The 72089-nt window shown below is 36.6% G+C and overlaps 2 protein-coding genes across 2 annotated transcripts; both read left to right on the forward strand.

The window, feature by feature from the left end:
• Positions 1-9500: 9500 nt before the first annotated feature.
• LOC106050924 (C-type lectin domain family 6 member A-like) lies at positions 9501-22250 on the forward strand. The gene is made up of 4 exons (XM_013205985.2): positions 9501-9740; positions 13837-14087; positions 15560-15730; positions 21953-22250. The coding sequence occupies exons 1-4, from the start codon at positions 9649-9651 to the stop codon at positions 22189-22191; spliced, it is 753 nt and encodes a 250-aa protein (XP_013061439.2). The 5' UTR covers positions 9501-9648; the 3' UTR covers positions 22192-22250.
• Positions 22251-47370: 25120 nt separating this feature from the next.
• LOC106050921 (uncharacterized) lies at positions 47371-72070 on the forward strand. Its single transcript, XM_013205982.2, has 17 exons — positions 47371-47418; positions 47548-47844; positions 58703-58846; positions 59245-59941; positions 60404-60547; positions 61865-62953; positions 63304-63368; positions 63478-63523; positions 64137-64280; positions 64365-64462; positions 65421-65516; positions 65633-65787; positions 65885-66036; positions 66336-66463; positions 66614-66700; positions 66880-66950; positions 67410-72070. The coding sequence occupies exons 1-16, from the start codon at positions 47371-47373 to the stop codon at positions 66925-66927; spliced, it is 3438 nt and encodes a 1145-aa protein (XP_013061436.2). The 3' UTR covers positions 66928-66950; positions 67410-72070.
• The last annotated feature ends 19 nt before the right edge of the window (positions 72071-72089 follow it).

The raw sequence follows: 72089 nt of genomic DNA on the forward strand, positions 1-72089 counted from the left end.
ACACTTTTTTGTACAGCTGGGACTGAATGTCGTACACTTTTTTGTAGAGCAGGGACTGAATGTCGTACACTTTTTTGTACAGCTGGGACTGAATGTCGTACACTTTTGTGTAGAGCAGGGACTGAATGTCGTACACTTTTTTGTACAGCTGGGACTGAATGTCGTACACTTTTTTGTAGAGCAGGGACTGAATGTCGTACACTTTTTTGTAGAGCAGGGACTGAATGTCGTACACTTTTTTGTAGAGCAGGGACTGAGTGTCGTACACTTTTTTGTACAGCTGGGACTGAATGTCGTACACTTTTTTGTACAGCTGGGACTGAATGTCGTACACTTTTTTGTAGAGCAGGGACTGAGTGTCGTACACTTTTTTGTACAGCTGGGACTGAATGTCGTACACTTTTTTGTACAGCTGGGACTGAGTGTCGTACACTTTTTTGTAGAGCAGGGACTGAATGTCGTACACTTTTTTGTAGAGCAGGGACTGAGTGTCGTACACTTTTTTGTAGAGCAGGGACTGAATGTCGTACACTTTTTTGTAGAGCAGGGACTGAGTGTCGTACACTTTTTTGTACAGCTGGGACTGAGTGTCGTACACTTTTTTGTACAGCTGGGACTGAATGTCGTACACTTTTTTGTAGAGCAGGGACTGAGTGTCGTACACTTTTTTGTACAGCTGGGACTGAATGTCGTACACTTTTTTGTACAGCTGGGACTGAGTGTCGTACACTTTTTTGTAGAGCAGGGACTGAGTGTCGTACACTTTTTTGTACAGCTGGGACTGAGTGTCGTACACTTTTTTGTACAGCTGGGACTGAATGTCGTACACTTTTTTGTAGAGCAGGGACTGAGTGTCGTACACTTTTTTGTACAGCTGGGACTGAATGTCGTACACTTTTTTGTACAGCTGGGACTGAGTGTCGTACACTTTTTTGTAGAGCAGGGACTGAATGTCGTACACTTTTTTGTAGAGCAGGGACTGAGTGTCGTACACTTTTTTGTAGAGCAGGGACTGAATGTCGTACACTTTTTTGTACAGCTGGGACTGAGTGTCGTACACTTTTTTGTAGAGCAGGGACTGAATGTCGTACACTTTTTTGTACAGCTGGGACTGAGTGTCGTACACTTTTTTGTAGAGCAGGGACTGAATGTCGTACACTTTTTTGTAGAGCAGGGACTGAATGTCGTACACTTTTTTGTACAGCTGGGACTGAGTGTCGTACACTTTTTTGTAGAGCAGGGACTGAATGTCGTACACTTTTTTGTAGAGCAGGGACTGAGTGTCGTACACTTTTTTGTAGAGCAGGGACTGAGTGTCGTACACTTTTTTGTACAGCTGGGACTGAGTGTCGTACACTTTTTTGTACAGCTGGGACTGAATGTCGTACACTTTTTTGTAGAGCAGGGACTGAATGTCGTACACTTTTTTGTACAGCTGGGACTGAGTGTCGTACACTTTTTTGTACAGCTGGGACTGAATGTCGTACACTTTTTTGTAGAGCAGGGACTGAATGTCGTACACTTTTTTGTAGAGCAGGGACTGAGTGTCGTACACTTTTTTGTAGAGTAGGGACTGAGTGTCGTACACTTTTTTGTAGAGTAGGGACTGAGTGTCGTACACTTTTTTGTAGAGCAGGGACTGAGTGTCGTACACTTTTTTGTAGAGTAGGGACTGAGTGTCGTACACTTTTTTGTAGAGCAGGGACTGAATGTCGTACACTTTTTTGTAGAGCAGGGACTGAGTGTCGTACACTTTTTTGTAGAGTAGGGACTGAGTGTCGTACACTTTTTTGTAGAGTAGGGACTGAATGTCCTACACTTTTTTGTAGAGCAGGGACTGAGTGTCGTACACTTTTTTGTAGAGTAGGGACTGAGTGTCGTACACTTTTTTGTAGAGCAGGGACTGAATGTCCTACACTTTTTTGTAGAGCAGGCACTGAGTGTCGTACACTTTTGTGTAGAGCAGGGACTGAGTGTCGTACACTTTTTTGTAGAGCAGGGACTGAGTGTCGTACACTTTTTTGTAGAGCAGGGACTGAATGTCGTACACTTTTTTGTAGAGCAGGGACTGAGTGTCGTACACTTTTTTGTAGAGTAGGGACTGAGTGTCGTACACTTTTTTGTAGAGCAGGGACTGAGTGTCGTACACTTTTTTGTAGAGCAGGGACTGAGTGTCGTACACTTTTTTGTAGAGCAGGGACTGAGTGTCGTACACTTTTTTGTAGAGCAGGGACTGAGTGTCGTACACTTTTTTGTAGAGCTGGGACTGAATGTCGTACACTTTTGTGTAGAGCAGGGACTGAATGTCGTACACTTTTTTGTAGAGCAGGGACTGAATGTCGTACACTTTTTTGTACAGCTGGGACTGAATGTCGTACACTTTTTTGTAGAGCAGGGACTGAGTGTCGTACACTTTTTTGTAGAGCAGGGACTGAGTGTCGTACACTTTTTTGTAGAGCAGGGACTGAATGTCGTACACTTTTTTGTAGAGTAGGGACTGAGTGTCGTACACTTTTTTGTAGAGCAGGGACTGAATGTCGTACACTTTTTTGTAGAGTAGGGACTGAATGTCGTACACTTTTTTGTAGAGCAGGGACTGAATGTCGTACACTTTTTTGTAGAGTAGGGACTGAATGTCGTACACTTTTTTGTAGAGCAGGGACTGAATGTCGTACACTTTTTTGTAGAGTAGGGACTGAGTGTCGTACACTTTTTTGTAGAGCAGGGACTGAATGTCGTACACTTTTTTGTAGAGCAGGGACTGAATGTCGTACACTTTTTTGTACAGCTGGGACTGAATGTCGTACACTTTTTTGTAGAGCAGGGACTGAGTGTCGTACACTTTTTTGTACAGCTGGGACTGAATGTCGTACACTTTTTTGTAGAGCAGGGACTGAGTGTCGTACACTTTTTTGTACAGCTGGGACTGAATGTCGTACACTTTTTTGTAGAGCAGGGACTGAGTGTCGTACACTTTTTTGTACAGCTGGGACTGAATGTCGTACACTTTTTTGTAGAGCAGGGACTGAGTGTCGTACACTTTTTTGTACAGCTGGGACTGAATGTCGTACACTTTTTTGTAGAGCAGGGACTGAATGTCGTACACTTTTTTGTAGAGCAGGGACTGAATGTCGTACACTTTTTTGTAGAGCAGGGACTGAGTGTCGTACACTTTTTTGTAGAGCAGGGACTGAATGTCGTACACTTTTTTGTAGAGCAGGGACTGAATGTCGTACACTTTTTTGTAGAGCAGGGACTGAATGTCGTACACTAAATTTGTAGAGCAGGGACTGAATGTCGTACACTAAATTTGTAGAGCAGGGACTGAATGTCGTACACTTTTTTGTAGAGCAGGGACTGAATGTCGTACACTAAATTTGTAGAGCAGGGACTGAATGTCGTACACTTTTTTGTAGAGCAGGGACTGAGTGTCGTACACTTTTTTGTAGAGCAGGGACTGAATGTCGTACACTTTTTTGTAGAGCAGGGACTGAATGTCGTACACTAAATTTGTAGAGCTTAAAGCCTTTTCAAGTGTAAATCCATTCATGGCCATATAGTTAAAACATTGCAGGTCATCGTGGGTCCCATTAGTCATTTTGATTATTTCTCGAATTTCCTCATTAGTCATGCGATCTTTGTAGATGATGCCTTGGATCCTTCTATACTCTATAGCATCTCGATTCCATGTTTAAGATCTTCCTCTCTAGATCTGCAGTGTACGTCCAAGATTCGCATCCAAAATGTTTGAATACTAGAGCTAATGAAATCTATTTCACGGGACATGTATCGAAGATAGTTCTACAAAAAGCCGTCGCGTTGCTAGCGTTGTAAAATAAAATAAGAAATAGAGAGGTAAAAATACGAGCAACAAAACAAAGACGTGATAATAATCGACGTTGTCACAAAGTGGAAGCATCCAAATGTCAATAGGTGTCAATAGAAGTTTGTCGCTTTGGTGAGAACAAAGGAACAGACCCCAAAAATGTCAATGTGGAAGTACTTGTTGGTTGTTGAGAAATGTACAGACCTCCCCATCCCTTCTGTATTAACCGAATTTTAAAACCTAAAGTAGAATTCTTGTCTTAACCACCTCATCACGTGATAACTACAACAACAAAAAATGGTAGATAGAAAATAGTTAACACAGAGTGTTGTAAGACATTCACTATACAGTACTTGTCTGACACTATGCAAAACTTATCAGACAGTACACAAAATTTTCCTGACACTAAAAGAAACTTGTTTGATCAAAATCTAAGAGCTTGGAAATTGTTGTTTAATTGTAATAAACTCGTTGTGTCGTGCTGTAGGTTTTTTTTCACCTGTCTGTGTGGTAGATAATAAATATTTGTCAACGTCCTGCTTAGAATAAGACTTTGGAACTACTTGGAAGAATCGTCTGCTGGCCTATATCTAATCATCTGGCATTTCACATGGCCTTCTAAACCACGTGACTACGTTAACAATGTTCTTATTAAAATACTGATTAATCTTTTCTTTTTCAACTTGTACAATTTAGATGTTTGCTCATAGATTTAGGTTGTAGTTGAGCACAATCCAATAGATGAAGAGGTCTATTTCTTCTCTTTCCTATGGTGAATATTTGTTGGTCAAAATTCAACTAGAAATACGGATGGAATAAACATAGATCTATGTCTCGGACTTTGTCAGACGACAGCTGGCTTTAGACTAGTGGACTGGACATACTGTCAAGCCTAGGTGTAAAATGTCTGCACCACAACCTATTTCACTAAGATCTATCTATGAGAGAAGACAAAGCATTGGCATCTTCTAATTAGATCTAAATTAAGTTTAGTCTACATTTTTAGCACTGAATAGCACTGACTGGTCCTATCTAGCCCTGACTAGTTCTTAGCACTGCCTTGGGCCTTGACCTTACAAGAACTGACTAGTTCTTCGCACTAGCGCTAAGAAATTATTACACTTTGACACCAATGGACATCTTAAACCTTTTCTAAGACACACTAGAGCACTAGAGTACTGCAAGTATAAGTGCATTACTTCTGGGCATCAAACAATCTAGTTCTGTTGTTGATGAGTATACCGCCATTCTATTCTTCTTATCATCCAGACAACGGCAGAGATTAAAGAACAGTCCACGTGACTGCATCATTGGATAATAGGTATCTATCAATGATTGAATGTATATAAAAAATATTTATTGACATCATCGATTCCTTTCTCTCATTAGTTCCTAATGATTCTTCTTTCTTTTTGAAGAATGAATAGGAAAAAAAAATTAAAAACAAACAAAAAAAACACCTAAAAATTGAACAGACTCTGTGAGCCGAGGACGAAGACAGTTGTATAGATTAGTGACGTCTTGGACTGGTTGAAGCACAAAGAGCTGGAATGTGAGAACACCGTCATACAAGTGGAACAACTCAGTAGCAGGGCAGAGGATGGGCACGTGTGTGTGTGTGTGTTTATATAGTGAGTGTATATGTGAACTATTCATAGTGAAATGATAGATATATATTTGTGTGAGTGTGAATGCCTGTGCATGAATTATCGTGTAGTGAAAATTAGATCAGTCGAGAGTGTGTGTGTTTTTCATGCGGGTGAAAAAAAAAAGAAGATGGCTAAAGGTTAGGCACACTAAGATGTAGGCTAGATCTACACCGGGCAGGCTTTACTTATATTGCATAGGTTTCTTGTTAATGTAATACACAAGATGTACTATGGCTCATTAATTGTTATAATAAGAAAACCTTCGTGTATTAGAGTATGACGACAGGGTTGATAAACACGCATGGAATATATAATGAAATACTAAGAAGCATCAATTGACCTTTACTAAAGAGACACTTGCTGGTGGAAACTTTGCTTTTTAATGAATTACTCCATTCGCTATTTCCAAAATGTCGTTCGTTTAGACCAGTGGTTCCCAAACTTTTTTTATCTCGTAGACCCCTTGCCATGTTTTCCATTCTTCGGTAGACCCCCTGCATTTTTTGGAAAATTCTTCAACTTTATTTGTGTTTTTCTCACTGATTTCTAGGCCATTCATTGATGAAATTCAAATTAAAATGAAGCAAAATAAGATTTAATATGCATTATCTGAATTGACTGAAACGCCTATTGCAGTATTCCCTAAAGTTCGTTTATTATTTTCAACAATTATTCATTTATTAAGGGGGGGGGGGAAGAGGTACTTAGATTTACGAAAATTATTGAAGGGGTACGCCTATTTGGTATATGTTGGAAGTTTGGGAAACACTGGCTAGCAAGTTTGTGTAACATTTCAACATTAGGGTTCAATTTAGTTAGATTTAATCTATCATAACTTCTCAATTAGATGATGTTGGTTTTAAATTTGAAAATTAGGAAATTTCATCCAATCTATTGTATGCTTCATTACTTAATCCTCACAAGAAACTTTGAGATTATGCCTTCGTTTTGATCAAATTTAGGTTATCACCTTGTAGCGTAAGTTACCCTCATTAAATTTATGAAATAAGTCTGTTAAAATTGGATTTTTAGCACCCAAGAACTCAGAAATAAATATTGTCAAACATAAGCCTTTCGACAACTATCATTCTTCATTGTGAAGGAGCTATTGATCAAAGTTTCAGGCAATGAGCAGTTCTTTATGGATTTCTTAATTCATAGCAAAAAGAAAGCATGATAATAATAACACTATATTATCAGGCAAGGTTAACTAGTCCAGCTTTTTTTTTTTAGAAGTATGTCTTTGGAAAGTAATTACATAAGAACCTTTAACCTTTCAGTTTCTTAACTCCTCTTACCATTACACCTTTGAACTGTATTGTTGTTCAGAGAAATTTTTACTATGATAACGGATGTTTGTGGATTTTAATAGTGCAGTTTTCTGGAGTTTGATATAGGCCTAAGAAAAAATATTGTAAGACACTCACAAACCTCTTTTCTTTTAGGATCTTTAATCAAACATTTAGTGTTGAAAGTAGGCTATTTCAAATCTCAATCTATTTTATCATGTTGTCATTGTCTCAAATAATGTTCCAGGTTAGATAGTTTCATTGTAACTTAGCTTAAAACTTTGTTACAGAAAAGGCACATATGAAATGATTTGTTCGACAAGGACGAATACAACAAATGACTAGTAACCAACACTGTACTTTCTACAGTTCTTTTTAACAAGGCTATGTACAATGTTACTTTCATGTATTTAAAATAAGATGTTAAAATTTTAAAATAAAAAAAAAACTCATTAGACTAAGAGAGTTACAATTGAAAGGATTAACTAAGGTAAAATCATTAATCGGAAATGAAATTTTAAGTCATTACATGCTTAAATGAGATCCACTATAGTAGACCCCCATTTACAGGCCATAGACCCCCAATTTATTTTTTCACTTAAGTAGACCCCTTGGAAGTCCTCGTAGACCCCTGGGGGTCTATATAGACCACTTTGGGAATCACTGGTTTAGACTTTCGATAACGTGTAAGAGTGAGCAAAAAACGATTTGATGCTGTTAAAAACTGTCTACAGCGCGTAATCATGAACTTTACTTTTATAAAACACGAAGAGACTAATGAAGAAGTGAAATAAATTATCTGTGTTATATAAACATGAATATTATAGCTAGGTATAAGAACTCCGGATTTTATAACTATTCCTCTCAATAATGGAGAAGTTATTTCCCTTCTTCGATATCAAACAAAATAGTTAATTACCAATAGTTAATTGACTAATTGGTTAATTTTTTTTTTAATTTTTCTTTGTTTTGTCAGGTACAAAAAAATAATTGTTTAAAGTTTCAACGTGATCCGACAATGGGTGTGGGAGAAATGTGTGTGTTTCAATTTTTTACCACACAGAAAGAGTGAGCTGAAATAAGCTTTGTAAAAATCAGTTGGTTAACGTAGAATTGAAGGGCTATTTCAAAGCCACCCAGTTTCGATGTGTTATCTAGAAGGATTGTATATGGTGTTTGAACAAAAAAAGGCTTACATCATATAAATAACCCTCCTTGATGGATGGGAGGTGGTGGCCCAGTTCAAAAGCGCTTAGCTTCTGAGCCGCGGGGTCTCGGTATCGAATTCTGGTGAAGATTGTAGTTAGAACCTCTTGAGCTGTAGTACGTCCCTGAGTGTACTCATCTCAAATGTTTACTTAACACAAGTTGCAGAAAACAAGTCAGTTGGTCGAAAGAGTTTGAAAGGGAACCATTTCTTTTTCACTTAGCTAGAAAAAAGGACCTACCCTGGTAACAAGCTTTGTGAGCTACGCCCCTGAATGCAAGTGTTCACAGGTTCAACTTGAATCCATATAACCTTGAATTTTTTTTTTTTAAACAGTGAACTGATTAATATCAAATGTCGTCTGCTCAACAATACATCATTTGCTGTTTCGATTAGCCCACGTCTGCTGTAAAGAGAAAAAAGAAAAGATCGAAACTAAATTGATTTGAAATTTGACGTTAGATCTATGGTACTTTTAATACTGCCTTCTGGTATACGTCTTTCTTTTTTTTTTTTTAGAATGATGTGAATAATTAGGTACTTTAGGTAGAAAAAAAAAGGCGGTATTACATGTTATCTAGTAAGGATATGTAAAGTTTAGCTGAGTGAAAGAACATTGATTGCTAGTACCCAGGGCGGAAAGAACAACAACTCTTATCGGTTTATTCTGTTTCATCTTGAAGAGTTATCTGTGTGAGCGCCCTAGCAAATGAAATCAATACCGTCTGTTGAGGGCCAAAGTTTGAATGCTTTAAAAACAACTTTTATGTATAAATCATACATTGAACTCCTATATTTAAAAAATCTAGACTCCATTGTAGTTCTGATAGATTCGCACTAGTTTCTGCACTCTCTAATATTACATTTGAGTTCCCATGTTCATAAAATAAGCTTACACCATAGACTTATATATTGTATATATAAGTCTATGGCTTACACGTTCTAAAACAAATGAGGCATAACTTACCAATGTGTTAATAATGGTGTCTACTAGACACTCTACGTAGAACACGTTTGTTAATGAACTGATCTTTAAAACAAAAATGTTATCTACTGACAGTCAGTAATCTGGTAATTATTGACAGTTACTTAGACTGCTTGCTGACAGTCTATAATCTGAAAAGTAATTTATTGACAGTTACTTAGATTGTGTGTTGATAGTCTAAAATCTGAAGTGTAATTTATTGACAGTTACTTAGACTGTGTTTCTATAGTCTAAAATCTGAAGTGTAATTTATTGACAGTTACTTAGACTGTGTTTCTATAGTCTAAAATCTGAAGTATAATTTATTGACATTTACTTAGACTGTGTTTCTATAGTCTATAATTTGAAATGTAATTTATTGACAGTTACTTAGACTGTGTTTCTATAGTCTATAATTTGAAATGTAATTTATTGACAGTTACTTAGACTGTGTTTCTATAGTCTATAATTTGAAATGTAATTTATTGACAGTTACTTAGACTGTGAGTCTGAAGTGTAATTTACTGACGTAGTTTGATGTAAAAACAAAAAAAATTCTTTAAAATATTCTGCGTCTTAATATTTGTTAGAACTTCTTGAAGAACTCAAATTTGCCTTCCAAGTTTGTTTACCTAGAGATGTTGACAAAAGTTTGAGTCCCTCAAAATATTTAGACTAAAAAAGACAGCAAAAAAATTGAAGAAATTAATTCAATGTATAGAATGGCTCAAGTTTTATTGAAAGAATATTTTCGCATTGCTTTGATCATACTTCTCATTGTGTGGACAGTTACGTCATTGTCAAGGTAAGAGAACGTTTTACTTAAAAACTGTTATATATTTATATCTAGTATTTATTTATTCATGGGCGTAGCCGGAAGGGGGGTACCGAAGTTAAGTAACTGATCTTTTGCTTTAATTGTGTTTATTTTAGGTGAAATTTTAATACTAAACCATCACTTGCCCTGGCACAGCCAAGGGGTTTTGAGTTTAAAACCCCCTACCAGGGGGTTTTGGGGTGTTTTGAGTTTGAAACCCCCTACCAAGGGGTTTCGAGTTTGAAACCCCCTACCAGGGGGTTTTGATGGGTTTTGAGTTTGAAACCCCCTACCAAGGGGTTTTGCATTTAAATCCTCCTCTCTATAAAACAAAAACAAATGCAAACGACAATCCCAAAATTTCAAGAGCACATCTAAGGAAGATTTTGATTTTTAACCCCTCTCCAAAATTTACGATAAACCCCTCTTCAATATAAAAAAAGCAAATTACACATTCAAAGTTGTATGAGCGTTGCCAAAGGGGGTTTTGAGTTTAAACCCCTCTTCAGCTGGGTTTGAAGCTAAAATTACATATTCAATATTTAAAAAAAGCAAATTACGCACTCAAAATGCTATGAGCAAAGCCAAAGGATTTTTTTGTTTAAACCCCCTGCCAGTGGGGTTTTGAAGCTAAAAAATAAATCTTCAAAATAAAAATAAAAAAATTTCGTAATCAAAATGCTATGAGCGTAGCCAAGCCGATTTGGTGTTTTGAGTTTAAATTTCCCTTCAGAGGGGTTTGATGCTAAAAAATACCTCTTCAATAAAAAAAAAAAAGCAAATTTCGCACTAAAATTCTTTAAGCGTAGCCAAGCCAATGGGGGGTTTTGAGTTTCAACCCCTCTCATCCAGGTGGCTTTTTTTATAAATTTAAAACCCCTCAAGATAGTTTTGAGGTTTAATATATATATATATTTATATATATATATATATTTTAGTTTTCCATCGGACTACATTCTAGTATTTGTAACAGAAATTTAAGAGGCACCTTTCAATTATACGAAAACCTGGACACCTCAACGCATAAAATGTAAATGTAGATAAAAGTGTTTTTGTTTACCGAGGTCCTATGTTCCATGAGGAACGCAAAGAAAAGATAGTGATGAAATAAAGTTTAAAAGTACTATGCAGGTCTGTAGATGTGTGGTCCTTTAAAATAATTGTGACTTAGTACTTGGGTTGGCTTATAAATATGATAATAATCGGTTGGTTAAAACTGAATTAGAACAGGGACGGCGCGAGTAATGTTGGTGCCTTAGACGCCACATAAATGTCAATTCTGTAGCTCAGAATTCAAGACTTTGCCTGGCTTCTGTTCCGTGATTCCGTCCAGAATCCCTATGGAAGGAGCGTACAGCACTTCCCCAGACACCCTATCTGGTTTAGAAGGGGGTGCAAACTTTCTTTTCATTCAATTGGTGATAGAAAGAAATACCTGTAATTAAAAGTATTATAGAAAGAAATACCTGTAATTAAAAGTGTTATAGAAAGAAATACCTATAATTAAAAGTGTTATAGAAAGTAATACCTGTAATTAAAAGTGTCATAGAAAGAAATACCTATAATTAAAAGTATTATAGAAAGTAATACCTGTAATTAAAAGTGTTATAGAAAGTAATACCTGTAATTAAAAGTATTATAGAAAGTAATGCCTGTAATGCCTAAAGTACTTAAAGTAAACAATAAACAAAGTGGAGACATAGTATTGGATTCTCAGACAATAGACCAAGTAGAAAATTTTATATACCTTGGGAGTGTAGTCAGTATATCAGGTGGAACAGATGAAGACATTAAACGCCGTATAAATCTAGCACGTCAGACATTTACACAGCTAAAACCAACCTGGAAATCTCCTTACATCTCAAACAAGACTAAACTAAGAATCTTTAATTCTAATGTCAAGGCTGTCCTACTGTATGGTTCTGAAACATGGGGAACAACTGAAGCCACAACAAAAAAAATACAGACCTTCATCAACAGATGCCTGAGAAATATCCTAAAAATACACTGGTATGACAAAGTAGAAAACACCAAACTGTGGGAGATGAGTGGACAGAAAAATATAGAAGTGCAGATCTTAGAGAGGAAGTGGAGATGGATTGGTCACACCCTTAGAAAAGATACCAGCAACAGAGCTAGGCAGGCCATAGAGTGGAACCCCCAGGGAACAAGACGCAGAGGAAGACCAAAAAGAACATGGCGACGCAGTGTACTTGAAGAAGCAGAGAAGACCGGGAAGAGCTGGGACACCATCAAAAAGCTAGCAAGAGACCGTGGAGAGTGGCGTGTTTATGTCGAGGCCCTATGTTCCATGAGGAACTCAAAGGAATGATGATGATGAATGCCTGTAATTAAAAGTATTATAGAAAGAAATACCTGTAATCAAAAGAGTTGCTTCAAGACAGAAGATGAAGAAAAGAAAAGCGTCTTCCGTTCTATTCATTTTTGTAACAGAGAAAAGTTAGGGGGGGGGGGGTGTAACTCCACCTTTTTGTTTCCAAATCTTATGATCCTATTCGACCCCCTACTACTCTTGCCTCCTTCGCTGGTCTCTACTTCAACTGTTCATACGCGGCTCCTAATATTTTTTTAGATCAAGGTGGTGTTAAAATTCAAGGTATTGTCTCCATTTATTCATTTGCTCCCACAGACCTCATATTTTTTTGCTTTTCAGACTGACCAACTTTCTCAAATTAGAATGACCGTTCTTGTCAACAGGGGATGACGGAAATCTTTTTCATTAATTTAGTTGTGCTTCGCTACAAAACACCACGTACTCCATTCAAATTCCTGTGTATTTAGATCAATAAAATCATTGTATATTGTCTCACATATCATATTGCTAGCTCCAAATATAACAGAGAACAGGTGCGAAGTTTTTTGACATTATGTTTAAAATTTCAACCCTACAAAAGTTGCACACGTTTGCTGTCAAGCTATTAGAAAGACGAGAATGAAATTGTCACTGACACGTCCGAGTCTAATACAAACAATAAACCATTATCACCTGTCATCGCATCCTCCATTTAAACACTGGCGTCAAGCTAGCGCGGACTACAAGATCGATTGTGTTAGCTCTCAGAAAGATATCATAACATTGTACATCACTGACATATATACTTGTATACAATAAAGCACTGACGTAAGAAATCGAATCAATCTCTAATTTAGTATTGCAATTACATTATTAGCCTAACATTAGACCACATGAGCTGTTGAAGTGTTATGGAGTGTGTGTGTGTGTGTGTGATTTTTTGATGTAACAATAAAAAAAGATATTAGATGGTTTCGGTTGTTTAGGCTGACTGGATTCTGATGAAATCGCGAAGTGGTCTGTCGTAATTGAAGTCGATAAATACTGGTGGAAAACTGAAGAGAGGGGAGACTAGCCAGAAATGTGAGACAGAAAGCACGTGTATTTAATAGTGAGTTAAATTTGGTTTCAATACTCCTGAAATGTATAGTTCTATATATATATATATTAATTTCAAGTTGAATCTGTACATTTACAAATTAAAGTAATACATTTCAAGTTCTACATTCAGAATATAACACACGCCTACGTCGGACTAGTTGAACTAGTTGATTGGAGCTACAAGCCAACAGCATGGGCATGAAGAATAAGTATTCTTAAATGATCTCAACATTTTCAAACGGTATTCCTTAACATTCCTCAATGCAAACATTTCAATAATAATAACAACATGGAATGTATTGTTTACTCCCCCCCCCCTCACCCATGACCCCCGCCAGTTTAGAATTGGGTTACTGAAGAGCTAGACAGTAGGATTGTTATAGTTCTTAACCCTTGAAAATATATGACATACAAAAAAAAATAGTAATGCAAACATACAAAAGTCAAAATATCTGAGATACAAACATTACAATATGAAGATCAATACACCTTAAGACTTAAAAAAACAATCCAGAAGGACAAGACATCTGAGACATACAAACATACAAATGTCAAGACATGTAACACACATGAACATTGAAATACAAAAGTCAAGACATCTAAAACATACCAACATTGCAATACAAAGCTATAAACTCAAAATAACGTACAGACATTTATTTGTTTCAGAACCTGCTCGTACCGCCAGATAGCTGTCCACTCTGTGTCCACTACGGGTATCTTAATGTTAAGCCCAAGCCAATCCAACGTCTCCTTACATCAATGTGCAGCCCTGTGTGACCGTCACGAGAATTGTTCCACTCTGGTGTACTTAAAGTCTAACAAGAGCTGCACGTTCTACGGCCTGGACTACCCACGGAGTCCGTTTCCAAAAAACACTACGCCTGCTTCGACAGGAATAGCTTTCGCTTTGACATCAGGTAGGCCTACATGCATCCTTTTAGCAAAGCTTATATCTACTCTTTCGGGCTGTCTCTCTGATAATTATGTTTTTTTACACCTTATTTCTCCCACTTCCCATTCTCGGATCAAGTGGAAACTTCGCAGCACAATTAGTCATTGTTCTTAACAACGCATGAATCAATAAAAAAAAAAAAGAAATGACCAGTTATTTTATCAATTAGTTGTAATTCATTCATTTTGTTTTACATAGAGACAATACTAGATAAGGAAACCTCCCAGATACCTCCCCCCCCCCCCGAAAACTGTCCCACGCATGTGATTGGACCAGAGCCCATTGAGCATTCTAAAAGCATGAAAGAGTGGATAAATGTATTTCCATTCGCAAACAAAATGTATTATTGTTATTCTAGATCTATTAGAAATTAATTGCACGATTGAGTCAAAGTAATTGACATTTGTTTTTACAATACAAGTTACTTCATGGAAGAACCTGGGTGGAGCAATCTAAGTGGAACCTTGGTTGATGAACCTAGTGGAACCTGGACACGGATCATCAAAACGGCTCTAACGATTTTTCTAGAAATTTTACAGTTGATGTCTATCGCTAAGAAAAGAATTACTTGCTCGTTGGACACATTGGGAAAACTCGAGTTGGACAGTCTTTGAACGTTACAATTTTTTTAAGTAAAAAAAAATTTGTCTGGAGATCTAGATCTAGATCTAGATACAACGCTTTTGAAAAGACTATCACGTTCTTGAAAGAACTATTACGTTCTTGAAAGGAGTATCACGTTCTTGAAAGGACTATCACGTTTTTGAAAGGAATATCACGTTCTTGAAAGGACTATCAGGTTCTTGAAATGACTATCACGTTCTTGAAAGGACTAATACGTTCTTGAAAGGACTAATACGTTCTTGAAAGGACTAATACGTTCTTGAAAGGACAATCGGGTTCGGAAATTTTCCGAATGTAAGGCAATTCCATTGTTGTTTTTTTAAACTAACATTCATGAGTTATTAATTAAGAGAAAAACAATCGCTCTAGAAGTTGTATAAAAGAGTTATTTTCTTTTTTTTTAAGTATATTTTAAATGTATTTCTAATTTTAAAAAGTATTTTTTTTATTTCAATGTTCTTAATAATTGCGGCATGAAACGAAAGTGAAATGGTACAGGTGAGAAAGGTATTTGTACCTCGCTTGAATGCGAGCAGGATGGCCGCATACTGCTAGTATTGATTCTCGTAGTGCTTATAGTGATTCACAGAGTGCTAATAGTGCTGCTCAAAAAGCTAATATTGATGCTAATATATGCTCAGAGTGCTAATAGCGATGCTAATAGTACTAATGGTGATGCTCATAATGTTAATAGCTCATAATGTTAATAGTAATACTAATTGTGATGTTTAGTTCTAATAGTCGGGCCTAATGCTCATAGTGCTAACGTGGAGGATCATTAAGTCAGGTGTATGTTTACTTTTTGTTTTCCAGCATGTAAATATACATACAGCAAGTTTTTCAACAAATGTTTTCTGCTACTCAACACACTGACCACTAAAGTTTCGCACAGCAATAACTGTTCCAACTTAGGAGGGAAGTTAATCCAGCTGAATACTTTAACAGAGTTACAGTTCTTGAGAGAGTTATTTTATTTTTTAAACGGTAAGAGGTACAGACCTACAACTATTATCTATATTATAAAGTAGAAAGTAAGGCGTATGTATGTATGTATGTTAGCATAGAAATCGAAACCGTTTGACCAATCTTGATAAAACTTGGCAGAAATGTTCCTTGGGTGCTAAATTAGACCATAGTGTATGCATTGTAGCCCTAAAACAAACTTAAGACCCTCAAAAAAAATTTGACCAACTCTATGAAAGTATTATAACTTCATCGATCTAGGCCATATTTACATGAGAAAAGATCTAAAGGATCTAGATCTAGATCTAATTTTAAGAACTACACTTTGCGCAGATAGTTTTTTACTTTGACACATGAAAATACAAAATATAGTCTATTGATTTCATTACGTAATAAAATTAACCTTCAATTTTGTGTTTCAAAAGCATTTTTACGTAAATTTGTTCCATATATCTGCGAATTCAGACATCCTGACTTACTTTATAATCCCTTTCATTTTACAAATCGGGTAAACCCGTTTTAATTGTGCTTTATATCCTATTCATCTATCCCTCCTTTCGTTTTAATAGATAATAATAATAATAATAATAATAATAATCTTTATTATCCGTATGGAAATTTGTCTTACAATTTGTGCATTACACCAAAAAAAAAAACAACATTATAACTATAAGAAACCAAAGTGTACATTCACACCAGACTCACTCATAGTTTACATGTGACAAAGTTTATACCAGATTGTTCTTATTTAATGATTTGATTGCCAGGGGAACAAAAGATATGAATGTATCGGCTTCGGGTAAACCCATTTTCGCAAAACTACTTTTATTTTCGTAGTGAAAGAGAAAAAAACTTGAAAGGACCATTAGCTAAGTTTAACATACATCTAAATCCAATCCACTAGATTAGTAAACACACAAACTAAGGCTGCACGTATTAGAATGCCTGGTTGTGGAGCGTCTGACGAAAGTCAAAAATTGTGTTTTTGGGACACATTATTTCCCAGTCTGGAATTAAACCAGACCCAAACAAGGTGAGAGCCATAACAAATCTAAAAAAAACCCTGAAGACATTACATCGGTTCGTAGATTTTGTGGAATGATACAATATCTATCAGGATTCCTCCCAGGTCTTTCAGCAGACCTACAATCATTCGTTTACTGACTAAGAAACACAAGCTATTCGTGTGGTTGAATGACTGTGAGAAAGCATTTAATAGTATCAAACAGAAGGTATAAAATCATGGAACTCTTAGTTATTTCGACCCGGAGAAGAAAGTAACTATTCAGGCGGACAGCAGTCCAAATGGCCTAGGAGCTGTACTACTACAAGATGACAAACCCATAGCATGCACATCAAGATCACTCACAGAGCTTCAGAAAAAGTGGGCTCAAATCGAAAAGGAACTTTTGGCTGTAGTAGTAGCTCTAGAAAAATTTGACCAGTACACGTACGACAGAACAATAATAATACAGAATGATCATAAACCATTGGAAAATATACTCAATAAACCCCTCAGTTGTGCACCTAAAAGGCTTCAAAGCTTAATGATGCGCTTGTACCGATACGATGTTCAGTACCAGTATACGAAAGGAAAAAGATTACAGATTGCCGACACGCTAAGCAGAGACCCTTTCCCAGAGCAGGAATATTTTCCTGACACTTCTATCAACACTGTAGGACTGGCCCTCCCAGATATAATGTTAGATAAAGTTAAAGATGCAGTCAAAGTAGATAATGAGATGCAGATGTTGAAACAGTACATACGGAACGGTTGGCCAGACAAGCATCATATTATACCAGAACAGTATTGGTCACTTGCAGATGTACTGACCTATGAGGATGGCCTTCTAATGAAAGGGGAGAGAATAATTATCCCAAGAGCATTAAGAAAAGAAGTTGAGACCAAACTACATGCATCACATTTAGGGTATGATGCCATGATGAGAAGAGCAAGGGACGCAGTTTTCTGGCCGGGAATAGCGGCAAGAATAAAAGAAATAGCTAATGCATGCCAACCTTGTCAGCAAAGTAAACCTGCAAACCAGAAAGAAAGCTTAATACAGCATAATGAGGGTTCAAATCCCTGTGACAAAGTTGGAATAGATTTGTTTCAAATATTTGACCAACAATACCTTGCCATAGTTGCCTACTATTCAAATTTTATTGAAGTAGAACATTTGCACACGACAACAAGCCAAGTTGTTATAAGAAAACTAAAAAATTTGTTTGCCAGATATGGGGTCCCCAAAGTGTGCATCAGTGATTTTGGACCTCAGTTTTCATCTGCTGATTTCACTGCATTTATGGAAGCATGGGGTGTCCACCATTTAAAATCCTCACCAGGACATCATCAGTCAAATGGCAAGGCAGAGGCAGCAGTGAAAATATTAAAGAATCTGATGAAAAAATCCAAAGAAAGTAAATCAGATGCCTATGAAGCCCTATTTGAGTTTAGAAATGCACCCAGGCAAGATACCAACTTAAGTCCGGCTTCAATGCTCTTTGGAAGGGCAACAAGAACGCTATTGCCAAGAAGAGAGCATCCTGCAAAAATATCACACCAAGAAACCACGTCCCAACGTGAGAAGCGACAGCAAATAGTCAGAAAACACTACAATAAAAAAAAACCTTGACATGAAGCTTATAAACGTCGGACAGAAGGTCTTCTATCAATCGCCAAACGATACTACCTGGAGACAAGGCAGAGTATGTCGGAAAGTGAACAAACCGTGCGTCCATTATAGAAGGTGAAAATGGTTTCAAGTACCAAAGAAATAGAAGAAACCTAAGACTTGACACCACTAACAACCTAGACTTTTTTCCAGATAGAGAAAGTAATTATACTGACAATTTTCCCAGACGCAGAGAATGAGTATATTAACAGTCCACCCAACGCCCAAACACTCACCAGTACTCTCTGCGACCTAGGGCCACTCTCCAGAAACCGTCGAGATATGGAGACTATGTTTAAGGACGGTACATATTAACTGTTGGAAATTTTGTTATGTTGATCTGATTGTAGTTATTTAATTTGGAACATATTTACGGTTGTAAATAGTTTTGTCAATTTGGTTGTATTATTTTTTTTTTATTTTTTCAACTTTCTTTTTTTTTTCTTTTTTTTTTTAGGGGAGGAGAGGGGATGTTGATGTGATATGGTAGGAAGAGTTGTGCCCATGCACATGGGAAACTACTCTGGTAGCCAAGATGGCTGATTAAACTTGTTTGTGTTTACCTAAGAGTGTTCTTATTTCAAGTGTATTCATATTTAAGTGTCCATCGTAACACAAGTCCCGGTTTGATACCCATTCTAAACAATTTTTGTCAAGGAGAAATGAAATGGAGCCTAGATGTTTTCTTGGAGGTTCAGCGAGTGTCGATTTAAACTATTCCAACAGCGGGTTCCAGCGGTGGTTGATTTTGAAACCAATACGATGCAATGACCACGCATTTACATCGTATGACCTTAAAACCTTCCATTCGATGTTTTCTGTTTGTGTTTTTTTATTCTGGCGGTGGTTGATTTTGAAACCAATACGATGCAATAACCACGCATTCACATCACGAGACAGCGGGTCGATTGGTCATGGGGCCATAAGGTGAATATCTCTAATAGCTAGAATCAGATTCGACATTATTTGTTTCAGAAAAGAAAAAAAATAGATTCTAAAACCAACATTTTAGACACATGAAGATCTAAGTATTGCAAAAGATTGAATCATTTAACTATATTATAAAGTAAAAAGTAAGGCGTATGTATGTATGTAGCCTGTAGGTATGTATTTATGTATGTATGTATGTATGTATGTATGTATGTATGTTAGGAATAGAAATAAAAACCGTTTTCCAATCTTGATAAAACTTGGCAGAAATGTTCCTTGGGTGCTAACTTAGACAGTCGCGCTGCGTTATATCAATGTTTTCTAACTTAAACTCTCTCATCCCTCTTTTTGGTTGAATTTCATTGGAACCATTAAAAGACGGGGGAGGGAAGGAGCAAAAAAATGAGATTGCCATCAAAGGCCCATGCCGACCAGCAAAATGATTAGGCCAAACACAACCTCGAAGACATCAAAGCAGTCCATGCCGCTCGTGCATAGCAGAAAGTACGGTTTAGCGTTTTGCAAATGATAATATGTACAGTGTATAGTGTATTATTTTTTATATTCTTGTTGAATTTCAAACAAAATTAATTGTAATAAGAATTTAAAAAAAAACAACGAGAAAACGAGTTCGGGCCTTTGTGTCTTGCTGCTGTCACTTTTTTTAAAAGTTGTCTGGTAGCTACCAGACCGTTCCATTTGGTACCGGCCCACAGGGCATTTGCCCGTTTGCCCATATAGCCTGCTTAGACCGTAGTGTATGCATTGTAGCCCTAAAACAAACTTAAGACCCTCAAAAAAAAAATGTGACCAACTCTATGAAAGCATTATAACCTTATCGATCTAGGCCATATTTACATGAGAAAAGATCGAAAGGATCTAGATCTAGATCTAATTTTAAGAACTACACTTTGCGCAGATAGTTTTTTCGTGGGGTGACTATCCGCAGAAATAAGAGAGTGAACTTTCCTTTACTTCACGCTCGTCCAAACTGTTTTTTTTTTCGGGGGGGGGGGAATTTATATGTATTTATGCGTGTGTGTACATAATCTTTGTTACATTCTGACCCTTCATTCTTTTGGAAGACGTTTATTGTGCCCTAGAATAGGTTCTTCCATGAGTTAGTGGACAAATTGTAGATTCCCCACTATTACTAGCAAGTAGGTCTGGGGGAGCTCGCAGCGCACCCCCAAGGCGGGGCGAAGCCCCGCCGCCAAGCACTATTTCTGGTATAAAAAGCCAACAAAATGCATATTCTGAGGTATCTACACTGCATTTTCTTGCTATTAAAAAGTTTTATTTCAAAAACCTAATGTGCTTTTCTTACTGACTTAGACCCTACCGCGCCTTTCGGAGCATTTGCCGTCAAGCTGTTTCCATAAAAATCTCTCACTGGTAATGTCTGAAGCCTCTTCCCACCTGCCATGAGGACCTCCATGAATATGTGTCGTCAAGTTGTACTAGGATATCATTGCAACTCTTCTTATGCGTAATTCATTTTGTCGGAGAACATGTCCCGCAAACCTCATGCGACGCTCTCTCACAATCTTACTAAGGGGTCGACTCCCAGTTCGGCATAGGATTTCCTTGATTTAGACCCGATCTCTATAACTGACTCCTAAAATCTGTCTTAGCCATCTTTGTTGAGCCACATTTAGTGTTTTTCAATTTCGGCAGATGACTATTCACTGCACTTTATTAATGGAGCCCGTTGGGGGTTTTCCACATCAAAATGCTCTGTAGGGGGGATCCTAAATTCAAAACCATCTGGAGGGGTTTTAAACTTTAAAAAAAAAGCCATCTGTAGGAGAGGGGTTTAAACTCTAAACCCCCGATTGAATTGGCTACGCTCAAATAATTTTAGTGTGTAATTTGCTTTTTTTTTATGTTGAAGAGGTATTTTTAGCATCAAACCCCCCTGAAGAGGGGTTTAAACTCAAAACCCCTTTTGGCAACGTTCATAGCATTTTGAGTGCGTAATTTGCTTTTTTTTCTTACACTGAAGATGTGTTTTTAAGCTTCAAACCCCCCTAGCGGGGGGTTTAAACTCAAAACCCCTTTGGCTACGCTCATAGATATTAGAGTGAGTAATTTGCTTTTATTCATATTGAAGAGGTACTTTTTAGCTTTAAACTCCACTGGAGGGGAGTTTAAACTCTAAACCCCTTTGACTACACTCATAACATTTTGAGTGTATAATTTGCTTTGTTTTTATTATTAAAGAGGTATTTTTGTACCTTCAAACCCCGCTGAAGTGGGGTTTAAACTCAAAACTGAGTCAAAACCCATTTAGCTACGCTCATAACATTTTGAGTGTGTAATTTGCTATATTTATATTGAAGAGGGGGTTTATCGTATAATTTGGAGGGGGTTTAAAATCAAAATCTTCCTTAACTGTACTCTTGGAATTTGGGGATTTTCGTTTGCATTTTTTTTGTTTTGTTTTATAGAAGAGGGGATTTATATTTGTTTTCGATTCCAGTGATTTATATTTATTTTCGATTTCAGTGATTTATATTTGTTTTCGATTCCAGTGATTTATATTTGTTTTCAATTCAACAAATATAAATCAGTGGAGTAAGAAAAAAAACTGTCAGTCTTTAATGTATGTCTAAAGGACTCTGTTCTTTACTTGCAGGGAACGCCTCAGCGGCCTACTATGTTGGAGCCGAGCTACAGACTCTCGGACAAAGGTATTTTATTTGGACAAACACCACAAGGAATTTAACGGGCAGTCCCATGTGGGGCGCCAGCCAGCCAGACGGGCTCCCAGGCCCCAACGAAAATTGTGTTGAGACTACACAGCAGTTTGGCTACTTGTTGAACGACGTCTCTTGTAGCATGAACAGAAGCTCCATCTGTGAATTCTCCGTCTAGATCTAGAATCTTTCATCGAAATGGCTGAGGTTTATTTCGAATTGACAAATATACATACATTTATTATATTCCCAGTAAAATATCTGAGTTATCTTTAAAACATCTAATATATAAAGCAGAAAGTAAGGCGTATGTATGTATGTATGTATGTATGTATGTATGTATGTATGTGTGGGTGCGTGCGTGCGTGTGTGTGTGTGTTTTGCGCGCGTGTGTGTGTATAGACGTATGTATGTCCCATATAGAAATCAAAACAATTTGATCAATCTTGATAAAACTTGGCATATATGTTTCTTAGATCATGACGGAGACCGTAGTATATGTTTGATATCCTACCCACAACAGGAAAGCCCTATAAATTAAAAAATATATAAATATCTCTATTAATGGACGAAACTTTTTTAACAAATCGGGTATATCCGTTTGCACAGTATTTTATACTAGATATGACTATATCGGCTGAACGGGTAAACCCATAATCACACTCTCCTTTCAATTTCGTGGCAAAATATACAAAAATGATAAGGAAACATCCGCCATGTTTTACTTAGATCTACATCAAAGCCACAAGATCAGTAATACCCAAAATAAGGCGCGCAGGCCCCGGGTAATATCCGGCTAGTATATATATATCATGGTCGTAGCCGGGGGGGGGTTCAAACCCCCCTCCCCGAAATGAAATCCCCCCCTCCAGTGACTGCTTTTTGCTTTCATTTTGTTTACTTTAGGTGAGATTTTAATACTAAATCATCACTTACCACAGCACAGCCGAGGAGGTTTTGAGTTTAAAAAAACCTACCAGGAGGTTTTGAGTTTAAAACCCCCTACCAGGAGGTTTTGATATTAAAAAAGAACCCTACAAGGGGGTTTTGAGTTAAAAACCTCTATCAGGGGGTTTTGAGATAAAAATCCCTCTACCAGGGGGTTTTGAGTTTAAAACCCCTACCAGGGGTTTTGAGTTTAAAACTCCCTACAGGGGTTTTGAGTTTAAAACCCCCTACCTCTTCTGTAAAAAAAAAATACAAACGACAATCCCCAAATTCCAAGAAAACAGCTAAGGAAGATTTTGACTTTAAAACCACCTCCAAAAATTACGATAAATCTCTCTCAATATAAAAAAAAATCAAATTACACACTCAAAATTCTATGAGCGTAGCCAAAAGGGTTTTGAGTTAAAAAAAAACCCTGCCAGAGGGGTTTCAAGCTGAAAAATACCTCTTTAATATTAAAAAAAAAAGCAAATTACGCACTCTAAATGCTATGAGCGTGGCCAAAGGGGGTTTTGAGTTTAAATCCCCCTTCAGAGGGTTTTGATGCTAAAAAATTCCTCCTCAATATAAAAAAAAGCAAATTACACACTAAAATTCTTTGAGCGTAACTAAGCTAACTTAGGGGTTTTGAGTTTAAATCCCCCTCCTCCAGATGGCTTTTTTTTTTTTTATTTAAAAACCCTCCAGATGGTTTTGAGTTTAAAATTCCCCTACAGAGCGTTTTGAGTTGAAAACCTCACTCTTCAATATTATTTTAAAGCAAACTAGAGTCACCAAATGTTATGACCGTAGCTAAATGGGGTTTTGAATTAAAAAAAAAAACAAAAAAAACTCAACAGATGATTTGACGATAAAACTTCCCTTTTCGATATAAAATCTAAAGCGAAATATAAGCATGTAGTCAGGAGAGGTTACAAATTTCTACCAGTAGCTGGGCTCCATTAATAAAGTGTGAATAGTCATCTGCCGAAACTGAAAAACACTAAATGTGGCTCAACAAAGATGGCTAAGACAGATTTTAGGAGTCAGTTATAGAGATCGGGTCTAAATCAAGGAAATCCTATGCCGAACTGGAAGTCGACCCCTTAGTAAGATTGTGAGAGAGCGTCGCATGAGGTTTGCGGGACATGTTCTCCGACAAAATGAATTACGCATAAGAAGAGTTGCAATGATATCCTAGTACAACTTGACGCCCTTATTCATTGAGGTCCTCATGGCAGGTGGGAAGAGGCTTCAGACATTACCAGTGACAGATTTTTATGGAAATAGCTTGACGTCTAATGCTCCGAACGGCGCGGTAGGGTCTAAGTCAGTAAGAATAGGACATTAGGTTTTTGAAATAAAACTTTTTAATAGCAGGAAAATGCAGTGTAGATACCTCAGAACATGGGCGTAGCCGGGGGGGGGGGTTCAAACCTCCCCCCCCCGAAATGAAATCCCCCCCCCAACTTACTAAAGTACCGGGGGTACTACCAAATTGAGGTGGACCCTGAGTGCCGCCCCAAGCTAGCCTTCAGCACCCCCCAAGGCCATTACGAGTTTTAGACTGTCCCATTCGGACTCAACAACTCTTCCAGTGTCTTCAACAGAATGATGAGGAAACTGCTGGCCCCGATCAGCAATCCAGGCATCCAGAATTTCATCGATGATATTCTGATAGCCACGGAAGACTGGGCAGAACACGTGAAGCTCATCTCGTCGCTCTTGAGCAGGCTTCGAGAGACCGGGCTCACGGCCAGACCCACCAAGTGCCTCATTGGATTCGATCGGCTTAGGTTCCTGGGCCACACTATTCAACTCAACCGGCTCCTACCCGATGAAGGGAAAGTGGCGCAGCTGCTCGAGGCCCCTCGTCCCATCAACAAGACGGGGGTTAGATCGTTCCTGGGAATGTGTGGGTACTATCAGAAATTCATACCGAAGTTCAACTCCGTGGCGGCTCCGTTGTCGAATCTCACAAAAAAAAAAGTCAGCCCGACAAGGTAATCTGGACTGAAGACTGCGAGGTAGCCTTTCAAACGCTTAAGAAGTGCCTCACGTCCACCCCTGTGCTGAAACTACCGGATCTCTCTCAAACCTTTGTGCTCAGGACTGACGCCAGCGGCTCCGGCCTTGGGGCAGTTCTTATGCAACCAGAGAAAGGATCGGACGACACACTCTTCCCAGTGGCATACGCCAGCCGTAAGCTTAGCCAAGCGGAATCCAACTATGCGGCCATCGAGCTCGAGTGTCTAGTCCTAGTATGGGCAATCGAAAAGTTCCAGGCGTACCTCTATGGCAAACATTTCGTTCTCCAAACCGACCACAAGCCCTTGTCGTATTTATCATCCAGCAAACATCTAAATGCCCGGCTCATGAGGTGGTCGCTCCTCCTCCAACCGTACTCATTCCATATAGAGCACGTCCCAGGGAGCGAGAATTCCGCCCCCGACTTCCTCAGCCGCCACCCACTGCCAGATTCCACGGAGCTCGATCTCGCCCAATCTACTCTCCCAAGCAACCCCAAATGTTTCACCCAGGTGGCTACATAATCCGGGACGGAAAGTAGACCACGGAAGACTTGGACAGACTCTCCCCCTGGCATGGCAACCGTTTATTTTTCCAGATTTTTTTCTAATGCTGTGATAACAACTGATCTTAAAGTTAGAGTGACATCAGTCTGCTCGAACTTTATGGATCTTCTGCGATAGATCCATCTTGGCAGCGGCGTATGTGACAAGTCAAAAACTCGCTGTCAGAGTCACTCAAATTTATCACAGCATTAATTATTATTTTTCACTATTTATTTATTTTATTTTAATTATTTCCCCCCCCATCCTACCCCCAAATTCTCCCCCTGCACCACATTTTCCTCTCCAGGCTAGACTTAGTTGACCACATTGGAGATAGCTAGGCCACGTCTTTCGATTTATCTTCCCTTGACCGGGGCAAAGATACGCACAGACTTTGATCTTATCGGCAGGATGTCTGACGGCCGCAGTGGACACCACCTTGTGTGGAATGCAAGTCACTCCTCCCCCCCCTTTCTCCTATGCCTCTCTTTGATCTAGGAGACCACGAGGACAAACACGCCCATTGACCTCCCAATGTGCGAATCCCATCTCGGACTTCACCCACGTGTAAGATAATTCTAAGCCTAGGACATTTCCGGTTTCCGCCCACATTCTCCAGGCCTGTATATAAGGTAAATTAAGTCAGGCCAGACTCTCTTTCATTTCTCATTCGAGCTGAGCTATCGAGTCTGGACTGCTTCATTTATTCTCACTCCTAGAGGAATACCTGGTGCCTCCCTCAGGTGTCTGCCTATTTATCGGATTATTTACTTGCCTATTTATTCATTGGATCAACGATCTATTTACCTGCATCTGTGCTTAGTGCTATTCAGCACTGCACTTGCCTACTGAGATCTACTCAACTCTACCACTTGGCGCTATCGGCATTGCCCGCCTATTCGACAGCCCACCTGTCAAGCTATTAGGTGCGACGTCCCTATAGATTCAGATCTGTGTGAGACGTCATAGCTACGCCAACCCTCTGCAACTCACTGGACATATCCTGTCAACTACGCTGCCCACGGCAGATCCGCTCTGCCCGCAGTAACCTTGTGCCTACGGTAGCCGGCCACCCGCCCTACTGTGCCCACTACAGATATTAGATTTTGGGGATTGAGACTCCACAAGAACTACATCACCGGCGTCCCTCTATCCGCTAGAGCGCCACCTCCAGCTGCAGAACCTCAAGCCAGGACACAGCCAGCTGCGACATCAACAGGAAAACCAGCTAAGTCAGAGGACAAAGTGACATACTCTCTTATTAGGTGCAAGAGTGATGATTAAGTCTAATATTATTTAGAGATAGATGCAAACCCTCCCCCTTTTCATTCTTATATGTATATTCTTATCTTATATAATACAGACGTTACTTCAAAAAAGAAGATGATTACGTCCTACGCGTCATGCATTTAGTCATGCATATTAACCAATTACTTAAATTCTGCCAAGTCACTGGTTTTCCTGGCTAGCTCAGGCAACCCATTCCATGCTCTAATAGCACTAGGGAAGAAGGAGTATTTGTACAAATTTGTCCTAGCATATGGGACGAGGAATGTGCCTTTATCTTTGTGTCTTTCAGAGTATTTTATTAAATTTTGTTTTTGTATTTGAAGATTATGGTTTAGTGTTTTATGTATTATTGCTACTTTACTTTTGAGTCTTCTGTCCTGAAGGCTTTCTAAATTTAGTGATTTTACTAAAGGTGTTACTCTAGTCAAATGTGAATATTCGTTTGTTATGAATCGCACTGCTCTATTTTGTGTCTGTTCTAATTTCTTAATGTTTTCTTGAGTTGAGGGGTCCCAAACAGAGGATGCATATTCTATTATTGGCCTAATCAAGGTTTAACATTTTAGTTTTATGTTCTTATTTGATTTATAGAAATTTCTTTTAATAAATCCTAATGCTTTGTTTGATTTTTTGTAGTTTCATCAATATGTGGATTCCATGACAGTTTTTCATTTATTATAACACCTAGGTATTTTGCGTTTTTAGTCTGTGTTACTGGTTTGCCATGAATAAGATAAGTGGAATTAATTTGTTTTAGTTTTTTTTTGTTACTCTTAACAACTGACATTTTTCTGGGTGGAAAGACATGCTCCAATTTGATTCCCATTTCTGTAATTCATCTAATTCTCTTTGTAAAATATCTGTGTCTTGTGTTGTTTTTATTGTTCTATATATTATGCAATCGTCTGCAAATAATCTGACTTTTGTTCCTGGACTAATGCAATTTGGTAAATCATTTATGTAAATTAAAAATAGTAGTGGACCCAAGACTGTTCCTTGAGGTACACCTGAGTTTACTGTTATCGGTGTTGATTTAGAGCCATTTATTATTACAGTTTGTTCTCTCCCTATCAGAAAGTCTTTAATCCACTGATGCAGTGGACCATTAATGCCGAAATATTTTAATTTTTTAAGCAAACCATGGTGGTGAACTTTGTCAAAAGCCTTAGAAAAATCTAGTAAGATAGCATCTATTTGTTCACTATTATCTAAACCTTTTGAAAAATCATCAATTAGTCCTATTAGTTGTGTTTCACATGATCTTTATTTCCTAAAGCCATGTTGGTATGGTGTGAGGACATTATGTTTGTCTAAGTGGTTTATGATGTTGCTACATATTATGTGTTCTAGGATTTTACATGTGATGCTGGTAAGTGATACTGGTCTGTAGTTTCCTGGGTCAGATTTTTCTCCTTTTTTAAATAGGGGGTGACATTAGCTTCTTTCCAGTCCTTTGGTACTCTGCCCTGGTTAAGTGAAGCCTGAAAGAGTATTTTGAACACTGGGGCTAGCTCAGTACTTAGTTCTTTGAGTAATCTAGCTGGAATACCATCAGGTCCAGAAGCTTTATTTGGTTTGGTGTGGGCTAATAGTTTTTGAATTCCATTTTCTTGTACTACTATATCTGCTATGTTGTCTACTTGGTTCAAATTCAGTAATATGTCTTTGTCTCCTGGGGCTAAGAATGCTGATGCAAAGTATTTGTTTAGAATGTTTGCTTTAGTTTCATTATCATTATGTATTATGTTATGTTCATCTTTTAATGGCGCTACGCCTGTTGTTTCCATTTTCTTAGACTTAATGTATGACCATAGGTTTTTGTTGTTATCTTTAGATATTACATTGTTTATGTATTCACTCTGCAGCTGTCTGCTTACTTTTTGGGTTAAGTTTTAATTTTTATATACTTTTTGTGAACTCTTTCTGCATTAGTTTCTTTAAATTTTCTATAGAGGTTTTCCTTCTGTTTACAAAGCTTCTTTAGTCTATTATTAAACCAGCATTTATTTATTTTGTTTGATGTGTATTTAGTTGGTATATGATTTTCTATAATGCTTTTAAGATGGTTTTTAATGAAATTCCAGAGGTCATTGACTGGTTGGTTAATGTCTTTTTCTAATAAGAATGTTTGTTGAAAGTTTAATGCAGTTTGGTGTAGTTGTGTTAGGTTACATTTATTCCAGAGTAAGATTTTTCTTTTGGGTTTTGTATTGGCTACTGCTTTTATCTGACTGTGTATTTTTATGATCTCATGGTCTGATAGACCAGGGATAATATCATAATCAACTACTAATCCAGGTCTGTTAGTTAAGAAGAGATCTAATGTGTTGTTTAATCTAGTTGGCTTTTTAATGATTTGATCTAAACTTAGGTTGTGTAAAGTGTCTATGAAAAGCTCATTTATGTCCTTAAGGTTTTGGTGTTTATCTATGGTTAGTGTTTTCCAATTTATATCAGGTAGGTTGAAATCACCCATAATCCAAAAAACTGCATTTTTATTTGTCTCTTTAAGTGTAGTAATCTGATTACATAGTTCCTGCATGTATTCTAAACTAGAATTTGGTGGTCTGTAAATGCTGCCTATTATTAGGGATGTTGAGGTGGTATTAATTTTACAAAATGTTGATTCTATATTTTTTGAGTTAGGTAAGGTAATTTCTTCTGCTATAAGAGTGTTTTTTATTGCTAAAAGAACTCCTCCATGATTATCAGCCCTATCTTTTCTAAAAATTTCATAATTACTATTGAAAATTTCTGCATTATAAATTTCAGGATGTAGCCAAGTTTCTGTGCCTGCAATTATGTCTGGTTTCTCACATTCTAATAAAATTTCTAAGTCTGCTGTTTTGTTCCTAATGCTTTGAAAATTTATTACTAAGGTTTTAAGGTATTTTGGTGTTACTTCTTTAGTAGGTTTGTTTAGTGAGGCTGTTGTATTAATTTTAGTAGATTTAGGTTTAACAGGAGTGGATCTGGCTAGTGGTTGGTGAGTTTGGTTTGGGATGGTGTTTATTTATGTAAATAAATATTCTTTATTTTTAACTTTTGTATCTATCTTTCATTGCTTGTCTCGTTGCGTGTCTGCTCCCGATTCATATGCTGATAGGTTGGTGTGTGATAGCTTTAAAAATAATCATCCCCTAGACAATAAACGCGCCAAAAACACGTCACATTTCACCACCTGTCACATTTTGGGTGGGGGGGGGATCGGAATTTAGTGAATGATTTTTTGCTTTGATTTTGTTTATTTTAGGTGAGATTTTAATACTAAACCATCATTTGCCCCAGCACAACCAATGGGGTTTTGATTTTAAAAACCCTACCAGGGGGTTTTGAGTTTGAAACCCCCTACCAGGGGGGTTCGAGTTTAAAAACCCCTACCAGCAGTTTTGAGTTTAAAACCCCCTACTAGGGGTTTTGAGTTTTAAACCGCTTACTTGGGGTTTTTGCTCCCCTCTTCTATAAAACAAAACAAAAAAAAATGCAAACGAAAATCCCCTAATTCCAAGAGCACAGTTAAGGAAGATTTTGATTTTAAAACCCCCTCCAAAATTTACGATAAACCCCCTCTTCAATATAAAAAAAAAGCTAATTGGGCACTCAAAATGTTATCAGCGTAGCTAAATGGGTTTTGACATAGTTTTGAGTTTAAACCCCACTTCAGCGGGGTTTAAGGTAAAAAATACCTCTTTAATAATAAAAACTAAACAAATTATACACTCAAAATGTTATGAGTGTAGTAAAATGGGTTTTAAGTTTAAACTCCCCTCCAGTGGAGTTTGAGCTAAAAAGTACCTCTTCAATATAAATAAAAGCAAATTACTCACTCTAAAATCTATGAGCGCAGCCAAAGGGGTTTTGAGTTTAAACCCCCCGCTAGGGGGGTTTGAGGCTAAAAAATACATCTTCAGTGTAAAAAAAAAAGCAAATTACGAACTCAAAAAGCTATGAGCGTTGCCAAAAGAATTTGAGTTTAAACCCCCATTCAGAGGGGTTTAATGCTAAAAAAATACCTCTTCAATATAAATAAAAGCAAATTACTCACTCTAAAATCTATGAGCGCAGCCAAAGGGGTTTTGAGTTTAAACCCCCCGCTAGGGGGGTTTGAGGCTAAAAAATACATCTTCAGTGTAAAAAAAAAAGCAAATTACGAACTCAAAAAGCTATGAGCGTTGCCAAAAGAATTTGAGTTTAAACCCCCATTCAGAGGGGTTTAATGCTAAAAAAAATACCTCTTCAATATAAAAAAAAAGCAAATTGCATACTAAAATTATTTGAGCGTAGCCAATCCAATCGGGGGTTTTGAGTTTAAACCCCTCTTCTACAGATGGAGTTTGTTTAAAGTTTAAAACCCCTCCAGATGGTTTTGAGTTTAAGACCCCCCTACAGAGCATTTTGAGTTGGAAAACCCCCAACAGATGATTTTGACGATAAAACTTCTCTTTTCGATATAAAATCTAAAGCAAACTACACTCACTTAATTCCAAGAGCGTATTCAAGAGAGGTTACACATTTTTACCAGTGGCTGGGCTCCCTTAATAAACTGCAGTGAATAGTCATCTGCCGAAATTGAAAAACACTAAATGTGGCTCAACAAAGATGGTTAAGACAGATTTTAGGAGTCAGTTATAGAGATCGGGTTTAAATCAAGGAAATCCTATGCCGAACTGGGAGTCGACCCTTTAGTAAGATTGTGAGAGAGCGACGCATGAGGTTTGCGGGACATGTTCTCCGACAAAATGAATTACGCATAAGAAGAGTTGCAATGATATCCTAGTACAACTTGACGCCCTTATTCATTGAGGTCCTCATGGCAGGTGGGAAGAGGCTTCAGACATTACCAGTGACAGATTTTTATGGAAATAGCTTGACGTCTAATGCTCCGAACGGCGCGGTAGGGTCTAAGTCAGTAAGAATAGGACATTAGGTTTTTGAAATAAAACTTTTTAATAGCAGGAAAATGCACTGTAGATACCTCAGAATATGCATTTTGTTGGCTTTCAATATCAGAAAAAGTGCTTGGCGGCGGGGCTTCGCCCCGCGCTGGGGGAGCTCCTAGCGCTCCACCAGACACCCTTGCTAGTATTGGCGGGGAATCTACAATTTTTCCACTAACTCATGGAAGAACCTATTCTAGGGCACAATAAACGTCTTCCGAAAGAATGAAGGGTCAGAATGCAATAAAGATTATGTACACACACACACACATAAATACATATAAAAAAAAAATTCGCCCCCCCCCGAAAAAAAATTCTGGCTACGCCCATGCCTCAGAATATGCATTTTGTTGGCTTTCAATACCAGAAATAGTGCTCGGCGGCGGGGCGAACGCGTTGGGGGAGCGCTGCGAGCTCCCACAGACCCCCTTCCTAACAAGTCCGGGGATTCTAGAAGTGTTCCACTGATTCCAGGAAGAACCTATTCTAGGGCACAATAAACGTCTTCCGAAAGACCAGAATGTAATAAAGATTAATTATGTACACACACACATATATATTTTTTTTTCTCGGGGGGTGGGCGGGTGCAATCCCCCCAAACCCCCCCCACCCGAAAAAAATCCCGGCTACGCCCATGATATATAAATATATATATATTTAGGCCTACCTAAATGCGATGCAACCCCTCTGAACCTACACAATGCTGATGTCAATATCGGTTTGGACGACGTAGGGCATGAGATTCGCCAATGGGAAGAAAAAACACTCCACGGAAAATTTCCGGCTTCATTACATGGGGACAACATCGACAAGGCTGCTTCCTTAACATGGCTCAAAGCAGGTCATCTCTACCCTGAAACAGAAGGCTTTGTTACAGCAATACAGGACAGAGTAATCAGGACAAAAAATTACGAGAAGCATATCCTGAAACTCAATGTTGTCGACAAATGCCGAAAATGTGGAAATGTGGGCGAGTCGATTGAACACATTATGGCAGGATGTCCAGCCCTATCAGAATCAGCCTACCTAGGTCGCCATAACCAAGTTGCAAAGTTAATACACCAACACCTGGCTTTGACGTACAAATTGATCGGTAAGGACACTCCCCCTTATTATAAATACTCTCCTCAAGAGGTTCTCGAGTCTACTGAACATCTGCTGTACTGGGATAGGCCTATTCTGACCGACAAAACGGTAGATTTCAATCGCCCGGATCTGCTGTTTATCGATAAAAAAGAAAAAACCGCTACCATTATCGATATCGCCGTACCACTGTCTCATAATTTAAGAAAAACTGAGATAGAAAAACAAAGAAAATATGGGAACCTAGGCTTGGAGATTAAGCGTCTATGGAAATTGTCCAAAATAACAATATACCCCATTGTTATATCAACCGAGGGGATAATAACAACTGACCTCACAGACACCTTCAAGGCCCTTAACATTCCTAGGAACATCTTCGTTGCCTGTCAGAGGGCGGTACTGCTGCAGACCTGCCACATCACCAGAAAATTCCTCAGTGGAAACTGTTAAAGGGACTACGATGAATTTTGTTTCTCTTTAGCGAAACTCGACCCTGGCAGCGCCAGAGAATGACTACTCGTTCATTTCTAACATAATAATAATAATAATAATAATTGTGTAAGATGCAAGTTTTAAAAATACGATCAAAACTGCTCGCCTCCAGCAACAAATTAGTTTCCTTCCTACGGAAATACGACTCCGATGCAACCCCTCTGAACCTACACAATGCTGATGTCAATATCGGTTTGGACGACGTAGGGCATGAGATTCGCCAATGGAAAGAAAAAACACTCCACGGAAAATTTCCGGCTTCATTACATGGGGACAACATCGACAAGGCTGCTTTCTTTAACATGGCTCAAAGCAGGTCATCTCTACCCTGAAACAGAAGGCTTTGTTACAGCAATACAGGACAGAGTAATCAGGACAAAAAATTACGAGAAGCATATACTGAAACTCAATGTTGTCGACAAATGCCGAAAATGTGGAAATGTGGGCGAGTCGATTGAACACATTATGGCAGGATGTCCAGCCCTATCAGAATCAGCCTACCTAGGTCGCCATAACCAAGTTGCAAAGTTAATACACCAACACTTGGCTTTGACGTACAAATTGATCGGTAAGGACACTCCCCCTTATTATAAATACTCTCCGCAAGAGGTTCTCGAGTCTACTGATCATCTGCTGTACTGGGATAGGCCTATTCTGACCGACAAAACGGTAGATTTCAATCGCCCGGATCTGCTGTTCATCGATAAAAAAGAAAAAACCGCTACCATTATCGATATCGCCGCACCACTGTCTCATAATTTAAGAAAAACTGAGATAGAAAAACAAAGAAAATATGGGAACCTAGGCTTGGAGATTAAGCGTCTATGGAAATTGTCCAAAATAACAATATACCCCATTGTTATATCAACCGAGGGGATAATAACAACTGACCTCACAGACACCTTCAAGGCACTTAACATTCCTAGGAACATCTTCGTTGCCTGTCAGAGGGCGGTACTGCTGCAGACCTGCCACATCACCAGAAAATTCCTCAGTGGAAACTGTTAAAGGGACTACGATGAATTTTGTTTCTCTTTAGCGAAACTCGACCCTGGCAGCGCCAGAGAATGACTACTCGTTCATTTCTAACATAATAATAATAATAATAATAATCTTTATTATCAATAAAGAAATGTGTCTTACAATGGTAAGCCATGGTGACCCATGGTTTATTGTTGGGCTACATCTTGATACTCTTAGTATTGATACACTTGTTTTCACAGAATTTAATGTAATTCGTCACTGCTTTGACCCATTCTTTTAGATTTGAAGTGGTCTCTTTAAACGAATTCCAGTCGGCGCAGTCTAGACAACCCTTGAGTTTGAGAATGTTGTCTTGAGTCCAGTCTTTTAATTTTTGTTTTAATGACTTGACTTTGTCCTCTTTATGTTTTGTGCGGTAATTAGGCAGCGGTTGTACTTTTTTTGTGGTCCGATGATCCTAGTGGTGGCCTTTCACGAGAGGTGAATGCCCCTTTTGATGTTACAGTAACATGCGTTCAGAGTTCTGTTCTCTCTTGTTGGGCATGAGATGTGTTTGATAGAAGGTGGGTACGTCAACCTTCTAGCTGCATTTATTAAAATCACCCAGTGAACTAATGGTGCCTTCGGTGACCTTGTCTGAAACTCATGCACTACTCCTTAAAATTTGAAGTTTTAGCTTCTGTCTTAGTAAAAACCTTTATTTTCTAATTTTTCTACTTTAATTGGTGTAAAGTTAAAAATAAAAACATGTTATTTTGGTGCGCTTGAGTTAGGGGATTGCTTTGAAAGGAACATTTCCTATTCCACATGCAAGAAATATTTTTTTTTACTTTTACAAGTATTCCTTTTTCACTAGAGCCATTAGAGCTTGAATCGTATTGCCTGAATTAGTCTGGAAAACAAATGGCAGAGTTTGTAAACCTAACCTAATTGACCTAATTTGACTAGATGAACACAGAAGTACAAGTAGAAGACGTAATCATCTCTTTTGAAGGAACATCGATAATTTATAAGAAAAGAAAAAAAATTCACGAGACGTTTCTGAAAGAGAAATGGGAAGATGTCTTTTGTCTTATTACTCTTCCCTCTGCCTGACAGGTTTTATGTAAATGTATTCGGTATAGATTTTTATTTCTGCTTTCCTCTTACAACATGAATTATGCGGGTACTAATACACACATATACACGTCAAGAATTTATATTTACAAAATCGTAATTTCGCTATAGTGTTATACTTCCATAATTTTGCAAACCATTATCAGATGGGATGAAATGAAGTGATCTGATTGGAATTATTATGTCGTTAGTTTGTGATGGGATTAAAAGTCAGTATTGACAATATCAAAACTTAAGTATATATAGATTGGAACAATTGAACAAATAAGTTATGGTGAATATACTACACTGTTACGTACCTATAGCTATCAGTTATCAAAAGATGGCAGTGGCGGCGCTATTAAGAGGAGCAAGATCATTAGCTGTGTCTGGTTTGGGGGGGGGGGGGTGATAAGAAGTTGAAAAGGTATGAAGGGAGAGGTTATGCAAGACTGAGGCCAAAGGTATGAAGGGAGAGGTTATGCAAGACTGAGGCCAAAGGTATGAAGGGAGAGGTTATGCAAGACTGAGGCCAAAGGTATGAAGGGAGAGGTTATGCAAGACTGAGGCCAAAGGTATGAAGGGAGAGGTTATGCAAGACTGAGGCCAAAGGTATGAAGGGAGAGGTTATGCAAGACTGAGGCCAAAGGTATGAAGGGAGAGGTTATGCAAGACTGAGGCCAAAGGTATGAAGGGAGAGGTTATGCAAGACTGAGGCCAAAGGTATGAAGGGAGAGGTTATGCAAGACTGAGGACAAATGAATGAAGGGAGAGGTTATGCAAGACTGAGGCCAAAGGAATGAAGGGAGAGGTTATGCAAGACTGAGGCCAAAGGAATGAAGGGAGAGGTTATGCAAGACTGAGGCCAAAGGAATGAAGGGAGAGGTTATGCAAGACTGAGGCCAAAGGTATGAAGGGAGAGGTTATGCAAGACTGAGGCCAAAGGTATGAAGGGAGAGGTTATGCAAGACTGAGGCCAAAGGTATGAAGGGAGAGGTTATGCAAGACTGAGGCCAAAGGTATGAAGGGAGAGGTTATGCAAGACTGAGGACAAATGAATGAAGGGAGAGGTTATGCAAGACTGAGGCCAAAGGAATGAAGGGAGAGGTTATGCAAGACTGAGGCCAAAGGAATGAAGGGAGAGGTTATGCAAGACTGAGGCCAAAGGTATGAAGGGAGAGGTTATGCAAGACTGAGGCCAAAGGTATGAAGGGAGAGGTTATGCAAGACTGAGGCCAAAGGTATGAAGGGAGAGGTTATGCAAGACTGAGGCCAAAGGAATGAAGAGAGAGGTTATGCAAGACTGAGGCCAAAGGAATGAAGCGAATCAAAGTAATGCATATGCATGGAAGGCAAGTGTACAATGCTTATACGATTCGGAACTCCTGTTTAACCCTCCTACCCTAGAGGGTCTATCTGAGTGTCCAGAAAGAGCTTGCCCAATGGATGGACGTTCTCACGGTGGACAGTACTATGCCTTCACTGAACTCTTTGTTTAAAAAAAAATTCAAATGAAAGCTTCTTGTATAACACACAGAATCACTTATTGAAGTTCGGACCTCCAAGGAGCCTTAGTGTTCTGCCAGTGTCACCTTGCAACTAGCACCCCCTAGAAGCCCTTCTTGTTCTGTCAGTATCACCCTGCAAGTATAAATTATATATTTTATACTTAATATATGCTATGCATGCACTACTAATGTTAAATATTTGATAAATCCACGCTAATACGTCACAACGGTCACACACACGCGCGCGCATACTCACTTCCATTGGTCACCGCACATCCACACACCATCGCCAATTATTCTTGTACAACTTACCTCTCTTGCTCTAGAGTTGAATTTTTAATGGCGATATTTCTTGTGCACACACTTTGCGATCAATAGTTTGAATAGTGTCACATTCAAGTCAGACAACACCATCAGCCTAGTACAATAGAATCTAGTGAACAATAACAAAATAATTAGGGAAAAAAAAAATACTAACGTAGTTACCTACCGAATAGATTAAATTCGTAACCAGGTGTAGGCCTACTTCTGGCCTATGTATAACACATCCTGATCAACAACGTTTAGTAGAAGCGTTGTCAGTATATCATGAAAAAATGGTAAGTTAATCTATTTTTCTTATCATTATAAATGTCAATCTATTGGCCTGTTTGACGAAGCGCGGTCTAGGTTTATTTGTATATATTTATGTAGGCTTATAGAAGGATTCGCAAAAGTAGGATTGTTTGATGTAACCAGCTCTTAGTTCTATGACATGTCGGAGAACCTAGATGAAGGGACACTATAGGTTGGACTCCGGATAAACCTGGACTGAACTAAAATTATGCTATTAGGATAATAAGTCGACGAAAGCCCAGTGAACTTTGGTCAGATAAAAAAGTTTACCTACCTAAGTAGCGTCATTACAGGGGTCATTTTTTCAGTGCTAACTGCCTATTCGGACAAACCAAGCTATTGGACGATGAAAATCCGCCTGTTTAGCACAATCGTTAGCCCAACAGAGCAGCGATGACTAAGGCTGATATTAGGAGTCACAGACAGAGATTGTTACTAATAGGAAAATCCTTCGCTGAAAGGACATTAGTCCATTAACGACCAAGCGTCACATATAGCTTGCGGGACATGCTCGCTGACAAAATGAAACACGCTCCCCAAAGATAACAATAGCATAGAGACTGAACAGGACTGTCCACGTATAACTTGGCGTCTCACCTTCACGGAAAACCTAAGAGCAGGTGATACCATTTTGGTAAGAGGCTGTAAATATCGACTGGGACCGATCTCTCGACAGCCTGCGCTAATCGGTTCGGGAGGATCTAAGTTTAAGTAAGTCTTTGGTAACAATGGATTAATTATATTCGAGCATATTGTGCTCGCTCAAATTTTGATAAGCAGGTTATTCCTATACTTAATTTGCCTTTCAGCATCTACTGGAGTTACGTCTCAGTGAGATGCCTTTCTGGAGCTAGTGGTGAGGCCAAATAAAGTCTGAGAATTTCCTCCTGTACTTTCACTCACTCAAGCCATCTCTTTACTTGGTCAGTCTCTCTTGCTCTGAATCTTTAATCTGATGGTGTATTTGGTTATGTATCGGGTGATGTATCTGGTTCTGTATTTAGTAATATAGCTCCCCTATCTGGTTCTGCACCTGGTGGCTTATTCCTAGGTAACCATTTTCAGACTTAATATGGCGCCAGGTGAAAACAGTCGTTAGAGGAGAGGCTAATAGAGTAGTAAAATAGAGCATTCATGCGGGTATGCACAAGTGCCCCAACACTCCAACCAAAATCAACGCACTGTTACTTACGATGGTGTTTTATGAAATCCGTACGGCTGATGTGTTATTGAGAAGAAAAATTGGGGAGTTTCTCTGGTGTGTTCAGCCTGTGGCCACTCCTATGTCTAAGTATGTAGGAATACGAGCTATCGGAAACAGGGATGTAACACAATTGTTCAGACTGGTCAGTGGTGGAGATCTTCCATTGGTTTAGAGTTGCAATAGACGTAATCTCAGCTCTGACGACATTTACAAATTTGGTGGTGTACCTGATGATGTATTGGAAGGTGTAAATGCTTACGTCTCTGGTGGTATTTCATACTTGTTAGATAATGGAAGCTAATATTATATTTCGTTTCTGTAGCAATTGTGGTTTTACAGGGTGGGGTCGCTAGCCCCACGCCAAACTCTCCTCCTTACTCACCCGGGCTTGGGACCGGCATATGGCGGAGTCCTGGAGTTCTCGTATAGCATGGCTCCACACTTTCATGAAGGACCCCAGAACAGTGGACACCAAGTGGGAGGAAGCTTCAGACGTTACCATTGACAGAACTTTGTGGAGACAGCTTGCCGCCCAACGCGCCTAACGGCGCGGATAGCCTAAGTCTAAGTAAGTAATACTATAATACAAGAACAAAAAGTTGGGGAGCGTTACAGCGCATGCGATTTCATTGGAGGATGCAAAAGAATAAAAAAGGGGGTTTTCACAAAAATAAAATATAGGCCGACTATCAGGCCGGCTATTTTAATGTAGCGAAGCGCGTGTATCTTATCTTATATATTACAGACGTTACTTCAAAAAAAAAATAATTACGTCCTACGCATTTCATGTGTCAATCTAGTCATGCATGTTAATCAATGACTTAAACTCTGCTAAGTCATTAGTTTTCCTGGCTGATTCAGGCAACCCATTCCATTCTCTAATGGCATAAACTCTGGTGATGCTGATAAACATGGAACAAGAGCATAAATTTCATAGTTTCCATCTGCGCAGTCTACGACCCATCATTTGCAGCCTTGGAAGATATCTCCAACCAGAAAGTTTATAAATTTGCCAACATGCACATTGTCTACGCACTATTGACACTGAGTAGACTACATTGACTCAGACATGTTACCCACGTGCCAAGCGAAGAATTTCCTAGGAATATATATGCTGAGTTTACCGAAGGAACTATAACCAAAGGGATGCCCAAATAATTTGCATCAATAAGTAGCAACAGAGATAATTTAATATGGCCTCCTCACATTGTTTATTGGTCCAATCTATTTCCATTTTCTTACTTTTTTTTTATTTAGCTCTCATTATATCGCCACCACATTTCTTTATATCGCTTTCTCATCTTGTTCTCTATCTGGTTGCATTTAGTGCTAAAAGAACGCAATCGGAATCCTAAAAATCAAAGTGAAGAGCAGATTTACTGTCATTAACTTTTAGTTAGGAAATCCCAAATAAAACAAGATTACAAAGAGAGTATGTGAACCATAAACTCAGATGTGGCCCCCGAAAGATCCCTCATAGGCAATGCAGATGAATAGAGCAGGTTTCAATAATTTCAGAACAAATATCAGCAGCAAGGAAGTACAAGCTATCAACACCTGCAATCCTACAACACTCCATAAAAAATAGACGTGTGCGTGGATTTAAATATGTGGAGTCCCCAGGAGCAGGATTTTTGTGGAGGCACCTACAATGATTTGAAAGCTTTAATAAAGATCCATTTATGAATGAAAACACGTATATCTAAAAGCATGCTATATTTTAGAAGAAAAACAATGGGTTCTGGTAATTTAATCTTTTTCCTTTAAAAAAAAAAACTTAATATGCATATTTTAGTTTAAAATGGTGTTTATTTTTATTTTTGCTAGACGTCGTAAATCCGCAGTTGTATTTACATCTACAAGAGTAAACTTCTTAATCACGACATTTTTGCCAGGAGAAAAATGCGAAAATGTCATTAAAACAAACGTTTCTGACCCGTCGAAATTTAGGTATATTTTTACCTCTTTTGTCGATGCCCTTTTCTTGTGGATTCCCCGGGGATGTACTCTTCGTGCACTCCCTTAAATCCGGCCCTGTTCGTAAGTATTCAAAAAATTGATTGTTTTGAACATACGGTAGACTTGCGCCTGGCCTAAATGATGTGATTGGTCATTCCATTGATGGTTGACCGTCGGACACTGGGTTTGATCACAGTGAATGGCTACTCATTCGTGGCCTTAGGTTAAGTGTTTCTAAGTATGTGGTCTGGAGAGACCTAAAGATAATAGCAATAAATAACACTACGTAAAGTGTGTAGACCTATTACTGTGTATGTGTGCATTTCTTAAATGCATACAAACAGGGGCGGACTGGGTATCAAAATCGGCCCGGGCATTACCATATAAACCGGCCCACAAATGGCATGTCATATATTTTCGGTGGGGGGGGGGGGATTTTTACCCCACTCCGCAATTTATATATATATATATATATATATATATATATATATATATATATATATTAGTGTGTGTGTATATCTAATTAATCTTCATTACATTCTGATCTTTCATTCTTTCAAGCGTTTTTTCTACCCTAGAATACTCTCTTCCTATAATAAGTGGAAAGACAGTACACAACGCCAAATGGCTGCTAGGGAGTTCGGGGGAGCGCTGCAAGCTCCCTCAGTGGGGTCCGGGGCGAAGCCCCGATACCAAGCATTATTTCCGCTATTTTAAGCTTTAAAAATGCATATTCTGATGTATCTACAGTGCAATTAGCCTGCTACTCTTCCTCTAAAAAAATTCAAAAACCAAATCTGCTATTCAATGGTGTCCAGCGACTGGTAGAAAATGGTAACTATAGTTTTGCTTTAGCTTTTCTATAGGAGGGGCGAAGGGAAACCACAAAACCCCTTTTGGATACGCTCATGAAATTTGGTGACTGTAGTTTGCTTAAGTTGGCTGCACTGGGGCAGTAAGTAAAGTTTCCCTTTCAGACAATGAGGTCTGAGGCAAGTGATGATTTAAAGACCCTCCCCTCCCGGCTACGCCCATGTGTTATATTATAGGTGTAAGCCTAATTCTCTACAAAATATATACAGTTTGATAACGCATCGAAAACTGGATGTATGCATTCGTAGGATTACATAATATATTCTATTTATACATGCATGTAGTCTGAAAACTATAAACAATACAATAGCAGCCTAATGAGTTTGAAGCTTTTTTGGTATTACTTATAGACGTTTCTTCAAAAATAATATTGTTACGTCTTACGCATTTCATGTGTCAATCTAGTCATGCATGTTGATCTGTGAGTGAAAATATGCTAAGTCATTGGTTTTCCTGGCTGACTCAGGCAACCCATTCCATTAAAAGATAAGAGAAAGCAGAACGGTTAGAGAGGCACTTACTTAATATAAAAAGCTTTTGCTTCCTCCTAATACATTCTCAAAAACGCGATTTGTATATGAATATACTATGACCCATTATTTAAAACCGGCGGTCTTAGGCCTCTGCAACCTAAGCGACCACAGTGAGCCCCCACTTTCAAAGGATCCGCACTTTCATAGGACCCGAGCTAATTCAAGGTGTATAAATTATTATTATAAATTATTAAATTAAACCATTTTATAAATTAAAACAGATTTCCCGCGCCCTCCTGTCGATTTACCAGGAGCTCCTGGAAATCTCCCGAAATTGCAAAATATACGAAAAAGTCCTTAAAATATACGGAAAACATAGAAAAAAAAATGTCCTTTTGGGGGTGTCATTCAATATGGAAAACGCCAATCCTACGCGCGATAAATAAAAACGGCATTATGCATTAGCCGTAATTGTGTAGTCTGGTCAAAGAAGCTTCTCGCGCCTCAAACTAATGAAGAGTTACTTGAGGTCAACAATTCTCAAAGATAGATTGAAACATTTGGTAATTCTTGCTATTGAGCGTTATCTATGTAGGAAACAGAATTATTATGATATACTTTATAACTTTGCTATACGCAAGGCTGGTAAAGTAATTCTGTACGTAGTAAAGAATGAATAAAATACATAGATGAATTTATTTTCTAATACAAACTCTCAAATCTCACAAATTATCCGCTTCCCTACCCAAACTTGGCCCAGCGAAATCCGTTTCGCATAGGGCCCCAAAATGGTTAAGTCCTGCTATTTAGTGTTTGTAAAATGTTTTACATGTTTCGGATGTTCCTTCAGAATTGAAGATAGTTTAGTTTTTAGTCCAAACCTCCCGCAAGACGAAGGGGGGTGGGAGCGGGCAGGGTTTGACAGTCCAGCGCGCAGCCATCCGTTGCGACGTGTGAATACCCACTTGTTCTCTCCCACCCTCCTCTAGTTTTTTCGTGGACTATCCGCAGAAATAAGAGAGTGATTTTTCCTTTACTTCTACTTCTCGTTTAAACTGTTGAGGGAAGAAGAGAATTATATATATAGATATAAATCTCCTTTCATTTAATATCGGATGTGACAGCGTATAATAAATTATTGTAATAATTTTCATCATTAATGACTTCATACAAAGCATAAGTTTGCCATTAATTATAATAGTAGCCTATAAAGGTTGATTTAGATCTAGATTTATTTTGTAATTAAATAATATTTTTTTGTAAGCCTTAAGTGTAGTAGCCTATATTTAGATCTATTTTATTAAAAATAAACAAAAAGAAACTTACTTTTTCTTTTCAAATCGCAGAAAGTAGAGCTTTATACCCATATTGAGCTGTGAATAAGTTGGGTGGTTTGCAATTTCGTGGCTGTGTGTATGTGTTTAAGTTAATTTCTATTAAGTATTGTTAAAGAGTTAATTGTCGCGCCTTTTTCTGCGTTATATCAATGTTTTCTAACTTAACCTCTCTTATCCCTCTTTTTGGTTAAATTTCATTGGAACCATTAAAATACGGGCGAGGGAAGCAGCAAAAAATAAATTGGGAGTGCCATCAAAGGCCCATGCCGACCAGCAAAATGATTAGGCCAAACACAACCTCGAAGACATCAAAGCAGTCCATGCCGCTCGTGCATAGCAGAAAGTACGGTCTAACGTTTTGCAAATGATAATACGTACAGTGTATAGTGTATTTTTTTAAAATTCTTGTTGAATTTCAAACAAAATAAATTGTAATAAGATGTTCGGGCCTTTATGTCTTGCTGCTGTGACTTTTTTTTTTTTTTAATTGTCTGCATTGAAATTTTTTTTTCTTTGGTCGCGACCAGACCGGCCCATTTGGTACCGGCCCACAGGGCTTTTGCCCGTTTGCCCATATAGCCAGTCCGCCCCTGCATACAAACATTTGTACTATTAATAGTAAATTGTTTTAATAACGATGTATTTTAATGAAAAAAGATTGTAGTCTATATGTCATTTTTTAAAATAATACTAAACATAAAAAGTAGCAGTTGCGTCATAAGTTTGCAAGCTGCAAAAAAATATCATGGAATCGGATTTTCAATCTTTTATAGTTTGGAAGATCCAAACGTGACAGACCGTCACAGACGGAAGGACAGACGTACAAACCATACAAAATTAATAAAGGCTTTTCTTCTTCGCGTGGCCGCTAAAAATAAATATAAATATAAAACCACAAACTATTTACAAAGTAAAAGTAGAGCCATGATCAGAGTGCAAACCAGTATCACAGACTAAAAAAGCAAAATACCTAGGTGTTATAATAAATGAAAAACTATCATGGAATCCACATATTGATGAAACTACAAAAAAATCAAACAAAGCATTAGGATTTATTAAAAGAAATTTCTATAAGTCAAATAAGAACATAAAACTAAAATGTTACTTAACCTTGGTTAGGCCAATAATAGAATATGCATCCTCCGTTTGGGACCCCTCAACTCAAGAAAACATTAAGAAACTGGAACAGACACAAAATAGAGCAGTGAGATTCATAACAAACGAATATTCACATTTGACTAGAGTAACACCTTTAGTAAAATCACTAAATTTAGAAAGCCTTCAGGACAGAAGGCTCAAAAGTAAAGTAGCAATCATACATAAAACACTGAACCATAATCTTCAAATACAAAAACAAAATTTAATAAAATACTCTGAAAGACACAAAGATAAAGGCACATTCCTCGTCCCATATGCTAGGACAAATTTGTACAAATACTCCTTCTTCCCTAGTGCTATTAGAGCATGGAATGGGTTGCCTGAGCTAGCCAGGAAAACCAGTGACTTGGCAGAATTTAAGTCATTGGTTAATATGCATGACTAAATGCATGACGCGTAGGACGTAATCATCTTCTTTTTTGAAGTAACGTCTGTATTATATAAGATAAGAAGATAAGATAAGAAACGAAGATCCAGCTGCGATCTACATATTTTGCTACCCCTGAATCTAAAGCAGGTGAAGCCGTTAGTTTAAGGCTATCTTATCGGGAGGTGGCTCGAAATGCCGCAGGATGTTATTAAATAAGCATAAAATCATAAGATATATGTAGTAGTTCATTGTAGACTTATCCAGTGGCGTCACTAGGGTCAGTGTAACAAGGTGCGGTTGGCTCGTGGTGTCACACACACAAACACACACGTTGGCCTTCGTCTTTCGGAGAACCATAACATTTCAATGTTTGTCTTGTGTTTTATGCCATTGTAATACTTAGTTATAGTAGGAAACAATGGACATTAAACAGTTCATTAATGTATATGTATATACAGGGTGCGTCAAAAAAATGTATACACACTTTGAACTGTCAATGACAATTTATTTCCCGTTCTACAATGCTAAATTTCAGCACATGGAAAGCTTAATGTCTAATTGGAAAAATAAATGTGATTAATGTGAGTAATGTTCAAACTGGTGGCCTTCAGCATCAATACATTGCTGAGTAGGAGCCAACATTGATTCCGTACATCGTACCAAAGTGTCCACTGAGATTTAGCTGTTGCACCAGCCTTGGAATGTACACATGAAATTTGCTTTTCCTCAGAATGCGTAGCACACTTCTAGCACTTACATCACTCTCACGTGCCGCTTGCCGTGACGATTTTTGAGGTGAACGCTGAAACAGTTCCAAGACCGCAGTTGTGGACTCATCACGACCTTTATGCACATCACACACTGTTCCATGAATTTCAAATTTGTCTCGAAGATGTGTAATTGTTAACCATGAAGGTGGTTCTGTACCATAATCACGTCTCCAGTGTCTTCGAACCGCAGCTAAATTCTCAAACTTCCAGTACCACTTAATTATCTGCTTCCGCTCTTCAAAACTCAAACGCACGTCCGCCATGTTGCAGTTACTGCCTTGCCACTCCGGCACTGTGTGTGGTAAAGAACCACATTAACATTTATTTTTCCAATTCGACATTAAGCTTTCCATGTGCTGAAATTTAGCATTGTAGAACGGGAAATAAATTGTCTATGACAGTTCAAAGTGTGTATACATTTTTTGACGCACCCTGTATATATATATATATATCCATCTCACGTCTGAACAGTCGATTCATCCAGGTGTACAGTTCAGTGGACGCCTTACTAATCTCGTTCAGAGATAAATAAATGTCCACAGACGACCAATTTTTTGGTCGTACAAAATCCACACAACTCAACAGTTATCCATAACTTGCCACTTGAAAGAAGTAAAGCTCATCCTAACCCAGACCTTTTAAGATATCAGAACTGACCCTATCGGTTATTGTTGTTTCCCCCCCCCCCCATTTTAAAGAGAGAAATCATATTTGGGTCATATTTGGATAACTTCTACACCATCTCAAGAAAACTAGTAACGGTAGTCATATATAGCCTGCTTCTCTGCTTGACGCCATTCATAGCAACTAGTTTCTTGTTTATTGTAACGAAGTCCACCTGCCACTCGTTTTCCACTTTTCGAAGTTTGATAAGTATTCGTAACATTTTTCTTCAACACTTATCCCACAAAGTCTCAGCCTACATTGAAATTGCTTCTGATTCGATTAATGTTTTGATATCAGTTTTGGTGTGACATTGAGTTTGAATTTCACCTATATGAGATAATCTAGCTACAGTCAACTATAAAAGGAAAAAAAGTGTATTTGTTGTTTTTTTTTTCGAAAAAAAAATCCACTTGGACATCAACTTCTGATGGGTGTCACCCAGTGCAGTCTGCAGCCCCATCCCCCATTCGAACGCCATTGTGCTAATCTGAAGCATCATTATTTAATTTAAAAAGTGTAAGAGCAATATTTTATACTTAATGTCACGAAACAGAATAGTTTCATAAAAAAAAAACGGGAGGGGGCAAACCAGCGAATCATATAGATATTCTAGACCTAACTCAATGCTCCTGTTATTAAAAAATCCATCAACCAACCAAAATTTAGTTTTTACACATCTCAACTGTCTCAACTTCAATGCAGCGTTGCGGCGCGCGAATGCTTTCTCTCTTGAAATAATCTACCATTGCTTCCAACAGAAAAATTGTGTGTAAAATGTGCAAATGTATGTTCTTTTGTAGCTTGTGTACGAGTGGCTGCTTTAAATTCAATATATCGACCAACATTTCCTTGCATCCTTATATAAAAAAAAATCAGCGTATGCCACAATTAGTAATAAAATACACATGCTTAGAATATTTTGATTCTAGTTTGATATCTACTTTGTTATTGTCTTTCGTACAACCTTTTTGCCCGTTTAGATAGCTGCTGCTTCAAGTTATTAATTTGTGTAAAATAAAAAAGCGATTACATTCTTTTAAAAAATGGCATTCTTTTATGGGGGGAAATACTTTGACAAAAGAGGATGCTATGTAAGAAACGTCAAATTTAAATTAAATCCGATACAAACATATATAAACATTTGAAAAATAATTAGCGCAATAATATTTTTTATATTATTTTTATTAAAGAACATTATGCTTTTTTCATTTTCATTTTAGGTCATTCTACCTGTCTCCCCTTTTGGAAGATTCGATTCTAATGACAACACGGCGGAAGTGGATGAAGAAATTGAAGTGCTAGAAGGACCAGAGGTTGAAATTGTGGACTCCTTCGACGATAGTATAAATTGTAAATTGGATATGGAATCTAACAATACTGATTCAGAAAACATAAGCACAAAAGATGCTTCTGCAGATCATGCAACAAATAGCTATCAACCTGGCACAGAGCCGGATAACAAATATTATGAAGTTGAAGCTATCATTGCGGGACCTAAAAAGCGAAGAGAACATCTTGTGAGTTTTTTTTATAATTTTGTTGTTGTCAATGTTGTTGATAGATTTTTACTAGTGTTACTAGTCTTAGATCTAGTCTAGTCTAGATAAGATTGATAGATTTTTCTAACTCTATATACTAATATAGTCTAAATTTGATCTAGAGTCTAGAGTCTAAAAGTCTAGATCTGGTAGATATCCAAGTTAGATCTAGATCTATTTCTGTTAAAGTGTCATTAAAGTTAAGTCTAAGTGAAAGTGTTGTACTTGTTATCTTGTAACTATTGTAAGTGTAAGTAACCATTGATATAGACTCAATATAGAGTTTATGCTATTCAGACACCTATAGGTCCAAATTTGAAAGTTTGACTTTGACAGCGCATTATTTGACAATGGTTTGACATAGAAAAGAAAATGAAGTATCAAAATCTTCTTTAGTTAAAGGAGAATAAGGATGACTACTTATATTTGTACCCCTAACCTATATTTGTTATTATATTTAAGGTCAAAGAGGCCGTGTGTTTTCATTTAATTCGGACAAATTTGACCAACATTATTTGATTCCGGACACCACTATTTATTTTGGACAGTCTCTATATTTAGGCCTCAATAAACTCAGATATTAATTCTTTACTAACATTAACTAAATTTTAAGATCCCCAGGCATAACCCCTCACATTAAATCATTAAGATGTTTTGAAATTATGCATAAATACGAACACAAAAAGAAAAAATATGAACACACTTATTCTACCAAAATTAGGTCACTGGGATAGTGACTTCTATACCAACTTTTAGACTTATTTTATGTTTGAATTGTTTGCATGATTAGATGTGTGTTGAATGTTTGTATTTTTTGTTTATTAAATTAATAAATTTCTAATACAGATGATCTTTTGTAGTATAGTACATGTTAGGATAGCCATTCTTTCCTAACTGAATCCTTTATATTCTCTCTATATAAATCTAGATTTATCTAGTAGGTCTAGATCTAAGCATTTAACTTCATTCAATGTACCAAGCTCACTCCAAACATTTACCCATTTATTCTCTATTAAAAAACAACAACACAAAACGAACAAATATAATATAAGATCATTTTTTATTGATGTCCAAAACTGGCTGTCCGAAATAAATTTTGGTAAGAAAATCGTAATTTAATTCGGACACCCTATTAATTTTTTATTTGTATGGAATCAGACAACTTGGCTTATAAATCAAATAAATTAGCTCCAAAAACAGAATAAATATTGCTGGGCTCATTAGTATAGACTTAGCCTATCAAAAAATATAGTCTTAACCCTAGGAAGAGATAAAGTCATCTGGGTAACATAGGAAAAAACAACAACCTGACTTACACATTTGAAATTCATTTTTCTTACATAAAAAGACAGCTAAAAGGAAGGAAATTGGGTCAGAATCATTGGAAAATGGACAAGCACATTATACAGCGCGCTAGTTTTATAATTAAATATTAAAATAATTATTTAACGACCACAAAAATAGCGAATGTCCGAAATAAATAAACTACTATAGATTCTTAATAATATTATGAAAATTATATCTCATTGCTTTTGATGTTATTGAACTTATTCAAGCTATTGTCAGTATTGTACTGACTGTTAGCTGTTACTTATAACTTACTGTAGTGTACAGAGTGTAGGTCTAATTCAGTAATCACTAGTGACTAAGTACTTGATCTAGATTTTTTTAAACAAGATCTAGATTTAGATGTCTAAAAAATAATTGATAGAGACTAGATCTTAATAGATACTAGATTACTATCTAGAAATCTAGATCTAATGATAATCTAATCGATGGCCCCGGATTGGATCGAAATCTAGATCTAAGTAACTAAGTCGTCTGAGTACTAGATCTAGTTAAGAATAATCATCATTAAATAATGTATCTAATAGATTATAGAGTTAATAGAATCTAGATCTATATAATTTAGATCTGGTTATCAATGATTGTTTTACATTGTTTAGGATTCATCTTCAAAATTGAAGATTATATTTATTAATCCCTAGCCCATACCTCACTGTGACTGTGGATCTCGGTGGGCAGGGTTTAAACCTGGGACTATCTCTATATGACAAACCAGACTGCATCATGTATCATGAATGTATAACACAACTAGGCGGCCATCCAGATGTAATAGCATTTTTACTGTACTGTACTGCTATAACTATAACTACTTTTTTCTGAAAGAGTCTTTTCATATATCCAATATATATATATACAATACAAATTCTGATAGTCGTTTAGTCAAATATTAATCTAGTATATATATAATAATCTAAGCCAAAATACCTCTCTGATCTTATCACGAGATCCCTTACAAAAAATTAAATGCAAGCTATATCAAACCTCTATATAGATATTTTATTTTCAGTATTTCCCTAAAAGACTAATAAGAAAGCATTTTTAAAATATAGATATATAGTCACTATAGTTCATTGTCGTAGCCTCCTCCCCCCGCAATATATATATATGTGTGTGTGTGTGTACATAATTAATCTTTATTACATTCTGACCCTTCATTCTTTCGGAAGACATTTATTGTACCCTAGAATAGGTTCTTCCTGGAGATAGTGGAAAAATTGTAGACTCCCCGCCATTGTCAGCAATGAGGACTTGGGGAACGCTGTGAGCTCCCCCTCCGCCCTGCCGCTAAGCACTACTTCCGGTAGTGAAAGCCAACAAAATGCTTATTCTTTGGTGTCTACAGTGCATTATCCTGCTATTAAAAAGTTTTATATTAGAAACCTAATAAATGTGCTATTCTTACTGACTTAGATCCTCTCGCGTCGTTAAACGCATTGGGTGGCAAGCTGCTTCCACAAAAATCTGTTGCTGGCAGCGTCTGAAGCCTCTTCCCACCTTCTCTGTGGACCTACGTGAAAGTAAGGCGCTAAGTTGTACTACAAGGTCCCTGTTTGCGCTTTCCTCGTTATGGCCTCCATTTCATCGCAACTCTTATTTTGTGTGACGGATAAAATATCCCGCAAACCTCATGCGACTCTCTATCACAACCTTACTAAGGGGTTAACTATAAAAATCTGTTTTTTTTTAGCTATGCTCCTAGAATTTGGTGAATTTAGTTTCCTTTAGAATAAAATTGAAGAGGGAGGTTTTTAACCTCAAAACTCTCTATATGGGGATATTTATAAACCATCAGGAAGGGTTTTAAACTTTTAAAAAAGCCCTCTGGAGGAGGGGATTTAAACTCAAAACCCCCCTTGGTTTGGCTACTGTGACAAGAAGGACTATAAGGGTAGCTACTTTTTTTTTTCAATAAGAGTTAGTCCCCCTTAATACATTATTTAAGTCCCTGTTAACTGTATACAATGGCCACTTCCTCTTGAGCCTTTGAGCTGACCAGTGTACATTATTGTTAACTAAATCTCCATAATGTTTATAATATAATAATAGTTTTGTTATGCTTTGACTGTGTTACTCAAGAGGAGTGTGCCACTTTATGGGAATGTATTTTTCAATAACGAGCTAAGTAGACTTTATTTATTTGTTGTTAATAAGTTGGTTATGTAAATATTCTGTCTACTTAGTTTCTTATCCTTTCCTGTATGTGTTTTTTTTTTCTATAAAGACCAGATTTGGGTCGTAGAGTATGTAAAAGACAAACTTTTGTCTTGATACCAGACAGTAGTGTGTCTCATGGATGATGGTCCTTTGACTGTTAGGACCTGTATTATATATTATTGTAAGCCATTGTTTTGTTTTTGAGATGAGACACTATTGTGCCTCTGTGATGGCGGTTCTTTGATTATTTTGAACTGAACCTGTCAAACTATTTTGATTTTTTTAAAAATTATTTGACTTGCTTTTGTTGGCCTTTAATATATAAATGTCTGTTTTCTTTTAATGATCCTTTTCTTTTGTTCCTAAATAAACTCGTTATTAGTTGTAACTGAAATCTCATTGTTCTTACTTGTACGTCTCAGTAAGTTATATATCAAGAGGTTATAATTAATAGCCTAGGTCAGGGGTGGGCAACCTTTTTGTATCGAGGGCCGCATTAAAACTATTTTGGGACTGGGGGCAGCATATACGAATTCATGTATATATACATACAACTTAGAAAAATATGCTAGCTAACTGTATAATGTCTATTAATTCATATTTATACTGTTTATACATTCACTTTTCATTTTTTCACACTTCCAATTGAGGAATTAGAACAAGAAAGTGATATTTCTGAAACCATTTTTACGATTTTTTAAAAAACATTTTGCTTTTGTCATCACAAATGTACATTTGTTTTTAATTTAAAGTATTTAACTGTTTACACTCGTGCTTAATGTTCCGGAACTGTGGAACTAGCATACTAGTTGCTATCCTTGTGACTGCTGTCAAATTACAGCGGAAGTATTGAATGGAACGTCTCTTTCAGGTCATAATTTGCATGGAGCTAAGTATGTTGTCTGGAGCTGAATCAGCTTCTGCGCTAAATTGTGACCTGATGGTGTTGAAAACTGGATCTTGATGCCTTAAAATTTGTTTTTATAAATGCCACACTTACGAAATCTATAAAAGTGTTGTACTATTAACCTTTCACTACAAATAGTTTCACTTTTCAGCAAAGGAAAATGATAAAGCCTGTTTTCACATGCTTGCCTGGAGAATTGGGAAGCCTTGTTTGAAAAGATTTAACATGCACTTACATTTCATATGCAAAATATCCAGTGCAGTAGCTGCTATAAAAACACTCTTCATTAGAAATATTAGTAACAAAGTCAAAGTTTTTCAAGAAACATAAACATTTCTTTCTTGAGATTTTATATTCTTCTCAGTACGTTGCCTATGCTAGGCCAGCCTATACATCGGTATATTTTGTTTTTAAATCTTCAAGTACTTTTCGAAACTGCCTGATGACTTTGGTCACTAAGGTACATGTTGCCCCATAAACTAATGTTATTTTATGCAGCTTTGCGCAAACTTTCCTGTTTAGAGTTTGTGGTTGGGATATTCTTTTTAAAAAAAACAAACTGTTTTTCTCAGCTCCATCAGTTGTTACTCTTGCCCTCTTGTTCCAAGCATACCCAAGACTCAACACAGTTCTTCATAGCATTGAATAAATACTGGCCTGAGATTGTGTCTTTGACTGAGTGTATTGATGTATAGCCAATAAGAATAATCTTCGTTTACTTGAAACGTTTTTAATGACATAGTCTCAATCATTTATAGAGATATTTATAATATATTTGCATTTTTCTATGTATATACTGTGGCCACACCTGATTTCTTTTGGTGTCTGCGTGCCGCATAAAACACTCAGGCAGGCCGCATGTGGCCCGTGGGTCGTAATTTGCCCACCCCTGGCCTATGTAATATAATTTGGGACCACGAAATAGCACTGGACTAACTTGCCAGTATAGCAGAAGTCAGTGGTCTTATGACCTAACCATAGCACAAGGTCACAGCTCCGTTCATAGAATTTTTAGTTAGTAAAATAATTTGCTTTTTTATATTAAATATTTATTTTTTAGCTTCAAACCCTGCTGAAGGGGGGTGTTTAAAGTCAAAAAACCTTTGAATACGCTTCATAGAATTTTGAGTGTGTAATTTTTTTATTATTGAATAGGTGTTTTTTAGCTCTTAATCCGCTGGAGGGAGGGGGGGTTTAAACACAAAACCTCTCTTGGCTACTCTCATAGAATCTGGTGACTGATGTATAGATAGTCTTATATTGAAGAGCGGGTTTTACTCTAAATTTCGGAGGGGGGTTTAAAATCAAAATCTTCCTTAGTTATGCTCTTGGAATTTAGATTATGGTTAGGTTGTTTTTTGTTTTTTTTATAATAGAAGAGGGGGATTTGACTGCAAATTTAAATTAAATACCCCCTTGGCTGCAATGGAGCAAATGATGGTTTAATATTAAAATCTCACCTAAAATTTAAACTGAATCAAAGCAAAAATATGTCACTAAATTCAGACCACCCCCCCCTCCCCAGCTACGCTCATGCTATAGTATATAGGTTTATGTTTGAAAATGCAATATATGTTCTAGATTCTAATTCTAGCCTTTTTTTTTTGAAGACTAATATAGTTTTAATGACCCAATGTGAAACCTTTTTTGTTTGTATGTTGTTAATTTATTATAAGACGAATGGTTAAGTTTGTGCTTCAGACTGTTTTCCCAATGATCCAGAGCTCAAACCCACAAGCTGTCGTCCTCTGCTGTCCTGCAAGAGGCTTTCTTCTCTAGGATAGATTATATAATAAAAACAATCTTTATTTGAAGGAATTTTTTTTCTAGATGTTATTCTGAAACAAAAGAATGTGACTATTAAACATATTAAACATGTTGTTTTTTTTTCTGAATTAGTTGGCCTCCTTGAGTCGTAGAACGACTATGGTTTGTCTCGCACACTTTTTCATGTGGCTGTGGTGGAGCCCTATTTGGAGAGGCATGCCCATCCCGTATAGAGCTATGTCTTCCCAATGGTCAGTGTTGATGTTCACTGATTTGAGGTCCCGTTTTATTACATCTATGTAATGGATGTGTGGGGCGACCAGTTTTTCTTGAGCCAGTCGCAAGTTGTTCGTAGAGGATGACTTTCAGGATGTGATTGTCCTCCATCCAGCGAACATGTCCAAGCCAGCGCAAGCCGCGTTTCCTGAGGACTGTAAAGATGCTGGGAATATCTGTTGGTTAAGGATCTCAGTATTGCACACTTTTTCTTTCCATGTGATTTTCAAGATCCTACGGAGACAGCGCAAATGGAATAAGTTTAGTTTTCTCGCTTGCTTTGTGTAAGTGGTCCATGATTCACTGCCATACAGTTGTCTACTCATAACGCATGCCTTGTAGACTTCCATTTTGGTCACTGTAGTGAGCTTCTGGTTTTCACAAACTCTTGACCTGAGTCTAGCGAAGGTCGAGGCAGCCTTCCCTATGCATTTTCTTACCTCCTCTTCTATAAATATAACTGTTTTTTAATTGAAATCAATAGGATAGGCTATTGCTAATTGGTACAGAAGACAATTCTTTGATTTGTATTGTTGTACATCATTCCTTATTTCTTGTCTAGTGTTGCATATTTCTTGAAGTTATCTTTTATTAGAATAAATAAAACATTATATCTGGGTTTGAAAAGACACTCTCATATTTAAGAAAGAACTATCGACAAATTAAGTGAAAGTGGCCTTCAGGAGATAATTTATCAGTTGTAAGATCATAAGTATGCTAATCATTCTAATCTCTCAAAAGATTTCCACTACTTCCACCGCGCCTTTGATGATAAATTATGAGCGCAGGTTATGGAAGAAACATGCTAATTTTGTTTTTATATAACATATGCATAAGTTTTTGTCCTTTGCCAAAATAGAAGTATAATAAATATATATATTGGTAATTTATATGTTTACTGTTGAACTGGCTATCAATAATTTACTGGGTTTTATTTTTGTTTTAGAAAAAAAAAAGAAAGAATGCATTTTGTATACACACATTTTTAAAGCAAGATTTGATAAGCAGTGTTTTTCATTACTAGTGTTTTTAGCATTGCAGAGGCCACAAGAATGCTTTTAGACACCAGAGTGAAGGACTTTTCCAACAGCTATGAATCAGTTCATTGAATACCTTTGAATATTACCATGTAATACTAAAATAACGTCAGCCAACCAAACAATACAACTACGTTGACAGCATGTTTATTTTGTAAGGAGGGGTTGATTGTGGCATTTGATAGTTTGTACTTCTATTGCTTCTGATAATCATGCTGAAAACATCAAAACTTGCATTATTTACCAAACAGATGACACATTGGGGGGAGGGCAGCCTTTCAGAAGTTGCATCTGAAATTGTGTGAAAGACAAACTCTCTTTTCTCTTTGTATTCTTGTTTTAAAAAAACTTCTATCCTAATCGAGGATACCATTGTTGATTTACCCCAGTGCCCCAACCTTCTTCAGCCCACGGGACAAATAAATTCACCACGCTCTTGTTGCGGGCCACATCATTGCGAAAATGGAAAAGCAATAGAGCAGACGGCATTTTGATTTGGATTTAACTTGTTTCTACAAGTTATATCCAACATTATTTCTATAGCAACTAGTTGGATGCTTCAAGTTGTTTTAAAGAAACAAACTTCTGAATGACAAGCTGCAATGCAAATACTCCATTCAAACAGACATACTTTATGTATTTTGTATAAAAAGTAAAAATCTGTGCACTTTACTTTTTATTGTGTCCACTCAAAGCCAAGTTTTTGTTCAGCAGTCACATTTCATCAGCATACGGATGTGGACCAGCAAGCTACCACTCATGTTGTTAAGAAGTCAACTAAAAATGGCAAGGACACAGTTTAGTTATTTTTTGTTATCTATATTTTACACTCCCTTTTATTATATTGTGGGAGAAGTTTTGAAGGACCAGATAGACCGGCATCCGGCCCGCTGGCCGTATTTTGGGCATCACTGAGTTGACTCCTGTCGCCTCTTATCGTTGGTTCTTAAAACGTCAGTTGTTCTGTTTTCTTTCCTCCCCATATATTAATTGCTTGTAATTTAATCTGAAAAGTTTCCCTTTGGAAAAAAACTACGGATTCTTTTTCATTTTCAATGTTTTTTGTTACCTTCTTCTTCTTCTTCTTCATCGTTCTCATTGTTATGTTGGAGTGTTCATATGACTAGACCAATACATGAGATGAACTGCGCAGTGGTTTCCAAATCAGGGAGCTCTCCATATAGTTTTCTTTCTATTGGGGTGATTTGGGGCCAATGTCTTATACGGGCCTCTTGGTAGAGAGAGCAGTTTTGGATGACGTGGTCGGCATTTTCTGTTTTGTTACCAAAAACAATGTATTTTAAAGATTTGGGACTAAAAAAATGGCTATATTTTTCTATAGATTAATTTTTCATATTGTGTTGGCATTTGGATAATGACCTCATGACAATTAATTAAGATGTTTATATATTATGATATATGTTAAATAAATATATTTAGTTATGGGAAATTATGAATAACTATCATAAAAATACTCTTAGTTCAATTTGGATCATAAAATATTACCCATATCTAGTCTAGAAATAGTTCTAAAGATGACAGTGCTTGCTTTGCTCGTTGTTTTCTATTCTGCATTGATAGAATCATTTTATCTTTTGGAATCTCTTGTCAGCTTCCTAGCACTTGTACACTATGCTGTCTTATTTGGACCATGTGGAGGTGTATGCTCAGGCAAATTATTATTTATTTTTCAAAAATTTTTCTTTGTAATGATTTTGTAAAACATCATGCTAAAAATATATATATATATATATGTGTGTGTGTATATATATATATATATATATATATATATATATACAGGGTGCGTCAAAAAAATGTATACACACTTTGAACTGTCATAGACAATTTATTTCCCGTTCTACAATGCTAAATTTCAGCACATGGAAAGCTTAATGTCTAGTTGGAAAAATAAATGTGAAGGTGGTTCTGTACCACACACAGTACTACCGGAGTGGCAAGTAAGTAACTGCAACATGGCGAACGTGCGTTTGAATTTTGAAGAGCGGAAGCAGATAATTAAGTGGTACTGGAAGTTTGAGAATGTAGCTGCGGTTCACACGTCTACGAGACAAATTTGAAATTCACGGAACAGTGTGTGATGTGCATAAAGGTCGATCAGGGCGACCTCGTACAGCTACAAGTGATGAGTCTTGGAACTGTTTCAGCGTTCACCTCAAAAATCGTTAAGGCAAGCGGCACGTGAGAGGAATGTAAGTGCTAGTAGTGTGCTACACATTCTCAGGAAAGGCAAGTTTTGTGTGTACATTCCAAGGCTGGTGCAACAGCTTAATCTCAGTGGACACTTTGGTACGATGTACGGATGTTGGCTCGTACTCAGCAATGTATTGATGCTGAGGGCCACCAGTTTGAGCATTACTCACATTAATCACATTTATTTTTCCAATTAGACATTAAGCTTTCCATGTGCTGAAATTTAGCATTCTAGAACGGGAAATAAATTGTTTATGACAGTTCAAAGTGTGTATACATTTTTTTGATGCACCCTGTATATTCTGGTAATAAGCACTAATCCCGACAAATCCAAATTTAAGCTTGATAAGTTTTACCAAAAATGTCAACAAAAAAAAATGCCTGTGAGCAGGCTTATTTTATTGATTTTTTTTTACAGTTTTATTTATCATTCATGTTTCTGTAAGGAAAGTGTTTTGTGTTGTGAGATTTTCTACACATTATTTTGTCTCCATCCCTTATTTAGAAAACCATGCTTGCTTAATTTACTATTGTTTCTTTCCTGTTCAGTTCATCTCCAATTATGAACACTATTACTAGCACTAGAAAAATGTGAAATATACAAGAAGGAATAAATTAGAGATTTATTAAGTTCATCTCCCCCTAGGGCAAAATTGGCCAACAGTGTTTGTGTATAAGCTGTAACTGGTGGAGGCAAAGTAAAGGTATTCTATAGGCCACTCCAAAGAAGTGTGTGTTTGTTGGAGGGGAAGAAAACAAAATTGTGGATGGTGTGTCCCTCTTAGATAGCTCAGTAGGGAGGAAAAGCTACAATCAACAAGGCAAATTGTATGTGTGTGGGATGCAATATATATTAATGGTCTCCCTGTTAGGCAACATTTTTTGTGAGCTGTTCAATTACTTCTAACTTCATGTTTTAGTATCATGTTCATTTTACATACATTTTAACTCCAAAGCCATCTATCACTAAAGAAATTTTTTAAAAATTTGTTTGCATTTAAATTAAAATACTCACTCCAGACATTGTGATGTGCTAAATTTGGTTCAAATATATTTATAAATATGTATATATATGTATTTATTATTTTTAAAAAAATATTTCTGCCTTTTAGTTCTTAAACACTATGTCTTGTTACAGTTTAAACTGTGTTATAAAGTTCGCTGGAAGGGCTATGGACCTGAAGCAGACACTTGGCAACCACTTGCTGATTTAGCCAATGTTCAAGATATGATTGAGGAATTTAAAAAAGAGAAGGCGGTAGAAGCTAAGAAAAGAAAGCAGGTAATTGAGAATTTATTTCCTACTTTTTTATTGTTTAGCATCAGTCATCCATCCCAGTGGCTCTACAGCTCATGGAGGACCCTGGCCTGCTTCAACACATCTTTCCATTCAGATCTCTCCTGTTTAGCAAGTCCTATTAGTTTTATAGCAAATATAATATGTAGTACAATCATTTTGAAATTGTTTCTCGTAAATGTGCTTAATTTTCAAATGCAAACATCATTTATTTTTATTTTTTTTTAGAACAAATTTTAAACATATGTAAAGAAATATACTTTAAAAGACTATAACAATTAATAGCTTAAGAAGTTGGTAAGATATTCATTAGTGTGTCAGACTGATAAAAAACAAACATAAAAATGTGTGATAAGTTACCTATTTTGTGTATGTTTGAACAGAAGCCTGCTGTTGAAGCTCCTGAGCCAAAAGAAATTAAAGAACAGACTTCAGATTCAAATTCTCCTTCAGACGACATGGATAATGAGGCCCAGCAGTATGATCCTGAATATGGAACTGTCAAGGATAAGTTTTGGAAGGATCTGGAATTGGGACGTGTTGATCATTATTCAGATCTGTTTTCAGGAGACATGTACTCCAAAATAAAAGGCTGTCAGAGAACTGCTCATGCTGAAGCAGTGGCAAATATTCACAAGCAACAGTCACATGGGAAGCCCAGTGTTAGCCCTCTGACAGTGAAACCACTGATATCACCACCTGCACCAAAGGCACATTCAAGTAGACGGCACAGGGGTGCTTTGAACACATCACTTCCTAAGTCATCTCCCACAACTGGGGCCACAAGATCACAACTTTCACCTGGCAAATCCCGCAAAAGATCTTGTGAACCATTCAGTGCTAAAGGGTACACATCTTCAAAACGTTCTCGCAGGTCTAGGGAACTGAAATCAGGGAATATGTCGCCAGAAAAGAAACGAGTCAGTATTAGTTCTGTCACCTCAGAGACTATTGGTGTTGTCACAACCACCAGCCCAGTGTTAACTCCGCCTGTGGTCCCCAACTCCAGAACTGCTACATTTTTCAGCCAAGAGCCTGGTGTTACCACTATCACTTACTCAAATACTTCTCTACAGAACTGTAAGTACTCTGAATTTTTTGTTTTCCACTTTTCTCATCAGGTAAGCTGAATATTTTGATAATGATGACACAAAAATGATCCAAAAGTATTTGGGGGGGGGGGGCGTATGGAAAACAAAAAGAACAAAAAAACATTAATGTGTCTGTTATCTAATGCTCTTCCCTTTCTTTCTAACTGGCACATGATTTATACTATTATTATGAATTTGAGCATGCCATCTAAATTTTCTCTTTCTATATTGAAACATCTCTAACATCTATCCACTATTTATTTTAATAAATCATGTCTACAAATAAAATTGATTGCATTAACATGTGAAGGAGGCTCAGAAAACATTTTAGAACTGATAGAATTTTATTTTTTGAGTTTATCAAGTAGCTTTTAAGACTTTTTATTGCTTTGCTTTCAACTAGTCTTGCTTATTTAGCATACTTTAAAAATATGATATTTGTGGTTTATAGATAAGCCATCAGACGATGATGAAGAAGAAAGTGAAGGCAACAGCAGAATGACTGTCACCTCTGAGACAATGTTAACTGTCACCACAGAGACCAAGTTATTGGATATGAATGAACTATTGCTGTCTGATGATGCAACACCCACTAGTAATGTCCATAGCAAATTTTATCAATATTTGAATACATCTCACCATCTATATACTATAAAGTAGAATGTAAGAAGTATGTATGTTCCGAATAGAAATCAAAATCTTTTGAGCAATCTTGATGAAACTTTGCACAAATGTTTCTTGGGTGCTAACTGGAACTGTGACATATGTATAGTAGCCCTTAAACAAATAAATAGTTGCCCAACTCTATGAAAGTATTAGTATTTGATGAATCAAGGCCATGTTTACCATGTTTAGATCGAAAGGATCTAGATCTAATTTTTAAAACTACACTTTGCACAGATAGTTTTTTACTTTGACACATGAAAATAAAAAACATAGTCTATTGATTTCATTATTTAATAAAATTAACCTTCAAATTAGTGTTTCAAACGCATTTTTACATAAAATTCGTTCCTTATATCTGCGAATTTAGAAGTTCTGACATACATTCTTTCATTAGACAAGACCGAATTGTTACACATCTCTCTATTCCTAGGTCTAAAACTCTAATTTAACAGAACTTCTCTTCGCAAAGATAGCTTTATACTTTAACACATAAACGTACTAATTATAGTCCATTCATTTCATATTTTAATCAAATTAACATTCAAATTTATTTTCCTAAAGCATTTTTCATACATTTGTTCGCTATAGCTGCTAAGTCGTATTGACATATATTTTAATAGTTCCATTCATGATTCCGTACATCTAACAAAAAAGGTCACACATGCACAGAGCGAAGTTTCCACGCACATGCAGAAAGAACTCTATCCAAGCCAATATTTAACTCTAGATTAGTCTAGATCTAGGCTATCTCTAACTCAGATCTAATTCAAAGATGATAGATCAACTTTATACTTAAGCACATGAACATACTAAATAAAGTCTATTCATTTCATATTTTAATCAAATATATGTAGGCCTACAAGCAAATGTTTTTATTTGAAAAAATGTATTTTGGTCGATTAGTTATTTTGATAGCTCCATTCATACTATTTTTACATTCACGCTTTTGCTATTCTTATAAATAACATTATTATTTCGTTTAATTGTTTACAAAACACTCAGTGACTATATTGACAGTGGTATGCAAATTAAGACCCGCATGCCTACACTTCGTATAAGCTTTATTTTTCTTCTTATGATTGTTTTAAGTTTAGTAAGACAAAAGAATTATACCTATAAGCTGGAAACAATAACACATGCGTAGCCAGTGGGTAATGCTAGTTTATTATTTCATAAATACATTTTTAAAATTATGTTTGATAATTATTTTACGCTTCTGAAAAAGTAAATCTCTAATATTTTTCAGATGAGTCAGTTTCATGTGCCACAGTTAAATGTATCAATGGTGCTGCAAGTTCTAATGATTCATTGTCTGATTTTCAAGAAGCCAGTGGAGCCACATCCAGTGAAAACATGTCTGCTCCAAAAGATACAAACCAAAGATCCACATTAGACACACAGTCAGAAGCCTGTGGAGCAGTGGAGCGAACACATGATCAAGAGTGTCTCTGGGGTGGGGCATGCAATAGATCAGATTGCAGGGCTAACCGCAGACGCAATATGAAAAACGGCAAAGAACAAGCTGGTGGGGGGCCTCCGCATATAAAAGATGAAAGCCCCCACTCGCCACAGAACTCTCAAGAGCATGGTTCAGAAAATGTATCTCAAAGTGCTGGCGCTTCTACTGACAAGACAAGTGGCACTTTCAGAGATAATTCTTTGTCTCAGTCTAGAAACTGTACAGCTGATCCTGGCAATACTTCTCCTATGTCTAAACCTGAATCATCCATAAAATCTCATCGCCATAGTTTTTCTTCAACAGGTGTCAATATGAAAAAATCATCTACCCCCGTTTACAGCTCTGACTCCAGTTTTGAAGAGGCATTACACCCTTCTGTACCTTTAAATAGAGAGGCTTTAAAGAGCTCTTTCAGTCACTTGGACCCACAAGCACCTCCTTTGCATTTAGACAGCACTTACATACGGAACTCTTCAGCCATACAACCTGGCACATCTGAAACATGCACAGTACCATCTGGGGTCAGAAAAAACTCTGATCTTACAGAGAGGCCAGGCTTATTTAGTGACAGTGCTTTCAGCTTTATGGCCCATGATTTTGGAAGGGCCTTAAGCCAAACAGTACCTCTACCTACAAGCGGCATTAATCTGAGCTCTCCCGGGAAAGAGAATTTTGGCAACTCCACAGTCTCTAAGTCAGGTAGTCGTGACCGATTGCATGGCATTATGGAGGTTGACTCGATGGAGCCTCAGTTTGAATCTTCTGTCCCATCACAGTCTCGGAGTCTTGGAGAATCACAAGAGATGAGGGCTAGAAAAAGGATGAGTGAGCTTTCACAGCCATTAGAGAAAATACCTTCTCCTAATTCTAGACGAGGTTAGTTTGAAAATTCAAACATTAGATTTTGCTTATTGTTAAATCGACAAATGGGAAACTTAAATATTGAATGAACTATTTGCATGAATCAACAAATGCTGTATTAATCCCCATTTTAGCATATATCTTACATTAAAACCAGTGTAAAATTTATGCACATTGAAGTTAGTGACATTTTTATTGCATTTGTGTCATTCCATTGTTGCTATTTCATTGTATAAGGTAATAGGGAGTAAAACTGTACCTTTGTCCAAATTTATGCTCATATATTATAGAGAAGAAAACAAACGAATGCATGGATTTCAAATCCACAGAGTTAATACATTTTGAACTATTTTTTCAACTTGTAGATTCAGATCTTGACAGACGTATAAGCACATTGACTTGTGATGAATTGGAAGATTTGGTGGAACAGGTACACTTTTCAATACTGTGTATAAAAGGCTTAATTAAACTAATTTGACAATTACTTAGTTGAATAGTTTCTAATATATATTTATTGTTTTTAATATTACATAATCTAGGGAGAAGAAAGATTGAGTTCAAAAGAAGTTGGCTTTGTAACAAATGGTAGGTACATTCCAAACGTTTTTGTATTATTCCACTTCTGTTGGTTAGAAATTCCCAGAAGATTGTTGTGATAGAATCTAACTTAGACTTAGACTTAGGTCCTCCCGCGCCGTTCGGCGCATTGGGCGGCAAGCTGTCTCCATAATGATCTGTCACTGGCAATGTCTGGAGCCTCCTCCCATCTGGTGTCCACTGTTCTGAGGTCCTCCATGAAGGTGTGTCGCCAGGTAATACGAGGACGTCCCTGTTTGCGCTTTCCTCGTTTTGGCTTCCAGGTTATCGCAACTCTTGGTGTTGGCAAACTCGACGATAGAATCTAAAACACTAGTGAAATCAAACAGCTGCTGGATCTTTGAACATAAATAATTCTGAAAACCTTTCAATAAAAAAAAGACATGGTTTATTTGCAAGATGGAAAATATGTCCTCCTAGCCTGTTTACTAGTAACCTATTGTCAAATCTGAACCCTAAAACTGTCATCATCAGTTTCTGTCTTCAATATGACACTTTGGTTTCAGATTAGTAGCCAAATACATAGATCTATCTTAATTGTCCTTGCAATGTGTCCTTTAAAGTTAATCATTATTAAACATTTTTAATTGTATATTTCCAGCTGATCTTCTGCAAGCTGTTAACTTGGGTAAAGCTGAAGTAGTGAAGAGAGCCATTAGACAGTCTAGTATGTCTGAGAAAAAGCTAGATTTTGAACAGCCAGACAATACTGGCCTCACATTACTCATGAGGGCTGTGCAGAAAGGTATCACTTTCATTTTAATTTTATTTAATGAATAATGATTGTCCTGTATTGGCTTCAGTACTAATCTATGTAATTTTTTTTAAGGCTCACTTGCTATTGTTGAGATGTTATTGGAACATGGTGTGGATGTGAATGCCCAACAAACTAATGGTAACAGTGCACTGATGCTAGCTGCAGAACAGGTCAGTTCATTCTTGTTTATTTTAATGATTGTCTTTGTTACAAATATAGCAAGCTTTATTTGTATGTTTTATTTTGGTACATTTGAGATCTTGAAAAGGTTGTGTGTCATCTGATGACAAAGTTTGTAATAAACTTCTACATATCTTGTAACAATATTTTTGGAAACAGCTTGTTGCCTTCTCTTTGTATGACATGTTGCTGTACATTTAATTTCTTCTTCAGAAGCTTGTTTAGTAAGTAACATTTGGAACACTAGTAAACTCAAATGCAAGTTTGTTTTTTAATTGCAACTTTGTTTTGATGTAGTTAGATGTTTTCATATAATGACCTCCAATATCAGTTCTAGGGATGAATCCTGTTGTCAATGCAGCACTTAAAATCATGTGTTCAGCCAGGAGAAATAGCTGCTCTAAAAGTTTAGAAATGAGCTTTTCTCTAGTTATCAATTTCCTCAAATGTCTCAATGGCTTTATGGTGTTCCTCAACTGCTACCTGCCAGCTACAACATTTGTGTTGCTGTTTTTCAGACCTACTTCAAGTCACTTGTATCACACCCATACTAATGTTGAAGCTTCATCAGAGATCATAATAGTTTCACTTTTTTTTCAATCTCTGCATTGATTTTAGTCTGGACAAAAAGTCAAAAGTGAACTGTTGCTGAAGCACTCTCTTGTTTTGCTTTTTCTTTTACTTGGAGACTTTGTTTAAGTTGTGTAAGGAGAACAGTAACTTTCTTTCTTCATCAAAAAGGACAGAAAAACTTGAAAATGGTTTAGACTATTACCAGCTACATAAAGTAGTCATAAAATGAATTTGTGTCATCATTTTTGAGATGAATCTAATTAAATTAAAATATGAAATTATGTGAAAAATATATTACTTACGGATATGGAAAAGGAAAAATATTGGCCTAGAAATCATTTTTGTAACAATGTTACTGTTTTTTTTTGTCTTTAGAATGGTGTTTGCTTAGTAGCCCTTCTTCTAAAATATGGAGCCAACAGTAGTTTGTATACAGTTCACTCAGACCAAGCAGAAACAGCATTGATGAAGGTAAGGTTACCATGTCTTATAAATTAATAATTTTTTTATATTTTGTATATGACTGTTTAAAGCTATCATTTTTGTCAAACAAATGTTTAACCAGTGATCTCCATTAATTGTATTAGGCCATCAAACGCCAGCACAGAGAAGTTGTTAACCTGATGCTACGTGTGGGAGTTAATATAGCTGCTCCTAATTGTACCAGTATTTCTGCTTTGGAGTTGGCTATTGAGAGAAGAAATCCACAAATTGAGGCTCTCGTTTCAGCGCATTATCAAAGGTTAATATTTCTAGTTTAAACTTTTTTCATGTGTATATTTTTGTTGATTAAAAGTGTCAAGCGATTCTCATATCCAATTTAAATTTTATGTTTTAAGGTTGGAGCAAGCTTTCCGAAGTAGAGTCTTGGTGACATTAGAAGAGACTGCCCAACTTTTAGAGCCCTTATTTCCCTTGCAATGCTTTCCCCTTCGAGAGTCTCAAGAGTTTCTGGTCAAATTCAACAGTAACATTCACCCAGTAGCTCAAGGTAATTTCTTTTAATACAACTGGTGTCACTGTTTTTTTTTATTACTATCTATTGCAGCAGTTCTCAACCTTTTATGCTCGGCGACTCCTTTTTACAATCCCCCACTCTGCCGCGACCCCCCTTCCCACACACACACACACACAGCAATAGAAGAATAGACAAAAATAATCCATATTTTCGATTTCGATTAGGCGACCCCTGGCAAATCGTTAATCGACCCCCAAGGGGGTCGCGACCCACAGGTTGAGAACCCCTGATCTATTGCAAAATGATATGACAATGATTTCTATTCCTTTTAGGGGAAGGCTTTCTCCTCTTCATTGCGCATACCAAAATCAACGACAAAGGTGTACGATGTAGATTCCATGGCAGTTGTCCAATAGGTGCTGTTACACTTAATGGAGTCAAGCAAACACCACTAACAAAGGTACTTATTGTTATGTTCTTTAGTTAGATATTTATTGTTAAATCCTTTAGTTAGGTACTTATTGTTATGTGCTTTAGTTAATACATTTTAGGCAATAAAGTTTAAATTTCTAGATATTATTTCAATGTCTAATATAAAACTTTGGAACAGGAGGTCAACTTTGTAACATCATGTCATCCCATTATACCTGGCTGCAATACATTGATCATTCACAAACTAGAGGATTACACTTCAAAGGTAAGTGTACATTTGTTAAGGTTAAAATGTCTTGTCACTCAATGCCATTTGGCTTCATTTCTTCAAATGTGAAGATTATCATTTTGTCTTTGTTACTAGTAACAGTTCTATTCTTATGTAATTTATTCATTGATTTAAACTGTTGTCACCACTGATACCATGTTTTGTTTTTTCTAAAGGCCAAATTAATTGTGCAAGCTTTCAGAGCCAAACTTTTGCCTTGTTGATTGCAAAGATAAAGATTATTTGGGTAGGTATAGGTAACGCTTTCAGTTATTTGTAAGCCGTCTATTTTTTTTTTTATCTTGAAGTTAATTTTTTTATTCTGTATTGTTTGAACACAATTTACATTTCATTTATTTAGTTAGGTTTCGATTTATTCAGCAAAATTGTTCAATAGGCTAAGTTAATACATATTTAGTTAGAACAACACAGGTTCCTTATTAATGGTTGAAACTTACTGATATGTTTTTGATAAAAGTTTTTAAGGGAAATGGCAAAATAAAATTATCTTCAATTTGTTACGTTTGTATTTCCATAATACATTTTTTTTTTATTGCTATCAATAGCTTTTTTTTTTTTTTTTTTTTTTTTGTTGATGTTAATCTAAATTTCATCTTTCAAGTGCTTCATAAAAAAAATAATAATTGATGTGTGCAATATAAATCATGTGAAAATTGTAAGATTTTTAAAAAATTCTCTGTTTCAGGATTGGTTGAAACCACAGAGAAAAAAAACTAAACAAACATTTCAAAGATTGTGGTGGAAAGCTCTGCAGGAACTTACAGCTCAACATTTCATTTGGCAGGACTTATTTATTTGTACTATTTATACCTTTTTATACACATGTTGTATTTGATTGAACATTGCATTGAATTCATACTGGTGAATTGATGTTACATTTTATATTTCTGTTTTGTTTCCCATTTATATTTCATTCAATGACTCTTCTTGTTGATATTCTCTTGTATTTTTTTTTTTAATTCTTAGACAGTGGTTTTCAAGTCATGGGTCACAACCCTCTCAATAGGGGTTACAAAAAGTTTCAGTATAGAAACTTTGGACATTTTATTTTTTACAAGTCATTTAATTCATATTTCTTAAAATTCTTTAATTGGGGTAATTGCAAAAAAAAAAGAACAAAATGAGAACCGCTGATCTTTGATACTTGAATGGTTTGGTTGATGATTCCTTGTCAAATTTATTGTTTTGGCTTTATGCTTACAACTTGTTAGTTTTTTGTTCAATAACTAAAGGGCTATCTAAAGAAAGTTGAAGCTTTGCCAAGAACATGGGTTAAACAAATATCACAGTAAAAATGTACAAATAATTGTTCTCATAGCCTAATTGGGAAAGTGGCGAAAGATTAAAAACTCTAAAAATGTATTTAAGAGAAATTTCCTCAAATTTAATGTAATGTTTCCTTAGGATCTTAATCTTTGTATGTTGTCATTTGTGTTATATGTGTATCATTTAGTACATTAGATGTTTGCAATTGAGGAAAATATCTGTTTCAATGTGATATGGGTGCCTCTTGTTAAATCTAAAATATCTGTGTTGATGCTGCTGATGTGATGTAGTTGGTGACTTTGTTGAATATGTCATGAAGTAAAAAGAGATATGTGTTAATGTATTGGTAGAGTCTTTATTTCCATCTGTGATATAGGATGAACCCTTGTACATTGCACATTTATGCTTAATTTTGATTACCATTGAATGAAATGAATTGTCTGAAATAGTGACTCACAAATCCTTCAGCATGAAATCCTGACCCTTCAAATTGACTATTTACACATTACAATGGAATTTTCTCTCCTTCCCTTGATTACATCTCTCTCATACACTACTGAATCAACTTTAGAGATTGCATTTTATGTCAAGATATGCTTACACCAGTGTTTATCAAACATGTACTAGTGATACCTCTGTAGTCCACAAAATTTACATTAGCATTCTCAGCTTCAGAAAATTGTTCTCCCTTGTCTACAAGGCACTATGTTCAATTAATTTATGAAGAGGTGGTAGGGGCTGATACTATAGAGAGCATGTACTTTTGTAATGGTCTTGATATTTGTAAGATTATCTTTTGTGTTGATCAAGACGTCCTCTAGCGAACCTGTTTTGTTCACTCCTGACATCAACTAAACAATGTTACTTCATTCAGAGAAATTTGTTTGTTTGACATAAGACAGGTAGAATGGCATAGACTTATTGAAATGGCTTCTTGCAAAGAATGTTTTGAATTGATCTTATCATGATACCTCTTGCAATATGTAAGTGCCTACATAGAAGGATAAAAAACTTTCGCTTTATTTAAAAATTATTTTAAACATTGATAATACTTGGAAGAAGAAGAAGAAGAATGTCACTCATTTTTAAAGGGGGTATTTTAAACATTGGTACCAGTAATAATGGTGTTCTTAGTTGGTTCATAATCAAATATGGATTTATGACTACAATGCAAATATGACAAATTGTGTCTTTGAAAAAAAAATTGTCTTTGTTCACCCTTTCACCACATCGCGTGAATCACCCCACAGTTTGATAAACCCTGTCTTACATTTTCAACTAAATGTCTAACTGCATTATTTCAGTTGAAAACTAAAATGTCTATGACTTACAAACAACATATTCTTCTGCCACTGTTGAAGTTGGTTTTCCTTTAAAGAATCCTGAGAGTAAGCTTTTTCATATCTGTTCCTAGAGTAGACTTTTCATGTCTACATAAAACCCTATATTAAAATAATTGACTATAGGTTGAGAAATAATGGTTTGATCTCTTCAAGTCACATCATGAATGCATTATCTATACATGTTGTCTTTAACCTCTGAGTATGAGTGATATCTTGTGTGATCAAGAGAAACATTACATATATATTTGTGAACATAACATTTTGGTTAAATTGCATGAAAAAATTTTCATCTAGCATTTACAAAAAAAAAATTTTTTTTTTTCGTTTAGTTTTTGTTGGTCTGTGCAAATTATTTTTTTTAATTACTTAGCTTTTTTTTTTTTTAAACCCTTTTCTCTGAAAAATATTTTCATTAAAAATTTGTATCAAAGAATTCATCCTTTGACTTGTAGATCAATGAAAATAACTTTAAAATTTCCTTTGAATTTGTGAATAAACTATTTGCTCATCTGTCACTTACTTTTGTCTTAAAGGTACTGTGGCAGTTCGCATAACCAAATTGCTCCATTTTTCCACAGTCAGCAGCAGTTCTTAGCAGGATATCAGGAGAGAGGCTGGTCCATTCTTTTATGGTGTCCAGACAGCTTTTCTTTGGACAACCATTTTTTAAAAAGTCAACCAACTAATAGATGTATTTTTTCATTTAAAGTGCACTTTTTAGTATTTTGTTCTTTGTCACTAATTCATCACTCAAATATATTCTTTCAGACTTTTGAATTTTGTGAACTCTGAACTGCTGTTGATAAAACACTATCTGATTTTATTTTATTTTGTACAACTTATAGACTTAAGCCAAATGATAATTTGACCCCTAGTTTTCGTAAGCCATTTCATTTAGTAATTTTAGTCATTAGGTGTCTAGTACATTTGTGAGAGCAAAAGGATGCTTTTTTTTTTCATTTATAATCATTGTTGTTCAGCCATCTAATAAAGTGACTAGTTTTATATACATATTTTTTTTTCCACTTTTGGTTTTGTCTGGCTCTTCAAATTAATTCTATTTTATATCATATTTCACCTAGCTTGGCCATCAATAGATGGTTTTGTATAACTTTTCAATTCAATTATATTTCACATTGCTTGGCCAGATGAAATTTTGATGCCTTTTATATACTTCTTGCTCAGACTGAATAAATGGCGATTGAGGCTGCTTCATCTTGGAATTATTTTTCGTTCTTTGACAAACTGAATTGTAAATTTGTTCTCTTTATTCATTTATAGATGTTTTTAAAAAGTTAGGTTGTATTTTTATTGTTGTCTTTTTTTTTTTTTTTTTTTCCAAATCTGTATATTAAGTTATGGCATTGTGTTTTTTTTTTATTTTTGCTGCAAAAACTCTTATTCTTATCATACAACTGACAGTAGTATGTGCATGTATTTATGTATGTTTAGCTCTACTCTAAATGTACTAGACAAGAATGAATTAGAGAATGAACTTGTCCACTGTTTAGCAGCTGCAGTGTCTATGTGTGTGCACTCATATTTACATCCACCCTATCCTTCAAATATTGTACAATGAACCTGAGCTTATATTTTGTTCTCATCCAAATGTTGTTCCAAAATTTGATTGCTGTTGTATTTATGTGTATTTTTTCTGTTGTGTTGTCTTTATATGAGAAACGAGTCCTTGTAATCACAACAAATTTCCGTAAGGATCAATAAAGCAGTCTTAGTCTTAGTCTTAGTCTTAGTCTTGAATATCAAAAGTCATATTTCTATAGCTTAGGATATAATGGAAATAAAATCAATCTCTAGTTGATAATTACAACCTGTTATATGTAATTTATATCTCAACTCAACATGCTTACAAATCAGCTTTAGTCATACAGAATGCCATGAAAATTGGGTTTTGTAATGTCATGAGTACATTCATTTATTGAACCTTTTCCTTGCTGTACAAGCACTGACACCAGTCATCATGGCATTCTATCTGGAGGTTATATATGCACATGTTCAGTATGCCAAAGTTTATGTTTTAGCAAAGTGACAGAGAGCTGCATTTGGGTTGTTAACATACAATTATTGGTGCCATTACATAGCTAAACACTCCTTGCAAGTCCAAACATTACTTGTATATCAGGAAATAAAATAAGACTTTCCACACAAGTTAACTCAGTGGTTGTCACTAGCTCAGCTTGCTAGTAGATCAGCTTCTATAAAGCAAGCAAATAATAATAAAAAAGATTTCTCTGGATCATGATTTCATATGAAGTTCCTGCAATGATTGAGGATAGAATTGTATACTATGTTTAGTCAATGCATTCTTCCAACCCATTTTGTGCCATAATGAAATGCTTTAAGATGGCTTGATTTTGTTTAATGTGTTTTATTACTGTTTTTTTTTGTTAAATGTTTAACATTTGTTTACAGTCAGAATAGTTCATTCACTACACTCAACTGGTGTGATGAAAAACATGTTTCATGCTTTGACCTCAATTTTACTCAATACTTAGTTATTAGTTTGTGCATTGATCTCTGGGCAGTCCAGAGAATGTGTGCATAAGTAGCACTTGTCTAAATGATCCCTAATGTTCCCTGTAACACAGGAACTTGTATCAAATTTGAAAAGAAAAAAATTAGATGATTATGTTTTATTCTTGAACAGCAGCTGTTTGATTTCCATGTTTTGTATAAACTGTTTCATTTGAGTCAACTCATTAAAGATTCATGTAGTTCACTGGAGTGTTTGTTTCAGT

Source organism: Biomphalaria glabrata, chromosome 6 (genome assembly GCF_947242115.1).
Source record: "Biomphalaria glabrata chromosome 6, xgBioGlab47.1, whole genome shotgun sequence".
Taxonomy (NCBI): Eukaryota; Metazoa; Mollusca; class Gastropoda; family Planorbidae; genus Biomphalaria; species Biomphalaria glabrata.

Bases quoted from the DNA above. Each gene is read 5' to 3' on its own strand.
- LOC106050924 (XM_013205985.2), top strand. From the start codon at position 9,649: ATGTATAGAATGGCTCAAGTTTTATTGAAAGAATATTTTCGCATTGCT. The intron at 9,741-13,836 runs GTAAGAGAACGT...TATTTGTTTCAG, and splicing joins ACAGTTACGTCATTGTCAAG to AACCTGCTCGTACCGCCAGA. The intron at 15,731-21,952 runs GTAAGAGGTACA...CTTTACTTGCAG, and splicing joins GTTATTTTATTTTTTAAACG to GGAACGCCTCAGCGGCCTAC.
- LOC106050921 (XM_013205982.2), top strand. From the start codon at position 47,371: ATGGCATTCTTTTATGGGGGGAAATACTTTGACAAAAGAGGATGCTAT. The intron at 65,517-65,632 runs GTAAGGTTACCA...TAATTGTATTAG, and splicing joins CAGAAACAGCATTGATGAAG to GCCATCAAACGCCAGCACAG. The intron at 66,464-66,613 runs GTACTTATTGTT...ACTTTGGAACAG, and splicing joins AGCAAACACCACTAACAAAG to GAGGTCAACTTTGTAACATC.